General features: G+C 44.0%; 1 long non-coding RNA gene across 1 annotated transcript; it reads left to right on the top strand.

Moving 5' to 3' along the window:
* Nucleotides 1-22,079: 22,079 nt before the first annotated feature.
* LOC140460492 (uncharacterized) lies at nt 22,080-53,053 on the top strand. The gene is made up of 7 exons (XR_011954118.1): nt 22,080-22,196; nt 22,297-22,417; nt 41,138-41,227; nt 42,419-45,269; nt 46,289-46,396; nt 46,516-46,614; nt 51,271-53,053. It is a non-coding gene; the product is annotated as an uncharacterized lncRNA (long non-coding RNA).
* The last annotated feature ends 19,036 nt before the right edge of the window (nt 53,054-72,089 follow it).

The raw sequence follows: 72,089 nt of genomic DNA on the forward strand, positions 1-72,089 counted from the left end.
TGCACATAGTTGCATCTAATTCATGCTGGCTTGAGACGTGACAAAGCGCAGATGCACAAAATATGATAATGGCATTGATCGTTATGGTCATTGACACTAAGAAGAGAATTTCAACAAACGGCCACATTCTACTTCTGACTGAGGCCATGGCTGTGGTACAATCATAAGGGCAGTACAAGATTCAACTCTGCATCAATTTTGATTGCTCAGGAATTGTGTGAATATCCGACAAAGCTGGAAGAAGAAATGTGCAAATTCACGGGACATGGAGGACAGACAATGCAATCGTGAAGCCAGGATGATAGTCTTCGAAGACCAATGGACATGCATCATGTTTCCTGTCCTTGCTCGCTTAGTTAACAATCCTTTGGAGCATAGCTGGCGCCTAAATCACCCCTGACTTACTGATTCCAAATAAAAGGCAACTCGAGTGTGTTGAGAATTATCAGGCCAGAACCTACAAAGATGGAAGTTTACAGGCTGCTGTTTCACTTTTCAATGTGGCGTTGTTAATTAAATTAAAGAAGTTTTACTCACACGTTTGGCAAGTGTCCAAACGCAAATGAACTCTGGAATTGAGGTCGCGGGTGCCAGATCACGAAGAAGGCATGCGTGAGCTAAGTATAGTATCCAGGTTTCATTTCGTATTCTCAAAGAGTTGAACATTTTCGCATATTAGCAAATAACCTCAGAGGATATTTCACCCCATTCTTCAACTCTTTTCTGAATTTACTCTGCGTTCCAGCATAGATAAAGGGATTGATGCAGGAACTTAGAAACTGAAGCATATACCCGGTTTCCTCCAGGATAAACGATGAGTCACCGTAATCAGAACGTGAATAATAAGCACCTTTTGCAATTCGTGAATACAGTGCTGTTACAAAAAGCAGTGAGTATAACAAGATAAAACTACCTGAAATGGCAAAAAGTAAGATGATCGATTTTTTCCGTTTCTCCATTTCTGGGTCATTCTGAGTTTCGCCAGTGCTCTGGGTCCGGAGTCTCCTGCGAGCTCTATTCGCTGCCAGGATGTACCTGACAGTCAGAATATTGAGCAGTAAAACCAGGATGAATGGGAGACAGGGAGCTAAAATGGTCCGAATTAAATCGTACGCAGTCCATGCTGGTGTTGTATTAAATAGTTGTTTTATAACGCAGAACCAGGGTACATTATCAATCGTGTACAAAGGTTCAAATATAAAGTATAAGAATACATTTTTTAAACAGCTCAGTGTGCACACAGTTCCTATAGCCCACTTCGCGATCTCCTCTGTACAGTATGTAATTTTCAGCTTCTGGCAACAAATGGCCACAAATCGATCAAAAGTGAAGGCAACCGTTAGCCAGGCAGAACTGTCAATGACTGCAAAAATTAGGACTACACGGAGACTGCAAATTGGTGTGATCAGTAGGAAACTGAATGTGAAATAAATAACAGAAATTCGATTTATAATGACAGTAAAAATGATCACCAAGAGATCTGCCAGCGCCATCGACACAATGTAGTAAGTGATACATCCAGAGAGACCACATCTTCTTCGGTAAAGGATCACTACCACTGCCACATTAGCTGTAACAGAACGAATAAAGTGATGAAATGTCTCAGAGCGTGAGAGCAAGAAACTTATTAACTGACATTCACTAAAATATTTTACACAGAATTCTGCAGGAAGCCCATATACTTGTTGCCTGTTTATGAGTTGAAACGTACCTCACACTTGCTTCAGGACTTTCTGTCACTCTTAAAACGATTATTTTATGTTACACCAATGACAAAGGAGTAATTAATATATTAATGCTGTATAGTAAAGAAGATGGTGTTACAGACACGTCGAAAAAAGCTCAGAGGTAAACTGGACAAATATGATATTTACAGAAGATGTCACATGCTCAATAGATTGGCACCTGTGAGGTCTATTGAGATCATTCATTTTATCTTGAAAGTTTGAGGATGAGTTGTGCAAATTAATAAAATAAAACAAGAAACTGCAGGTGCTGCCGATCTGAATCACACAAAGTCAGACATCGCTGGAGAAACTCAGCAGGTGTGGCAGCGTCTGTGACGAAGAGACAGCGTAATTATTTTCTCTCCACATGCTCCCACAGCTGCATAGTTTCTCCTGCAATGTCTGCTTTTGTGAATTTAGAGATGGGCAGCAAAGAAACAGGCCCTTCATTCCAACTCATCCATGCCGACCAGATACCCTAAGCTAATCTAGTCCCACCTGCCAGCACCCCGCCCATATCCATCCAAACCATTCCTATTCATATAATCATTCAGATCCACTTTAAATGATGGAATTGTAACACCCTCCACCACTTCCTCTGTCAGCTCATTTTATGCACACACCACCCTCTGCGTGAAAATAACTGCCCCTTCAGTTCACTTTTGTCCCTTTCCCCTCTTGCTCGAAACCTAGATTCTCCAGTTCTGGACTCTCATACGCCAAGGAAAAGATCTTGGCTGTTTACCCTACTGAAGCCCCTCATCATTTTATAAACATCTACAAGATAACCTCTCAGTCTCTGGCACTCCTGGGAAAACAGCCCCAGCCTATTCAACTTCTCCCTTTCTGGCTCCAACGTCCAACCCTGGCAACATCCTTGTAGTCATTTTCTGAACCCTTTCAAGTTTCACAACATCATTCTAATAGGAAGGAGACCAGAATTGCACGCAATATTTCAACCGTGAGCTGACCAACTTCCTGCACAGCAACAACATAACCTCTCAAACCCTATACTCAATACTCTGAACAATAAAGGTAAGCATACCAAAGGCCTTCTTCACGATCCTACCTAACTGCGACTCTACTTTCAAGGAGCTGTGAACGCGCACTCATTGTTTGTTTAAATGGTTTGAACAAGTGTGTACACGGCAACAGAAATTACTGGAGGGGAAATTAATAAGTTAACTACGTGGCACAAGATTTTCTGCATACTATTCATTTACTCAATCACCTTCTGACAATTACAATAACGACCTGAGACACTGAAACTACGCAGATGATGACCTCATTCATCCAGACCGAGATTCATACAGCACGGATTGGCTGCTTCAGTCCAAACGGTCAAAGCCGAACTTGATCTCAAAGTAAGCTAGTCTCACCTGCCTGCTCCTGGTCCATATCTCTCCAAACATTCCCTGTTCATGTATCTGTCCAAGTGTCTTTTAAACTTCGTAACTATACCAGTATCTGTCGCTTCCTCGGGAAATTCATTCCTCACGCGAACCAATCTTTGAGTAAAGTATTCGGCACATGTCTACTTTAAATCTCTCTGCCTTCACCTTAAAAATGTGCCCCACTCCCCGAGTCCTCGGGAAAAGACAAGAAGCTCCAATTCTATATGAACCTGTCATTATTTTAGAAACTTTTATCATGCCGCCTCTCATACAGATAGCTTTTTCTTAAATAACAGCAAGCCTCCAAGCTGCAATTTATTGCGAGGTCAAGTAAACACTTCTGTTCAGCAGATACTCGTTTTCGAAACTTTGTCCCCATACGTGATGAAATCTTAGCTTCAGCGGTCATTAATATCGATAAATTAGCCGGTATTCATGTGGATGAATCACCAGAATTTATAGCAAAAAAATTGCAGTGTGATGTAACTGAAATCATACATTGAAAAATACCTTGATTGTCCATTGAGTCTTTCAAAGACCCACAGGCACAGATCCAGTTTGTAGGGTGATTTTGTACTTTCAGAGTTACATTATACTTACCTCAAAAACTGCATGAATTCATGTAAAACTCTGAGCTCAAAAAACTAGTTCAATTGGGTCGGATGTTGAACCAATGCCTCAAACCCTATAAACAGTCATTTATTTGGACGAATTGTTATGCAACTTTCAACTTTTGGTATTCAGACTTTCACTGTCATTCCAAAGTGATAATTCACCTCCAGAAACAATTGAACACCATAACTGGTCGAAATGTATATCAAAACAAAACAATGCAATGATCCACATAAAGTGAATACAGCCAAGATCATGCATAGTCTGCATTACACAGACTGGCTACATGTTAAGTCAGCCACAGTGAAAGCCGCCTAAAATGTGGCAGAAATCAATTTATATTGTGATACCAGGGTGAGAACTAAACTTTGGCGACTGCAGCAGTGTTGTAAAATACCAACATTTACAGCATCATAACTTTACGATGTTCACCCATAATTCCCATAATGGCAGAGCACAACATCTTGCATTGAAATGATATACTCAGGAAGCAAATAAAATCACTAAAATGCCTGAAGAGGGTAGATTCCATGACACTACCGTGTGGAAACAGACTCTTCGGCCCAACAAATCCACACCGACCCTCCAAAGAGCAACTCACCCAGAGACATTCCATTCCATCTACCCTTTCACCTTACACTACGGACAATTTAGCATGGCCAATTCACCTAGCCTGCACATCTTTGTGATGTGGGAGGAAACCCACGCAGACAATTTGCAAACTTCAAACGGAGAGTTACCCAAGGCGGAGATGTGAACCCGGACCTCTGGCACTGTGAGGCCACTGTGCTACCCAACTGTGGGACAACTGCCCCCACTAGTGACGTGACCAAGAGAGATGACAGAAAGTTGCAACAGTTGAACAAGCAAGGAAAATGATACAGAAAAGCGAAAATAGTGTTTGCACGCAGCGGCATGTTAAGGTTTGGAATACACTACCCGATGGTAAGATGGATGCAATATTCAAACTTGATTTAGACTTGTCTTTACTGGATATTATGCAGGTTTATGTAGAGATGCAAGAGAATGGGACCAACAGATTTGTTCACTTTTAGAGTGGACTCACACAGGATGACGGAATACACTCCTTCTGCACCGTGACAAGATTGCGATTCGTTAAAGAAAAGGAAGAGTGCGGATATAAAGTAAAATCATAGAGTCAAAACAGATAGGCTATACCTTGGAATTGGTATAAATGATATTATAGAAAGTGAGAATATCAACGATTAATAAGGAAAATAAAAGTCAGTAAGTGAAATATATTATTTCATTAACGTCGAGAACAATTATAAGGATAGTTATTTTTCACTTATAATATTGTTGCACAGAAAAAATCAATAGAAAATCTATCTTAAAAAAAAATTCGTGATGTCGGAGAAACCATGGCCGATGAAGTGAAAAGATGCACCGCTTAATGATAAACCGCTAAAGGACAGAATATCCTGCTGGGAAAATGGGTTATTGGTCGTAAAAGGAAATGTACTGCAACAAACCAACGAGTCAGCGAATTATCCAATACTTTACCTGGAATCCCAATAGCCGCAAGTAAAGGATAGTAAATGGAGAACAAGAGACCTTTTGGTGATATATGCATTTCTACCTGAAGTTTTAAGATGATTCCACGTTACGGTGTACTTTGCCACATTTATAATCATTGTCAAACTCCAGGGATTTAATTAGATGCTTTGAAACGTTAACAGAAAACACCATGCTTGTTCCAAAAACACATATTACAACAGCTGCAGCGCAGCATGTTTTGGTGGAGGGAGATTGTTAACGATGTTTTGAATGGAATATGCATAGGGACTACAAAACGCCTAAAAAAAGAGGGATGCAGATGCTTGAAATCGAAAAAAAACCCAGAAATTTCTGGAATGGCAGCAACCTTGGAGAGACATCAAATTTAACGTTTTGGGTCCAGTGGAACATTACTCACAATTGGACTGGAAATGTTAATCCTGATCTATCTTCACCATAGAATGTCTCAATTGTGCCTTTCGCTATTAAAATGCATGACTTTTTTTGACATCATAGCTGAAGCAATGGTGTTTTCCCCTGGTCAATTACAGATGTATGAATATGTGTGAAGTTTAATCTCAGTTTAATATCTTGGCAGCAAAAGAATCCTCCAGTGCAGCTCAACAGAGGCCAGATGTAGAGAAAGAACACATTCCATCATAACATTACTGATCGGATATAATCCTACTTCCATCTGTCTTAAGGGGAAAGCGAGGCACATAGTTTGCAATGACTTGTTTTTTGGTAAACACACCAAAAATCTTTCCTATGGACTTCTAGTTATTTTGCGATCAGACTGGACTACGTGTACTACTGGGAAGGAAACAGAATTCTGTAAATCTGAAATAAAACAGAAAAAATGTTGGAAAAACTCAGTCGTTCTGAGAATAAATTATGGAGGGAGAAGTCTAAAGCTTTACGTCGACATAACTATTTCTTAACCCATATAAATACTCTAGCTGCAGGGCAAGTCAGAGGCGAGGATCCCTGAAGCAAGTATCTCAACCTCTGACTCCAGTTACAAGAGACAAGTCGGCAGCTCATTCCATACACATACCACCCTCTGCGTGAAAAAGCTGCCCCTTAGGAGTCTTTTATATGTTTTCCCTCTCACCATAAACCTATGCCCTCTACTTCTGGATTCCCCCACCCCAGGGAAAAAGACCTTGGCTATTTATGCTATCCATGCCCATCATGATTTTATTAACCTCTACAATGTCACCCCTGAGCCTCTGACGCTACAGCGAAAACAGCCCTAGCCTATTCAGCCTCTCCCTATAGCTCCAACCCTCCAATCCTGGGAACATTCTCGTAAATCTTTTCTGAACCATTTCAGGTTTCACAACATCCTTCCAATAGGAAGGAGACCAGAACTCCAAATATTCTAAAAGTTGCCTAAACAATGTACTGTACATCTGCAACAGATCCTCCCAACCCCAGCACTCAATACACTGACCAATAAAGGAAAGCATACCAAACGCCTTCTTAACTATCATTTCTACCTGTGACTATACTTTGAAGGAACTATGAACCTGCATTCCAAGGTCTCTTCATTCAGCAACACTCTCTATGACCTTACCATTAAGTGTATCAGCACTGCTAATGTTTGCTTTCTATATTAAACTCCATCCGCCACTCCTCAGCCATTGGCCCGTTTGTTTAAGGTCCCATTGTAATCCGAGGAAACCTTCTTTGCTGTTCACTATGCTTCCAATTTCGTGTCATCTGCAAACTTACTAACTATGCCTTTTAAGCTCACATCCAAGTCATTTATATAAATGACGAAAAGTAGAGGGCCCAGCACCGATCCTTGTGGCACTCCACTGGTCACAGGCGTCCAATCTGAAAAACAAACAACCCTCCACCACCACCCTCTGTCTTCTACCTTTTGAGCCAGTTCTGTATCCAAATGGCTTGTTCTCCCTGCACTCCATGAGATTAGCGATTAATAGGGACTTTTGGTGCCTAACAATGGGTTGTGTGTAATAGCAGACTATGTGATAACAAGACCTGGTCTATGGATATTGGAATAAGGACATGGGAGAGCTCAAGAACAAAGGTTGCTGAACTCTATATTCAATCCAGAATGCAGCAGGCAGCTGTCCTTTCAGCTTGCTGAGCTTCACTGGAGCTCTGCAACAAGTCTGGTATACAGATGTTGGCAAGGGAACAGAGTGATATGTTGATATGGCAGGCAATTAGAAGTTCAAAGTCTTTATTTTGCGGACAGACTGTAGGTGTTCTGCGAAGTGGTCATCCAATCTATGCTTACTTACCCCATAGTCGATGAGAGTGCGCTGTGAGCAGCGAATGCAGAGGAGAGCGCGCGGCTGTCGTCCTGTTTACCCCTGCAGTGGAAGCAAAACGCTCAGAGACACAGTTTGGTTTTACCTCGTTCATCTTTATTCCACGCCCTGGAGGGAGAGAAAGATCGCTCATGTGCACAGGGAGACATGAGTTCACGATCATCTCTGATACAGCTGTTTGTCAAAGAACTTATACAGTCATTTTACAGGGAGGAGCATACAGATCAGGCAGTTACATATCAATTGGGTGACCGTTACAATCGGCGAGTGTCAATAGTTAAGATTAAGCCATCTGTTGTTACACAATGAATATTTTTCTGCTTGTTGAATTGACCTCACACACTGAATGCTTACAATATTGTGAAATGGTTCTACATAATGACTGCTTTTCCACCTTTTTAACCCATTACTATGCCTCCAGCACCCCATTGCTAACTGGAAGTTCTTATCTGATCTGAGTCATGCTCAGCTGAACTTCTTGCTTCTCAAAACTCAGAACGTAACTCTTTCCCTGCCTGCTCATACCCTATACACATTCTCACTGCGGGCAGGCAATGTGGAGGAGACTGCAGGTCACTCCCTTTTGCCTGTCTCCCTTCCTGAACAAGATCCTTTTATATTAACATTTCTTTCCAATCCTCTTGAAACTTTCCAACATTCAGGGAATTTTGGAAAATTATAACCCATGGATCCACCCGCTCTTTCGCCTCCTCTTTTAACAAGCCCTGGTTACTTGACTGCCTTGCTCAGCATGTTTTCACTCATAGTAATGATTTTTCTATTCTGTAGCTGCGTTTCCTTTTAGTAGTAGTGGTTGTAGTATCCTCCACTGTGGAAACTGAAGCAACATGATGATTTCGTGTCTCTGTCATTTTGTGTCTACAGTCACTCAGTGCTCAGCACAGCTGCCTCACAGCGCTCGGGACCCAGGTTCGACTCCAGACTTGGGCGTCTGTCCTTTTGCATGTTCTCCTCTTGTCTGCATGGGTTTCCTCCCACGATGCAAGGATGTGAATTGACCATGCTAAATGGCCCATAGATTTCAGGGATATGTAGGTTAGGTGTACTGGTCATGGTAAATATAAGATAGTAAGGTAAGTGAATGGGTTTCGGTGGGTTATTCTTTGGCAGGTCAGGTGGACTTGTGGACCAAAGGGCCTGTTTCCACACTGTCGGGATTCAGTGTTGTCTGTTTTTTCCACTATTAAGTCACAAACCTTATTCTCCAAGGGAACAGCATTCACTGTGTGATGTTATTGATTGCATTGGTGACGTCAACATTTCCCCAGGGATTTCCAAAACTGAGATTGCTCTCTGACTCCGGTGTTTCTGATTTCTGTCTACTGCAGAGGGAGGTTTTAAAATTGAAACCGGTTTCAGTGCTCACAGTATTTTTGGCCATCTGTTCTCAATTTGTAAATTTTAGTGCAGTGGTCTCTGTCCCACTGCATTACCCAGGTCATCTCGCCATCCTTGAATTTCCTCACTGATCTATCACAATTACCCCACCTGCATCCACCTAACGCCTTCCCAGCTACCTTCCCCCAGACCGTCCCCTCCCCACCCCCACCCCGTCTCTTGTCTATCAGCCTCCTTCCCCCTCAACATTCTTGATGAACGGCTTATGCTCGAAACCCCAACTCTCCTGCTCCTCGGATGCTGCCTGGCCTATCGTGCTTCTCATGTGTCACACTTTTCGACTCTGACTCTCCAACATCTACTCACTTTCTGCTTGACTGTGGGTCTGAATCCGTGTCCATTCTTTGTTTTGTTTCACCTCTACCCGTTCTGATCACCCCTCTTCCATTATCGAAAACCTTCCTGTCTCCTCTTCTCGTGTATTCTTGCTCCGTTTAGGTTGACACTGCTATCATGCACTGTTCATGAAATAAAATGTTATGCTTACTCTTGAAGATTGTTACAAAGTAACGCTTGACACTGAGGAACAGAAGCACATATTAAAACAGGTAGGGAAAAACAACATTGTGCGAACATTGGCCTTGACAGATGACAGAATCGTCAGAGCAATGAATTGGAGATGCTAGAAGGGGCTGGAATTAGTTGAATTGTACCTTTTTTTCAGGTTAGATTAGCGTGGAAACAGGCCATTTAGCCCAACAAGTCCACACGGAACCCTGAAGAGTTACCCACTCAGACCCATTCCCTACATTCCCTGGCTAACACACCTAACACTACAAGCAATTTAACACGGTCAATTCACCTGATCTGCATATCTTTGGATTGTGGGAGAAAACTCACGCAGACACAAGGAGAATGTGCAAACTCCACACAAACAGTCATCCCCAAGGCTAGACTAGTCCCTGGCGCTGTGATGCAGCAGTGCTAACCACTGAGCCACCGTGTCACCCTTGAATAGGTGTATAAGATTTCAGAGTAAGACCAGGTGGCTCATTAAACCTGCTTTGTCTTTCAGTAACATCATTCTTAATCTTTTTGTGCTCTCTATCCCACTTTCCTGTCTGCTGTCCTTCATCTGAGTTAATGTCTATGTCTACAAAAACACGATTGAATTCTGCCTTGATAGATTCAGTGGTACAGCCCCTACTGCTTTCTGTAGAAAGAATATGTAAGGTTTTGTGACTGGAGCTTTTCACAAAAACAGAGATGATCATGATCCGAAAGAAGTCAGAAACATCATTTTTTTTTCAAAAAAATGTTCTTCTTAAATAGCAGAGTTTGTAGGTCAGTAAGAGACAAAAAAAAAATAAAGATGCTGTTATCCAGGGTAGACAAGCAGGAGGTTGGAGGAACATAGCTAACCAGGTGGCATCAGGAGGTGGAGAAGTGGAAGAAGGGTTACACCTGAAATGTTGACTTCTCCACTCCTTGATGCTGCCTCACTTGCTGTGTTCTTCCAGCCTCTTTCTTGTGTACTCTGTAGGTCAGTAAGCATGGGTGATGGGTGAACAGACTTGGTGTGAGTCTGCGCACTGGAAGCATAAACTTCAATGACCATAACATGACAGGGAGGTTGAATGTGGGAGGCCCGCTAGAAGTGTGTTCGGATTAGGAAGTCGACAGGTAACAAATACATGGAATTTTCAGCAGCAGATCTGCTGAGACTGTTATAGTCATAGTCATAGAGTGACAGGGATGAATTTGAGTGATGTTGCTGAAATGAAAGTAGGTGGTCTTGACGATGATGAGGGTATGTTGTTGGAAACTCATCTTGGGGTGAAGTATTTCACCATGCTTGTGCCCAGTCTGGTTCAGCCTCACAGTTGCTTGAAAGAGGGATTCAGTCCATGGCAAATGAGAGGTCACTGAATTCGATGGCTTCAGTCTACTTCGTAATTAACAGAGAAAATTTCAACTTTACGTGTACTGGATGTCAGATGAGTCAGGGTGGTGTGTGATTTGGAATTTGTGATATAAACTTCAGAACTTCAATAACTGTTCAGGGTTTGAAAGAATCATTACATGTAAACGTTTACACATGGATGAAGCAACAATAATAATAGAGTAAAAACAATTAAAGAGCAAGCATACATTTGCACAAGAATTGAAAGCAATTAGCCATGCTTTGGAAAAGGAGTCGAAGCTACATGAATGAAACTGTGTTTTAAGTACTGCTTGATAAATGGCTATGCCACAAGGATTGACCTGCAGACGAATTCAAGGAGTTAGCTGCAAGAAAGCTATATCTTTAATAGGCAGTCAATTCAAATATAGTAAGGAACAGTGAAGCTACTTCTGATAAGAATGCAAGTTGCAGCCTTGACTGTTTCAGAGGAGTAGTCAATAATCTGGATGAAAGAAGCTAAAGAATCATTAATAGTATCACATTATAGACATGAAGGAAGTAAAAACTACAAGAATCCAACACCAGAACTCCTCTTTAGCAGACTTTCAAAAAACAACACTGCACAACGATCAAACCTGGACATCAGAGGCAAACTGTTGGTTGGAATGGTCGATAAGTTCCACCAGGATTTGGGTAATAGGCAAGTTGAGCTGCGAAGCTAAACTTGCTTTCTTGGGGGGGCATTCTTTTGGTTGCTCCATGCAGTAAAGTTTAAATAATTATTTGAGGTATTTGATTGTCTGTAACATTTCTTAATAAGTTGCTAAATTAAAGATAACTTGTGATTTACCCACAATAAGGTGATGGTGTTCATGGCAGAGGTTGGAAGGTTCTGCCAAAGTTCTGATCAAGTTATAGGTGCATAAAATCCTCCCTCCTCCCCCTTCATTCATCTCCACCGGCTTCCTTCATCCCTGCCTCATTCTTCATCTTCTCCGTAAATGCCAGATTCTTCCGTAGGGCCAGACCTGGCTGCACGTATCTTTCCCTGATGGACATTACTGAACCAGTTAGCTTGTTCAACCTTGTCAAGAGCTGGCCCCACAAATTACAGTCTCATTCAACTCAACTTCGCAACATGCCTATGTTGTTGTCATCTCTATCTCACACTCACTTTTTTTTTCTATTTAAGTTGGTTTCACAGGATTTTAAAAGGACTGAGTTTGCAGTCTGAAGACTGAAAACAAACATCATCGGATCTGGCAGAGTTGTTCAATTTGTCAAATATGAATATTATTTGATGTTGAACAAGGAAAGAAAAATCTCTGATCACAGATGAGAGGGTATTCTGGGTGCCAGTGAGGTTTTGGCCAATCACCTGGCCTGCTGAAACACATGCAGTCACACTGGGAGAAACCATGGGAATGTGGAGACTGTAGGAAAAGATTTACATCCACTTCAAAACTGGAAATGCATTGCTGCAATCATATTGGAAAATTGCACGATACCAGGTTATCGTGCACCAGATTTATTTGAACATACAGGCTTTTGCAGCGCTGCTCCTTCGTCAGGTAGTGAGTGGGACGGGATACATAGGACACGGATTTATAAAGAAAATATCAACAATCTCTGAGCTATAAATTTCGTGTCGTATGTATCCTGCCTCACTTACTACCCGATGTAGGAGCAAAGGTATGTAGTTTAAGTCCAAAAGTCTGTAGTTTAAAATAAAGCTGTTGGACTATATCCTGGTGCTGTGTGATTTTCAATTTTGTCCACTTCAGTCCCATATCGGCATTTGCCCATCACACTCGGAAGAAGCATTGGTCAGCTGCAAGTGTGGGAAAGGGTTCACTCCATCAACCCACCCGCTGGAACATGACAGTGTTCACACTGGGGAGAGCGAATGTCCCTGCTCTTGAGTGTGGAACGGGGGTTCACTCACTCTTCCAATCTGCTGAAACATCAGCGAGTTCACTGGAGAGAGACCTGTTTATTTGCTCCGAGTGTGGGAAGGGGTTCACTCAATCAACCCGCCTTGTGGGGTGGCACTAGTTTGCCCTACTGCCTCACAGTGCCAGGGACCAAGCTCCATTCCCGTGAGTGTCTGCGATGAGTTTCCACGTTCTCCCCACGACCCGTGTTGGTTTCCTCCAGGTGCTGCAGTTTCCTTCCACATCCAAAGATGCACACATTAGGTTGGTTAATCTTGATCAATGTGGGGTTATGTGGGTAGGATGGGATGCTCTTTGGTGAGTCAGTGCAGACTCAATGGGCTGAATAGCCTCTATCTGCACTCTAACATCACAGTGTCCACACTGGGAAGAAACACTTCACCGGCTGAGCGTGGAACAGGATTTATTTAGTTATGAAGTTGACTGTCACACCAGCAAGTCCATCCAAGAGGAGAGACCAGTTACCTGTTGAGTGTAGGAATTTCACTGACTCGCGGAGTCACCAGCATTTTTGCAGTGAAGAGAGACCTTTTAATTTTCCAGACTGTGGTAAGCACTTTAAAGATTTTGAGGACCTGATGTCCCCTCAATGTGTTTGCAATGATGAGAGACCATTTAGATGGTCCGACTGCAAGCGATCATCTCCCTTCACTGCATACCAGTAAGTTCACTCTCATGACAAGCCAGTCACCTCTTCCCATTGTGGAAAGGGGTACACTCTGTTATTCCACCTTTAGGCACATAAACAATTTAAAGCAACTGCAGAGTTTGTGCATTTTGCCAACTCAAGTGGTTTACCATTGGTAAGGAGGAGCTATGAGGTGTCTGTTTTTAAAGTTAATGAGACATTGGGTCTGGAGTAGATTAGATTCCCTACAGTGTGGAAACAGGCCCTTCGGCCCACACCGACCCTCCAAAGAGTTACCCGCACAGACCATTTCCCTCTGACTAATGCACCTACACTATGGGCCATTTAACATGGCCAATTCATCTGAACTGCGGGAGGAAACTGGAGGAAACTCACGCAGACCCAGGGAGAATATGCAAACTCTACACAGGCTGGAATTGAACCTGGGACCCTGGTGCTGTGAGGCAACAGTGCTAACCACTGAGCCACTGTGCCAATCTGAGGATACTGAAGGAAGTGAGTTTGGAAACTGTAGAGGCAGTTGTCAATATTTGTCAACCATAACACTTGGAAATGGTACCAGAGAATTGGAGATTTATAAACAATCAATTTGAGTTAATATCACGTAGATGGTTACTGGCAAATTAAGCAGAGCTGGCATAACATAAAACATAGAACAATACCGCGCAGAACAGACTCTTTTTGCCCTCAATGTTGCACTGGCCTGTGAACTAATCTAAGCCTATCACCCTACACTATCCCATCATCATAGAACATAGAACAATGCAGCACTAAACAGGCATCTTGGCCCTTGAGGTTGTGCCAACCTGTGAACTAATCTAAGCCCATCCCCCTACACTAACCCATCAACATCCAAGGATTGTTTCAATCTCTCTAATGTGGCTGAGTTAACTACATTGGAAGGCAGGGCATTCCATGCAGTTACCACTGTCTGAGTAAAAAACCTGCCTCTGACATCTGTCTTAAATCTATCACTCCTCAATTTGTAGCTATGCCGCTCACACAAGCTAATGCCATTATCTTTGGAAATGTATTTTCACTGTCTACCCTCTCTCATCCTCTGATCATCTTGTATGTCTCTATCAAATCCCCTCTTAGCCTTCTTATTTCCAATGAGAACATACTCAAGTCTCTCAGCCTTTCCTGATAAGACCTTCCCTCCAGACCAGGCAACATCCTGCTAAATCTCCTCTGCACCTTTTCCAATATTTCCACATCCTTCTTGTAATAGGGCGACCTGAACTGTACACAATATTCTGACTGAGGCCACACTAGTGTTTTGTACAGCTGCAACATGACATCTTGGCTCTGAAAGTCAATCACTCTACCAATAAAACCTTACACACGGTATGCCTTCTTAACAGTCCTATCAACCTGGGTGGCAACTTTCAGGGATCTATGTACATGGACACCCAGATCCCTCTGCACATCCACATTCCCAAGAATCTTTCCATTGACCCAGTATTCTGCTTTCCGGGTGTTCTTCCCAAAGTGAATCACCTCGTACTTATCTGTATTGAACTGAATTTGCCACCTTTTAGCCCAATTCTGTAGTTTCATCCAAGTTCCCCTGCAACTTGTAACATTCTTCCAAACTGTCCACTACTCTACCGACTTTAGTATCATCTGCAAACTTACTAATGCATCCACCTATGCCTGCGTCCAAGTCATTTATAAAAATGACAAACAACAATGTTCCTAAAACAGATCCTTGTGGCACACCACCAGTAACAGGACTCCAGGCTGAACAGTTTCCATCAACCACCACTCTTTGCCTTCTTACAGAAAGCCAGCTTCTAATCCAAACTGCTAAATTACCTTCAATCCCATGCCTCTGCATTTTCTCCAAAGGCCTAGCATGTGGAACCTTATAAAAGGCTTTACTGAAGTCCATATACACCACATCAACTTCCCTATCATCATCTACATGCTTGGTCACCTTCTCAAAAAACTCAGTACGGTTTGGGAGACATGGCCTGCCCTTGACCAATCCATGTTGACTATTTCCAAAGGTAGGACTGTTTCCTACCACAGACGTAAGGCTCACTGGTCTATAATTACCTTGGTCATCTCTACTGCCATTCTTGAACAACATTTGCAATCCTCCAGTACTAAACCTGTAGACAATGATGATGCAAAGATCAAGGCCAAAGGTTCAGCCATCTCCTCCTTAATTCCCAGAGAATTCTCAGAAAAATTACATCCAGCCCAGCGGACTTACCTACCTTCAAACCTTCTAGAACTGATAACACCTGCTCCTTACTAACCGCCATCCATTCAAGTCTAATAGCCTTTCAGTCTTCTTCTCTACAATATTCTCCTTTTCCTGAGTGAAAACAGATGAGAAATATTTATTTAGCGCCCCTCCAATCTCCACAGGTTCCACACACAACTTCCCACTTCTGTCTTTGACAGGCCCTATTCATACCCTAGTCATCCTTGTGTTCCTCACATACTTACAGAAAGCTTTAGGGTTCTCCTTTATTCTATTTGCCAAAGACTGCTTATGTCCTCTCCTTGTTCTTCCTAACTCTCTCTTTAAAACCTTCCCAGCTGACCTGTAACTCTCCATCACCTCATCTGAACCATCTCACCTCATTGTCACATAAGCCTTCCTCTTCCAATTAACAAGAGATATAATTTCTGTCGTAAACCATGGTGCCCTTACCTTATCACTTCCTCCCTGCCTGACAGGGACATACCTATCAAAGACAAGCAATATCAATTCCTTAAACCAGCTCCACATTTTGATTGTCCCCATGCCCTACGTTTTGCTGCCCCATTCTATGCCTCCTAAGTCTTGTCTATTCACATTATAATTGCCCATCCCTCATCTATAACCCTTGCCCAGTGTCATGCGCCTATCCCTTTCCATCACAAATCTAAACAAAATCGAATTATGGTCACTGTCTCCAATGTGCTCACTACAACTTAATCAAACACCTGGCCTAGTTCATTACGAAGTACCAGATCCAGTGTGGCCTCCCCTCTTCTCGGCCATTCAACATACTGTGTCTGGAAACCCTCCTGCACACATTGGACAAAAACCGATCCATCTGATATACTACAGTCATAGGGATTTGTTAAAGTCTCCCATAATGCCCACTCTGCTCCTTCCACTCCTGCCCAGAATCGATTTGCCAATCCTCTCCTCCACATACCTGGAACTCTGCAGAGGGTGTATAAAACTCACAGCAATGTGACCTCTCCTCTCCTGATTCTAACCTCAGCCCATACCACCTCAGTCGATGAGTTTTTGTCAAAAGTTCTTTCAGCCACCGTTATACCATCCAATAGTAACAAAGCCACACCTCCCCCTCTTTTACCACCTTCCTTGATCTTAATGCAAGTCTTAAGCCCTGGAACCTGCAACACCCATTCCTGACCTTGCTCTATCCATTTCTCAAAAATGGCCACAACATTGATGTCCCAAGGTACCTATCCATGCTGCAAGCTCACCTACCTTATTCCAGATATCCCTGACATTGAAGTTGAGACACTTCAAACCAGCTTGCTGTCTGCCAGCACACTCCTGTGACCATGAAATCCTGTTCATGTCCTCCCTACTCTCAGCTTCCTGTGTACTGGAACTAAAACAGGTTCCCATCACCCTGCTGATCTAGTTTAAACCCACCCAAATAGCACCGGCAATTTTCCACACAGGATACTAGTACCCCTCTGGTTCAAGTAAAGACTGTCCTTTTTTGTAGAGATCCCATTTCCCCAGAATGAGCCCCAATCATCCAAAAACTAGAAACCCACCCTCTTGCATTACCTGAAACCTGCAACTCCTCCACCTAACACGAAGGAAATTCTGTGTTTAACTAACTTAATGTAGTTTTTTGTGGAAGTCACAGATAGGGATCACCTGTGCTGTTGATGTGACGTATATTGACTTTCAAATGGCATCTGATGGCATAACAGCCTTGTGTTCAAAGTTCGAGTGTACTTAATAAAAGTGATAGTAGCAGCATCAAAGTTGTAGAATTGGCTGATTGACAGGAAACAGTAGAGATTAATTCATATTTTAAAGGCTGGAGGAAGTCTTGTGCTGGAGTTCCCCAGGGGACGGTTTTAGGACACTTGATTCTCTTATTCCCTTGGGAATGGCATCAACTGGGACCTTGGGTTCATGTCATGCTACAGGTGACCCCACTATTTTACATATTTTCTCTCACGGGCATGCTTATGCGCACGCACATACACACACACACACACACAGACTCACACACAGACACATACACACACACACATACACACACACACACACACAGACTCACACACACAGACACACACACACACAGAAACACAAACACACACACACACGTACACACACACAGACACACACACAGAAACACAGACACAAACACACACACAGACACAGACACACACACAGAAACACAGACACACACACACACATACACACACACACACAGACTCACACACACAGACACAGACACACACACAGAAACACAGACACACACACACACACACACACACACAGGCTCTAACACCATTACACTCACACACAGACACATGTTCTTTCACAGTCACACCCCCACTTGCACACACTCACTTGGTTTTCCCTGCACGCACACAAACAAGTTTGTGGGGGGTCTTTGTACTTGAAGAATTACATTTTATTTTGCTCAAAAACTACATAAATCCATGTAAGGTTCTGTAACTCCCACTTTAGAAATAGAATCTGGCTGACCTAATATTGGGAATCAGACAGACTTTAACTCCACACCTTAAATGCATTATCTCAGCTGAGATCGCACCTATTGTTAAAAACTGTCCTGAGAATGTAACTTTGAAAAAGTTATGGGATTTACATATAAAGGAACCGAAACTAACTAACATAATCATTTTACAAGAAGGAAGATGTAGGCTAAATTTGTTTATTATTACATTCCATTACACTGCAATCCTGTTGCTTTAAAGCCTGTGTCTTATGATTCTGCTTCACAAACACCTGATGAAGGAGCAGCGCTCTGAAAGCTAGTGATTCCGAACAAACCTGTTGTACTATAACCTGAAGTTGTGTGATTTTTAACTTTGTTCACCCCAGTCCAACACTGGCATCTCCAATTCTTTCCTATTATAGGTTGTCACCAATGGATTTAAAATGATCCTTCATACATTCTGACAATTGGGTTTAGTGACAATTGTGAACAGACTAGCAATGCTGCTTGCTGTAATCATCTTAGTAGATTTAGTAGCAGCCTAATAGCAGTTGCTTGTAAACTCAAAGTCAACTAGACAATGAACACTTCTTATACTGCCTGCTGGGACTGGAATGTTGAAGCATTGTGTAAAAAGCTAACAAAAAGACAGATTGCCTCCTTACAACCTCAAACTTGAAAGCATTGCAATTTCCTATTCTGTAAAGTCATATGTTAACTTCAGAGGTTGCTCATAGTTGTTGATCTGCGATGCAGTGCTTTCTCATGATGGTAACTGCCCTCCCCCACCAACCTAAGGAGGCACCTAAGGAGGCACTGCTATATGTTAAATTTTAACTGATTTGAAATGTTGGAATTTTTAAATAGCAGTTGGTTCAGGCCTTCATGTTCCTTTATGCAATGTTAAAAAAAAACACAGAATATCGGGGGGGTTATAGTCCATCAGGTTTATTTGTAAGTATAAGCTTTCGGAGAGCTACTGCTTCGACAGATCGGAGGAGGGGTAGGATAATAGGACACAGAATTAATAGTAAAAAATAAAGTGTCATACAACAGATGCAATGTATTGAACGAATTGAGTTTTTAGTCACTTAGAATGGGGATACAGGTTTTGATTTAATATGTAAAACCCAGAACTTCTTTTAAGTCACTGTGATAACTTAATTTTTTTATGAGAAAACAAATTGACATCTCAGCTCAGACAATGCTTTGTGAGGTTCGAGTCTATCTGTATCCCAATCTTTACTCAGACTAGTTCTATTTCCAAAGTAGGAATTGGTTAAAAATGTCACTTGAACTGACTGTCTACAGATTGTGTGCTTTTTGAACAAGATATAATGTATTGCAAATGCAAATTCACCCCGTGGACTTGTGTGTGCGAGGGAGAGAGAGTGTGTGTGTGTCGGAGAGAAGGGGGCAGTGTGTATGTGAGTGCTGTGTGCACTTGCTTGTTAGAGTGTGGGTGAGTATGATGCAGTATGTGCCTATGAGCGAGTGCGTGTGAGTATTGGATTGTGCATATCTGAGAGACAGTGTGTGTATTAGAAAGAATCTGTGTGAGTTTGATTGTGTGTAAGAGTGTGTGTATGTGTATGTGTGTGTGTGTGCGCGCGCGCGAGTGTATAGTGCAGTGTGGTCACCTGTAATGTAACATGAATCCAAGATCCTAATTGAGGCCATCTCCATGGGTACTAAACCAGGCTATAAGCCTCTGCTTGGTGACTCTACCTCGCTGTCCTGAAGTCCGCCTTGGAGGATGGTCACCCGAATGTCTAAGGCTGAATGTTCAAAGAGCACACAGTGTGTCCGCAGTCGGTCCATGTGATATTTTATTAATTCCTACTTTGGAAGTTGAACTAATCTGACTAAAGTTTGGGATGTAGACAGACACTAACCTCATATCTTTAATACGTTGTCTGAGCTGAGAACTCATATTCTTCATGAAATTTTCAGTTATCTTGGGTATGTGACTTCAAAGAATATATTAATGAATTGAAACCTGCATCCCCTTTGTAAATGATTAACAACTTAAGTTCAATCTAAGTTTGTTCAGTGATCTTTGACTACCTGCAAAGGAGTAGTGCTCCAAAAGCTTATACTTCCAAGTAAACCTGTTGGATTATAACCTGGTGTTGAGTGATTTTTAACTTTGTCCACCCCAGTCCAACATCAGCCCCTCCAAATCATGGCTTCATATAACATTTACTGATGATATCAAAACAATAACTCTAAGGGTAAAACTTTCGATCTGTTCGAAACAATAGTCACAGACATGCATGGGTGTGCTTGCAATTCATCAACTTTATTTTGACAAAGTCACAAAGTAGAGCTTACATTTCTGCAGTATTTGTCAGACAACATTTCAAGGAAATTTATCGAGAAGGAATGGTTCATGACTCTTGGATTGCTGGATAGCCAATCGACTACCCCTGCAAAGTAATTCTAGGCTGCTAACTGCAGCTCTGGACTTTGGGACTGCACCTGATCAACAAGAGCAGGCATAAACTGATATCCATCAATCACTTCAAATGGTAAATTGCCATGAAATGGATAATGTCTTTGCTTCTTTTTCTTTATGCATAGCTACCCTTGAAGGTCTGTGAATAGGTCTGTATTGTGAATAAGCAGAACATCATCACCCCCATAATGAGTGTGTCGATAAATTTACAACATGGATGTTGCAGTCCTTACAAAGCTAAAAGCCCACAAAGGGAGCGGTGAAAGATGCCACAGTAAAACTTGAATCAAAGGATATGAGAAACGGACAAAGTTAAAAAATCACGCAACACCAGGTTATGATCCAACAGGTTTATTTGGAAGCGCTAGCTTTCGAAGTGCTGCTTCTTCGTCAGGTGATTGTGGAGCAGGACTATAAGACACAGAATTTATGGCAAGATTACAGTGATATAGTGGTACATTGAACATAGATTGTTAATTCTTTGATCTTTTAGAATGGATTTGAATAGAAAAGATGGAAGACTTAACAATTTAGGTTTGTTCAATGTGTCATTGCATCGGTGTAATCTTTCGCTCTTACTTCTGTGTTTTATGCCCTGCTCCACAACTACCTGATGAAGGAGCAGTGCTCCGAAAGCCTAGTGCTTCCAAATAAACCTGTTTGTCTATAACCTGGTGTTTTGACTTTGTCCACCCCAATCTAACACCGGATCCTGCAAATTGAAAAACGGAAAAAAGATGGGGCCTTTATCTGTGCTTTACAACTGTGTGACCAACGCAGACATGATGAAGTGTTGGGCTTTTTAACCCCTCCACCTCAGTGCACATCACTCCAGCTCCAGCCACAATCTTGACAGGATTGGCCAAAGGGCTTTCTCCGCGCTGATTGACCTCTCTGACTCAACGATGAGTTGAAAGACCAATGAGAGGAGAGGGGGCGGGCAACAGCCAAGGCCCGGGCCAGGGTCAGCCAATGGAACTGAATCAGGGGCGGGGCAAACCCGCGCGCGGGGGCCAAGGGCTTTGTCCGCGCTGATGTAAATCTCTGACTCAAATTGGGAGGGGGCGGGGTTGGGCCAGGCTCGGCCAATGGAACCGAAGCAGGGGCGGGGCTGGGTTAGGGTCAGCCAATGGAACGGAAGGCGAGGCGGGGAATAATCCGCGCACGTGACAGATGGAGGGGGGGAGACAATGTCCCACGCATGCGCGCTGTGATCGAAGGCTGTGGGAGGAGAGATGAGTGGAGACGCTAAAGGGGGATCCATTGGAACCAGTCTGAGATAGGAGCTGGGAGAAACATCCGGTGTACGCCGCCCCGCGCGATTTCCTTGCTCCCGGTCCCGTATTTGCTGCAAATGATAAACGGCTGAGGGCCTCGGGGTGGGGTTGCAGAAACGGGCGCCCCGGCCATCTTTGTTCGGGGCAACCCGTGGCCGACCCGTGCGGATCGCCATCTTTGTTCGGGGCAACCCGTGGCCGACCCGTGCGGATCGCCATCTTTGTTCGGGGCAGTGCGCTCCCGGGGGACGTTCGGAAGGCGAGCAGTGATACGCGGTGCAAATTCACACTGTGGTTCGTTTTCTGAGAAGGGGCGATTTGGAAACTCCCTTTGTCAGGGGGGTTGGAAGGCGAGGACTTATGCACGAATTGCAATTGAAGAAATGTTTGTTTATTCTCAATTTCTGTGCCTGGCTGACCATGTACACTCTGTGCGCACTTTTTAAACAGGATAACAGAGAGCAGCATCCACAGACGGCAAGCTCTGAACAAACTGCACCGCGAGAACTGCCACAGTTACCCTATTCACAAGGACTTGGATATCACTGGCAAGGTCTGGGAAGGATTTCAGGTACGGGTTTCACTGCAAAAGCACAGGGATATTGAAAATCCTGCTTAGGCCCACTCCTGGAGTCTTCAACTCTGGATACTCTGGAGGTTGATCCCATATTGTACGTACTGGCTGTCTGAAAAATAATTCAGTTTATCTCGTTCGCTTCTCTGATCTTGGAAGCCCTGCAAGCTTATTTACTTTTGGTGCTGATCGAACTTCCTTTATCTTGCATTCATCTGCACTTCCACCACCCACATAGGCAGTGCATTCTGCATATTATCAGTCACTGCATGAAAAGAAAAGCTTGGTCCATTTATGTCTATCAGTTTCTTTCCTCTAATCCGATGCCATCACCCTCTGGAAACAACTTTGCCTGTTTACTTTGGAACATAGAATGTTACAGGCTCTTTGGCCCTTGATGTTGCGTTGACCTGTGAAAATAATCTGATGCCCATCTAATTGACACTGTTCCAGTATTATCCATATGTATATCCAATGCCCATTTAAATGCCCTTAATGTCAGCAAGTCTACTACTGTTGCAGGAAAGCGTTTCCACGCCCCAACTATTTTGAATGACAAAACTACCCCTAATATCTGTCCTAAATCTGTTACCCCTCAATTTAAAGCTCTGTCCCCTCATGTTAGCCTTCACCATCCGAGGGGTAAAAAGTACTTTATTTAAGCATTTTATAATCTTGTACAACTCTATCAACTATCCCAACTACTTTCCTTGAAGGGGAATAGTCCCAGTTTTTCCAAACCAAATCTTGTGACTAAAACTCTTTTCTTCCCAGGAATCGTCTGGTAATTTCTGCTCTGTTATCTTAAGGACATTCGTTCCTGAAGAGTGAGCAGATATGGACACAATACTTGAGTCATGACCAAACCAGACCTTTATAAGCTTTTCCCTGCGTTTGTTTCCATTACCTCTGTTCTGAAGCCAAGATCCCAAATAGTTTTCAACCTCTCTCGGTATATCCTGTCACCTTTGTAAAGCGTTTTGCACGCATGCGTCGGCCACAGTTTGCCCCCCAAAAAGATGGCAGGGGTGCCCGTTTCTGCATCAGCCCTCCGCCCTGCTCTTTCAATTTGTGCCCTTCAGGATATGTTCACTTCCCCCACTTCTTTTGACAAAATGCATTATCTTATTGTGTTTTCTAAAGGAGAATCAACTTTGCTACAAAATATTAACTTGCCTTCTCTCCCATTGAATCGTGAGCTTTAAAGCATGGATTGAGGCCTTTGACACATCATGTTGGCTCTAATCTTCAAGCACCTATCCACCCTCATCCTATTTCCCAACAGCTGGCCCATAGTCCTGTGTGCTTTGGTTCTTCAAGTGATCATCTGAATACATAAAACATTGTCATAGTTTCTACACCAAACTTTCAGGCAGTGAGTTCCAGATACCTCGCCACACTCTTGGGTGCAAATGTTCTTCCTTAACTGCCCTTTAAGTTTTCTGCTGTTTACACCGATTCTATTCACTCTGCTATTGATCCCTCTACAAAGGGACAACATTGCTTCCTAACTCTGCCCCTCATAATCTTTACACATCCATTCTGTTTCCCCATCCTCACCATCCCCAAAGGCTTTCTCTGGCCTATGAAAAATATGTAATTTATGTGGTCACCCTTCATAGCTGAAATACTTCATCCCAGGCAATATCCTGATGAATCTCCTCCATACCCCTCCCATTGCAATCTGTCCCCTCTCTATGCATTTGAATCCTTTCTATTGTGTGTCAACCAGAACTGCAACTCCCAGCTATGGCTTAACTGATGTATTAAACAGCTTCTTGCCTAATAAATGTAAATATGCCATTAGTCTTTTTAACCACCTTATCCACTTGTTCTGCTGCCTTCAAGGATCTGTACACTTTACCACCAAGTTCTTTCTGATCCTCTGTACTCTCCAAGGTCTGTCTGTTGATCATGTACTCTCTTGTCTTGTTAATTCTCTTAAAATGTATCATAGAATCATAGGAATTTACAACACAGAGAGATGCCATTCAGCCCATGTTTGTATCTGCCCTTGAATGAGCTACGCAGCTAGTTCCATCCTCCATTCCTGTCTCTGTAGCCTTAAAACTTCACCACTTTCAAATATGTAACTTGCTATCTTTTGAAATCTCCTTTGGAATCCACCTCCTCCACTCTCCCAGGCAGTTCATTCCAAATCATACCAACTGTCTGAGTAAAGAAAGTTTCTCCTTATCTCTCACATGGCTCCCTTGCTGACAGTCTTGAAATTGTGACCCCACCAGTTACTGAAAAACCAACTAATGGACCTCCTTTGTTCATAATTTTGAACACTTCAAAAAGTTACCTCTTAATTTTCTCAGCTCCAAGAAGAATAAGTCCGGTCTCTCTGATTTTTCCTTGCATCTAAAATCCTTCATTCTAGGAAATCCCCATTGTATTTTGTTCCAGGGCTTGAATATCCTTAAATAAGGTTACCAGAACATGTTTGCACATTCTCCCCTTGTCTGCGTGGGTTTCCTCCGGGTGTTCCGGTTTCCTCCCACAATCCAAAAATGTGCAGGTTAGGTGAATTAGCCATACTAAATTGCCCATAGTGTTAGGTGAAGTGGTAAATGTAGGGGAATGGGTCTGGGTGGGTTGTGCTTCGGCGGGTCAGTGTGGACTTGTTGGGCTGAAGGGCCTGCTTCCACGCTGTAAATAATCTAATCTAATCTAAAACGAGAAACAATATTCCAAAAATGGTCTAACCCATGATTTTTAGAGGTGTAGTACCATGTCCTTGCTTTTGTACTCTCTGCCTTTAAGTATAAGCCCAAAAGTCCTATAAACCTTCATAATAACCTTTTCAACTTGGCTGGAAACTTTCAGAGAATCCTGCACATGAGCCATTTCACCAACCTTCGTGTCATCGGCAAACCGACCAACCCCCCCACTCTTTCTCATCCACATCTCAGTCATTTATAAAAATCACAAAGAGTAGAGGTACTAGAACCAATCCCTGCAGAACACCACTGGTCACTGAGCTCCAGGCTGAATGCATTCCATTTACTACCACCTTGTATGGGCCAGCCAATTCTGAATCCAGGTAACCAAATTTCCCTGTATCCCATGCTTCCTGAATGAGCCGACTGTGGGGAACTCGAGGACATTGTGAAACTTGTTTTGAGAAGTTTTACAAGGATGTTGCCAAGGTTGGAGGATTTGAGGTATAGGGAGAAGCTGAAAAGGCTGGGGCTTTTTCCCTGGAGCATCGGCGCTATGGGGTAACCTTGTAGAGGTTTATAAAATCATGAGCTTGGATAGGGTAAATAGACCAGATCTTTTGCCTGGGATGGGGAGTCCGGAACTAGAGGGCATAGGTTTAGGGTGAGAGGGGAAAGATATAACAGGGGCCTCAGGGGTATTTTGTTCACACACAGGGTGGTACATGTATAGAATGAGCTGCCAGAGGAAGTGGTGGAGGCTGGTACAATTACAGCATTTAAAAGGCATCTGGATGGGTATACGAATAGGAAGGGTTTAAAGGGATATGGGCCGGGTGCTGGCAGGTGGGACTAGATTGGGTTGGGATATCTGGTCGGCATGGATGGTTTGGACCGAAGGGTCTGTTTCCGTGCTGTACATCTCTGTGACACTGTGAATCTATCCACCGCTCTGACTCCATCCATTTTTTTTTGTCACAGCCTCAAAGGATTCAGTCTAGAGCTGTCTCTAATTAACCCAAATGTCCCTTCGAGCAAGATAACATGACTTCGCATTTCTCAGCATTGAAGGTTGTTTGCCAGGTATCTGCCCCATTTGGCCGACTTGTCACTGTCTCTCTCAAGTCACTCAGCGTCATCATCAGTATTCGCTATTCTCCCTCGCTTAGTAGCATCTGCAAATTTAGAGATTTTGCCCTCAACATTAATCTCCAAATCATTTGTACAAATTAGAAAAAAAGTAAAGGTCCAAACACCAGGGAACCCCACTTCCAAATCTTCTCCAATCTGGGAAGTGCCAATCTATATCTCCCCTCTGTTTCCTTCCTTTTAGCCAACTTCTCACCCATGCTGCCGAGGACCCACCAATTGCAGACATTTTCTAATTTGGTAACCAATCTGCCATGTAGCACCACATTAAATGCTTTTGGAAAATCTCAAAGAAGCACCATCCACTGCACAACCCTCCTCAATGCCTGTGCAGCTTCAATTCACTCAGTTAAGTTTGTTAGATGTGACCTGCCCTTGACAAAGCCACATTGACTGTGAGGTATGACCTTATTTATTCTCTAAGTGTATATTATAACCTCCATCAGGCAGGAGAAAGTGAGGACTGCAGATGCTGGAAATCAGAGTCGCGAGTGTGGCGCTGGGAAAGCGCATCAGGCAACATCCGAGGAGCAGGAGAATCGGCGTTTCGGGCCATCGGCCCCTCATCAGGAATGAGGCGGAAATGACGATCCCTGATGAAGGGTTTATGCCCGAAACGTCGATTCTCCTACTCCTCGGATGCTGCCTGACCTGCTGTACTTTTTCAGCGCCACGTTCTCGACTAAACCTCCACCAGTTTTTCAGTTATTGATGTCAAGCTGACAGGTCTGTCGTTCCCAGGGTTATCCTTGGTCCCCTCACTTCAAAGAAGGTTTCAGAATTGCATTCAATTTGCCAGCGTCTGCCAAGCCTATGTATTCGGCCTACAGTCTAAGGCTTTCTGCCTCACTATTTGTTGCACCAGGTAATTTGTGTATCATCTGTTAACTTGCTGATCATAGAACATAGAACTGTACTGCGCAGGAATGGGCTCTTTGGCCCACGTTCCTGATGAACAGCTCTTGCCCCGAAATGTCGATTCTCCTGCTCCTCGGATGCTGTGCTTTTCCAGCATCTGCAGCCCTTACTTTCTCCTTTGGCCCATGATGTTGTGCCGAACATGATGCCAAATTTAACTAATCTCTTCTGCCTGTCCATATCCCACCATTCCTTGCAATTTTCATGTGCTGAGCGAAAAGTCCCTTAAATGCCCCATTGTATCTGCCTCCAGTACTACCTGTGGCAGTGTGCCCTACACTCCTGCCACACTCTGTGTTTTTAAAAAAAAATCTTGCCCGTCTCCTCTCCATTCAATTTTCTCCTGCTCATCTTTAAAGGCATGCCCCCTAATTTTAGACATCAGGGGGAAAGATTCTGTCTGTCACCCCTATCTATGCATCTCATAATTTTACAGACTTCTATCAAGTCTCTCTTCCACCTCCATCACTCCAGAGAAAACTCTCTGCGTTTTTCTAGCCTCTCCTTAAAGTTCATAGCCTCTAATCCTGGCAGCATCTTGGTAAATCTCGTCTGCACCTTCAAAGCCTCCACATCCTTCCTGTGATGTGGCGACCAGAAGTGAACGCGATGCTCTTAATTGCGGCCTAACCAAGGTCTTACAAAACTGCAATATGACTTCCTGACTCTTGTACTCAATTCCCCGACCAATAAAGGTGAGCATGCCGTCCACCTCCTTTCCCACCCTATCTACCTGCGTGGCCATTTTCAGGGAGCTATGGATTTGAATCCCCAGATCCCTCTGTACATCAGTGATGTTCAGGCTCCTGCAATTAACTGTAAACCTTTCCTTAACATTCAATCTTACGAAGTGCAGCATCCCATGCTTACAAGGGTTAATCTCAAAGTACAGTTTCTCCACCCATATCTGCAAGTGGCCTATATCCCACTGTATCCTTTGAACATCTTCGACATAATCCACAACTCCACCAATCTTTGTATCATCTTCAAACTTATTAATCCATCCATCCATCTACGTTTTTATTCAAGTCATTTATGGATTTGTATATATACACACACACAGCATGAATCCCTAGTCGTGGGCCTCCAGCTGGACAAACACTCTTTCTCCCACTACCCTGTGTTGTCTATGTGCAGGCCAGTTCTGAATCCGTGTGGCCAAGTGACCGTGGATCAAACTTATTTTAATCTTCCTGATGAGCCTATCATGTGGGACCTTGTCGAAAGCCTTAATAAAATCCGTGTAGGCAGCATGCACTGCTCTACATCATCGATCACTTTCATCACATCCTTGAAAAATTCAATCAAGTTAGTAAGACATGACCTCCCCTGCACAAAGCCATGCAAACTGTCCTTAATCAGGGCTGTACATTCCCAAATCTGCATAAATCCTATCCCGAAGAATTCTCTCCAATAGCTTCCCAACCACCACTGTGAATCTCAACAGTCTGTAGTTTCCTCAAATATCTGTTCTTGAACAGAACATTCAACCATAAGACCTTAAGACATAGGAGTGGAAGCAAGCTCATTTGGCCCATCCTATCCACTCCGGCATTTAATCATGGCTGATGGACATTTCAATTCCACCTACCCACACTCTCCCCGTAGCCCTTAATTCCTTGCGAGATCAAGAATTTATCAATCTCTGCCTTGAAGGTACCCAACATCCCGGCCTCCACTGCGCTCCGTGGCAATGAATTCCACAGGCCCACCACTCTCTGGCTGAAGAAATGTTTCCTCATTTTTCTCACTGTTGAAAAGATTGTCCACGCCTTTTTTTTCCAAAGTGCAAGACCTCGCATTTGCTCACATTGAATTTCATCAGCCATTTCCTGGACCCTCTTCTAAACTGTCTAAATCTTTCTGCAGCCTCCCCACCTCCTCAGTACTACCTGACAGTCCACCTAATGCCGCACCATCGGCGAACTTCACCAGAATGCCCCAGTCCCTTTATAATCTATAAAGTGAACAGCTGCAGCCCCAACACTGAACCCTGCGGGACACCGCTTGTCACCAGCTGCCATTCCGAAAAGAACCTTTTATCCCAACTCTCTGCCTTCTGTCAGACGGCCAATCCTCAATCCATCCCAGTAGCTCACCTCGAACACCATGGGCCCTCACCTTACTCAGTAGCCTCCCATGAGGCACAGTAATAAAGACCTTTTGGAAGTCTAGATAGATAACCACATCCACTGGGTTTCCCTGGTCTAACCTACTTGTTACGTCTTCAAAGAATTCTAACAGGTTTGTCAGGCATCACCTCCCCTTACTAAATCCATGCTGACTTGTTCTAATCTGACCCTGCACTTCCAAGAATTTAGAAATCTCATCCTTAATTCTATAATTTTACCTACAACCGAGGTTAGACTAATCAGCCTATAATTTTCCATCTTTTGTCTTGATCCTTTCTTGAACAAGGGGGTTATTACAACAGCCATTTTCCAATCATCTGGGACTTTCCCTGACTCCAGAGATTTTTGAAAGATTACAACCAACGCCTCCGCTATTCCGTCAGACACCTCCCTCAGAACTCTCGGATGTAGCCCGTCGGGGCCAAGAGGTTTATCAGTTTTTAGACCTATTAGCTTTTCTAGCAATTTCTCTTTTGTAATGGCTACCATATTCAACTCTGCCCCTTCACTCTCCTTAATTGTTGGGGTATTACTCATGTCTTCCACTGTGAAGACTGACACAAACATTCTTCAGCTATTTCCTTATCTCCCATCACTAGCCTTCCTGAATCAGTTTGGAGTGGCCCAATTCTTACTTTTACCTCTCGTTTGTTTTTTATGTATTGAACGAAACATTTACTATAATCCCTAATATTACTGGCTTGCTTACCTTCATATTTGATCCTCTCCTTCCTTATTTCTCACTTTGTTAACCTCTGTTTGTTTTTGTGGTCTTTCCAATCTTCTAATTTCCCAGTGCTCTTGGCCACGTTATTAGCTCTCTCTTTTTCTGTGATACATTTCCTGACTTCCTTTGTCAGCCATGGCTGTCTAATCCCACCCCCCCGGGTAATCTTTCTTTTCTTTGGGAAGAACCTCTGTACTGTGTCTTCAATTACACCAGAAACTCCTGCCATTGTTGCTCTACTGTCTTCCCCACTAAGCTTTGCTTCCAGTCAATTTTCGTCACTTCCTCTCTCATACCCCTATAATTACCTTTATTTAACTGTAACACCGTTCCATCTGATGTTGCCTTCTCACTTTCAAACTGTGGACTGAACTCTACCATATTATGGCCTCTGACTCCTAAGTGTTCCCTTACTTTTAAGCTCTTTTATAAAGTCTGGCTCATTACATAGCACTAAGCCCAGAATAGCCTGCTCCCTTGTGGGCTCTTATCACAAGCTGCTCCAAAAAAGCCATCCTGTAAGTAATCCATGAATTCCCTTTCTTTGGATGCACCGGCCACATTACTCACCCAGTCCACCTGCATATTGAAGTCCCCCATGATCGCCATGACCTTGCCTTTCTGACATGCCTTGTCTATTTTCTGGTACATTTTGCGTCCCTGGTCCTGACCACTGCTGGGAGGTCTGTTCGTAAATCCCATTGTGGTTTTTATTTTTGCCTTTGTGGTTCCTTGACCCCACATCATCTGACACTATGTCATTCAGTGCCATAGATTTAATTTTAATCTTATTCTTAAGTAACAAGGCAATCCCGCCCCCTCTGCCCCGTCTTTTCGATAAGTTGTAAATGCTTGGATGTTTAACTGCTAGTTCTGAACCCCCTGCAACCACATCTGTGATGCCTACCACATCATAATCATTCACGATGATTTCTGCCGTTAATTCATCTACTTTGCTATGAATACTACGGGCATTCAGATGAAGCATCTTAACGCTAATTTTCTTATCCTTTCCATCACCTCTAGTAGTATGTCCTAAGTTATCCTTCCTTTGTGTTTCATTCCTAGCCTGCCTTGAACTGAAACCCTGCACACACATGCTAACCTGCTGCTTATCTTTCTACCTGATTCCATACTCTGTTGCTCTCCCTTTCCCTTCCCACCGACTCACAAGTTTAAAGTCCTAGTGACCACCCTATTGATCCTTTTCTCCTGAACGCTGGTTCCAGATCGGTTCAGGTGGAGACCGTCCCATCGGTACAGATCGCCCCGGTTCCAAAACCGATGCCAATGTCCCAAGACATGGAATCCTTCTTTCCCACACCAATCTCTTAGCCACGTTGTTACTTCCCTAATTTTCTTATCCCTATGCCAATTAGCACGTGGCTCGGGCAGTAATCTGCTGTTGAGGGCCAAGAGTGTAACTGTATAACCGTGACTGCACCAATCTTATTTTTTGAACTCTGCCCAGATTGCTTCACAGGATGAGCCCTCCAGTACGTCCCCTCGGAGTGCAGATGTGACATTCTCCCTGACTCGTAATACAACTCCTCCACCTCTTTTACCTCCCTCTCCATCTCGGCTAAAACAACGAAACGTTCAGCAGCCAGTCCTGTCCCTCTCTCGACCAAGTCTCTGTAATGGCCACAACGTTACCATCCAATGTAGTATTCCAGGCTCTAAGCTCATCTGCCCTACCTGTGATGAGGGTGGCACGGTGGTTAGTACTGCCGTTTCACACCTGAAGGACCTGGGATCGATTCCAGCCTCGGGTCACTGTCTGTGTGGAGTTTGCACATCCTCCCCGTGTCCGCGTGGGTTTCCTCTGGGTGCTCCGGTTTCCTCCTGCAGTCCAAAGACGCGCAGGTGGGGTGAACTGGCGATGCTAAATTGTCCGTCGTGTCAGTTAGGTGCATTCCTCAGAGGAAGAGGGTCGGGGGAATGGGTCTGGGTGGGTTACTCTTGGGAGCGTCGGTGTGAGCTTGTTGGATCAAATAGCTTGTTTCGACATTTCAGCCTGTTGGTACCATTGTTTTCATTTACCTTAGTCTGCATGTCCTTTCCTTCTGAATTACTGGTCTTAGCATCTCCCTTCCCCTCAATCCCTCCACTCTCTGACCTGTTACTCCCAACTCTTTCTCCTCCCGCCCCCCCCCCCCCCCCCCAACCCCCACCCCGGCCACTCAAGTTAAAACCACCCCGTGTAGCATTCGTGAACTTCCCTGTGAGGATTTGGCTGCCTTCCGGTTTCGGTGCAACCTGACAGTCTTGTCCAGGTCACCTCTGCCCCAGAAGCGGTCTCAATGATCCAAACAACCTGAACCCTTGCACCAGCTCCTTCCCCGTGCATTCATCTGATCTATCTTTCTATTCCTCGTCTCCCTATCATATGGTACTGCTAGTAACCTAGAGATTACTACCCTGGAGGTCCTGCTCTTCAGCCTCTTTCCTAACTCCCTGTACACTCCCTACAGGACCTCATCCCTCTTTTTACCAATGTAGTTGGTACAAATGTGCACCACAACCTCTGGCCGCTCACCCTCCCCCTTAAGAATTTCATGCAACTGCTCAGAGATGTCCTTGACCCTGGCACCAGGGAGGCGACAGGAGTCTCAAACATGACAACAGAAGTGCCTGAGTGCCCTTAACTAGGAAATCTCCAACCACGGGTCACTCGCTCAGACCTTACACAACCCTGCTCTCCAGCAGAGCCAGTTTAGGTTAGATTAAATTCCCTACAATATGGAAACAGGCCCTTCAGCCCAACAAGTCCCCACCGACCCTCCGAATAGAAACCCACCCCTCCATGTTTACCCTTGACTAATCCACCTAACACTACGGGCAACTTAGCATGGCCAATCCCCCCTAACCGGCACATCTTTGGAGTGTGGGAGGGGAGGAAACCGGAGCACCCGGAGGAAACCCATGTGGACATTGGGAGAATGTGCAAACTCCACACATACTGTTGCTGGAGGCAGGAATTGAACCCGGGTCCCTGGCGCTGTGAGGCAGCGGTGCTGGCCACTGAGCAACCGTACTGCCCTGGCCTGGCTGCTGTTGTTACCCTCCCCTGAGAGTGTATTCCACCCCCCCCCCCACCCAACCCTATCCGAAACGGCATTCCTGTTACAGCAGTGGAATAACCACAAGAGACTCCTGCGCTAACTTCCTGCCTCTCCTGGTGGTCATCCGTCTCCCTGACTGAATCTGCAGTGTGGCCACCTCCGTGTAACTCATGTCCATCACTCACTCCGTCCCCTGCATTCTCCTCGGTGTATCTGCCTGAGCAACGCCGTGTGTGAGGACCTGCAGTTGGTCACCCTTGCTGCATGCATCGTCGTCAGGGACAGGAGACCATTCCCTGATCTCTCCCGCATCAAGCAGGAGGAACACGCTCCTGCCCCTGACTGCCATCTCTGCTCCTGTCCACTAATACAGACAAAAAGAATCTTACCTTGCCTGAACCTTCCTTACTCACTGAAGCCCAGTATTCAATAAGCCCGCATATATCCCAACTCGCTCCGCTGACCGGTTCCTCAAATTACAGTGCAATCGTTACAGGCAGACCAAACCCCCTCCAGGCTACAACAAAACTGCCCAACTTCTCTCAATGTCTCTTTTTTTCTCTCTCTTGGTTAGAGGGGGAAGGATGGAAACACTAATGTTTGGGGCTCGCCATTGTGTCCTTGCTCTGCTGATCAGTCACGACAACTGTTGCCAACTTCTCCTCATGATGCTCGGTGACGTCTCTCTGCTGTCCCCTATTGGATGGGAGCATACAGTGTTTTATTTTGGTGTATTGCAACTGTGTCTTCACCATAGTATTGAAGAGCGTTGTTTCCTTAGGCAATGCCGACATTCTTTATCTGATAATGAGGGTATGGTCCTGTCCCTGGGTTTATTACAAACATCGTCAGAACCACCCTGACACTTTTGATATTACCAGCCTTACAATTCGGGACTATTGAGTAAACCCTCATTTGCCCTTTTTGTCTTGAGACTCTTCAACAACTTGAGACTTGTTGAAGATTTGTGGTGTCCCCTCAATGAAAATAGTCTCGGTATCTTCATCAACTCTGTCTGTACTGTCTTCTTCCTCAGCCCTACTTGTTCCATTTGAGTTTCTTCAGCTCGCACTATTAATTCTCTCATAATCTCTTTCAGCTTTTGTACATTTTCATTTACCGCAACTCCCGTCACAATGTCCATTCAATGTCGCCCTTTTGTGTCTGATGAAAGTGTGGTGTTCTCTGAATTTAGTGGTTCCCATGGCATCAGCAGCTTTGCACAATACTACATTGGTTAACATTGTGTATGTTTTCATTCGCTAATCCGAACAATATTCCAGCACCTGGATCCCTGAAACACTAATCCAAATGGATATGATCACATGTTTTACATTAGAGTATGATATCTCTCCTTCATTTAACAACACTGATCCATTGACTGTTCCCTCTGTTAGGATTGGGCACTTTAATTCCCTCAGAGACTGGAGTTGGCAGGGACGGGAGGGAAACACCATGATAGCGCTAGGCCCCCACATCATGTGTCATATCCATGAACTGCTGCCTTCTCCCAGTCACACTTAATTAATGGTTGCCCATTTAGGGGGAGCCCAAAGGTGCTTCCACCCATGACTTCAACTTCCTTCCTCAACATGCACAGAGTGGCTCTGTCCATCGCACATTACACAAAGGCACATGCACGTGTGCACACACACACACTCATGCGTGCGCACACACAGATGCACAGGTGCGTACACAGTCTCAGACAATGTCTTTCCCTGGAAATACCATTTACCATGCATTAAAATACATCCTTTCCATATTTGGGAGCGTGTTTGCAGGTTCGCAGGTCATGTTATACAAAGCCCTGCTGTTTGTAAATTCATTAATGTCATTCCTGCTGGTCAGGTGTTCTCCTCCAGTCATTCCTTTCAGTGCCTTTCTCATCCTTCGGGATATTATAGCCCCAATCCACAGCTACTGAGGTCTCTTCATCCTTGATTCCTTACCTGCTCTGGAAATTGAACCTAAGCAACGAAGGGGTCACTTGATATTTGTTTTGACTTGCCTATATTCCTTGCCTCGTGGAGGACACTCTTCTGTGTAGACCAATTTGGCCTGGATAGCCAGGAGTTATAGTTATATTCTTGCCATCTCAATCTTTCATACAATTACAGTGTGGAAGCGGACCATTTGGCCCATCAAGTCCACACCAACCCTCCAAGTAGCATCCCACTAGACCCAGCACCCTACCCTATAATCTGTTCTCTTTTGTTTGTGTTTCATTTGGTAATCTTGCCAATACATTCTGTATCTCTTGGGTATCATTGGCGTTTTCCCTTCTGCATTCGGTTTTCATTTCCACAATGCTGTGTCCAGTCATGAAACAGTCTTAAAAATATATACCATGTTCCTGAAAATAATTATATAATTGCTGAAGCTCCAAACAATAGTTGAGTCTGACTTTTGTATGTTTCGATTTTTCATACCAACCATTCCTGTATCCGAATTTTATGCTTCGTGTGTGGTCGGTCTTACGCTGACACTCCTGCCTCGATTAATGCTTTGCACCACCTACTTCTCGCACCCCCATCCCAGCTGCTGCCTTTACCCACAGGGGACCATCAGCCTCCTTTTACCGAGGGCTGCTGTTACCTGCGGTGGGGGGAGGAAGGGAAAGGTGGTCTCTGGTTCTTGGGAACTTCTCAGTGATGTTCAGTTACCGTTGGTTGCTCATAACTCTTAGGTCTGCAGTAACTTGATTTGAGGTAAAAACAATGACTGCAGATGCTGGAAACCAGATTCTGGATTCGTGGTGCTGGAAGAGCACAGCCGTTCAGGCAGCATCCAAGATTCCTGATGAAGGGCTTTTGCCCAAAACGTCGATTTCGAAGCTACTTGGATGCTGCCTGAACTGTGCTCTACCAGCACCACTAATCCAGTAACTTGATTTGTCCCACCATTGGGCCCCTTCCTTCTTCTCTGTTCTAAATCCTCTCACCTGACAGTCCTCTTGTACATGTCCCTAAGGGCAGCACAATGGCTCAGTGGTTAGCACCGCTGCCTCATGGTACCAGGGACCCAGGTTCGATTCCACCTCAGGATAGAAAGTCTGTGGGGAGTTTGCACATTCTCCCTGTGTCTGCCTGGGTTTACTCTGGATGCTCTGGTTTCCTCCCACAATCCAAAGATATGTAGGTTAGGGTGGATTGGCCATGCAAATTGCCCGTAGTGCTCAGGAATGTGTAGGTTCGGTGTATTAGTCGGGGTAAATGTAGAGTAATAGGATAGGGGAATGGGCTTGGGTGGGATACTCTTCGGAGGGTCAGCTTGGACTTGTTGAGCCGAAGGGTCTGTTCCCACATTGTAGGGATTCCATGATTTGCCACAGTTGATACTTTTCAGGTTATCAATTATTGCTAAATTCACTACAGCGATGGCGTAGGCCTCCATTACAGTAACACTTCTTGTCTCTGTCACCTTCGACTACGGTTCCTCCTCTCTTCCTGCTCTCCACAGCAGCTGCTTCAGTTTTCCACGTATTATCTATCCCATCGCCTAGCTTTCCAGATCGTCACAGGTGTTGCATGTAGATAGTCAGGATTGACTGATTGGAAGGGCTAATCTTTATACATAGAGTCATAGAAACGTACAGCATGGAAACAGATCCTTCAGTCAAACGCGTCCATGCTGACCAGATATCCCAACCCAATCTTGTCCCATTTGCCAGCACTTGGCCCATATTCCTATTCATATACCCATTCAGATGCCTTTTTAAATGTTGTGATTGTAGCAGCCTCCACCACTTCCTCTGGCAGTTCATTCCATACACGTACCACCCTCTGTGTGAAAAGGTTCCCTCTTAGGTCTCTTTTATATCTTTCCTGTCTCGCCCTAAACCTATGCCCTCTTGTTCTGGACTCCCTGACCCCAGGGAAAAGACTTTGTCTATTTATCCTATCCATGCCCCTCATGATTATATAAACCTCTATAAGATCACCCCTCAGCCTCCAATGCTCCAGGGAAAACAGCCTTAGCTTAGTCAACATCTCCCTATATCTCAAATCCTCCAACCTGGCAACATCCTTGTAAATCTTTTCTGAACCCTTTCAAGTTTCCCAACATCTTTCTGATAGGAAGGAGACCAGAATGTGTACAATATTCCAACAGTGGCCTAACCAATGTCCGGTACAGCCGCAACATGATCTCCCAGCTCCTATACTTAATACTCTGACCAATAAAGGAAAGCATACCAAACGCCGCCTTCACTATCCTATCTACCTGTGACTCCACTTTCAAGGAGCTATGAACCTGCACTCCAAGGTCTCTTTGATCAGCAACACTCCCTGGCACCGTACCATTAAGTGTACAAGTCCTGCTAAGGCTTGCTTTCCCAAAATCCAGCATCTCCCATTTATCTGAATTAAACTCCATCTGCCACTCCTCAGCCCATTGGCCCATCTGATCAAGATCCCTTTGTAATCTGAGGTAACCCTTTTCGCCCTCCACTCCACCTCCAATTTTGGTGTCACCTGCAAACTTTCAGAGGAATGTATTTGAACTTAACTGGAGCAGCGGGCGCATGCAGGCAATGGAGTCCATTTCCTTGGCCATGGTGACACTCTGTGTGATTTCCTCCCAATGGTACACTCCAGTCAGTGACATCGCTGCTTCCCCTTCAGGTGGCGGGGCTCCTAAACTTATTCTGAGGGTTGGTGACACTGGCCCTGCCAGCCTTATTTTAATCATTCTCTGCTTCTCTAATGATTGATTTTCATGGAGTCTGCGTGGAACTAATAAACTGAGAAGTAACATGAAGGCCTCATCTTCCTTCCCTTTTTATCCCGTGACTCTCTTTGAATGTTGGGTGGCTTTGTGGGATTCCAGTTTCCTTTAATCCTTCGATCAACTTCTCACTTCTATCTGCCAGAAATCAGGTGAAGGATGTTTCGGGCACTGTCCTCTCTCTCCCTCCCCCCCCCCCAAAATCTAATTCTTCCTCTGCTGTCATAGCCATTATTATAAGGGAGCGAGTGGAAATATCTCAAGGATTCGTGACCACTCTCGCGCACTCTCGCGCACTCTCGCGCGCACACTCGTGCACATCAATTCCACCCACATCGCAGGGTGAATAACCGCGCCTACGTACACTCATCAGATGTCTTCTGCGTCCTCCTGCAGGAGTATCTGAACCAAATGTCGTCCCAGCTCCCTCTGTAGGACATGGTGCTCCTCAGTTACCTCAGCCCTGGAGGTCTTAACCCGCTGGCCCGACTGGGTATTGTGACCGACCCAACTTGCTATCCTGATGTCCCCACTCTTTCAGGCTGAATGAACTCAGTTTCAGGTACAGTACGGGCGCGATGGCTCAGTGGTTAGCACTGCGGCCTCACAGCACCAGGGTCCCAGGTTCGATTCCAGCCTCGGCGGTCGGTCTGTGTGGAGTTTGCACATTCTCCCCATGTCTGCGTGGGTTTCCTCTAGGTGCTCTGGTTTCCTCCCACAGTCCAAAGATGCGCAGGTCAGGGTGAATTGGCCGTGCTAAATTGTCCGTAGTGTTAAGTGCATTAGTCAGGGGGAATTGGGTCTGGGTGGGTTCTCTTCGGAGGGTCGGTGTGGACTGGTTGGGCCAAAGGGCCTGTTTCCACACCTTAGGGAATCTAATCTCATCTAATACCGACGTAACCTGACTGCCCACTTGTCTGTGGTACTGCTCCCCACATCCTGCTCGCAGTGCCAAATTGTTGGGGTGGAATGACCGAATGTTTCGCTTGAACCCCAGGACTCCATTTCCAGAGGCTAGTGGGAAGCAACCCTCTGAAAATCCAGACAGCTCTTCAGACAACAAAGGAAAGCATACATTTTTAATATACTTGTTTCATCCCGCCTTTAGCATTTACAAACCGGTCATGCTGTTGGTTAGATAGATTTACAATTAAACTTCGTCATATTACTGAACAGCTGGAGAAAGTCCTCCATGGGATCATGATGTTTCCCAGACACTCTGATCTCCCTTTTTGGGGCTTCTTACAACTAGATTAGATTCCCTACAGTATGGAAGCAGGCCCTTTGGCCTGACAAGTCCACACCAACCCTGCAAAGGGAAACCCACCCAGACTCGTTCCCCCACCCCATAAGTACATTAGTCAGGAGTAGTTAACATTAGGGGCAATTCACCTCTCCTACACCTCTTTGGATTGTGGGAGGAAACCCACGCAGCCACAGGGAGAATGTGCAAACTCCACACAGCCAGTTGCCCGAGGCCTGAATTGAACCCTGGTCCCTGGCGCTGTGAGGGAGCGGTGCTAACCACTGTGCCATCTGAATATAATAGATATGGTAGGACACCCCAGGATAAAGATAGGGATATCTAGTTAAAACAAAAGCATGGCGCAGCTGGAGATTGTATTCATGTATATTCATTCCCAGACATTTGCCAGCTGTATCATGTTTTTGTTTTAACTAGATATCCCTATCTTTGTCCTGGGGTGTCCTACAATGTTCTCATTCAAACCACATTCCAGAGTCTGCAAGTTTCTGTACATTGGGGCTGCTTTTACTGTTTGAGACTGGTCTTCCCTCAATTTATTTGAATAGTTTCCTCTAATGCTTTCAGTATTTTTTCTTCAGTGTTGGTGAATCTATAACTACTTCAGAATCTGTGTCGATGGTTATTCGACAGATCTTAACTAAAGCCTACTATTAATATTGGAGACAGATTCACTAGTTAAACCCAGTGTGAAATGTCTTATGTATAAATAACTGCAGCTGCATATTCTGTCTCAGTGCTGTTATTGAACTGAGTTGAATTTATTGTCACGTGTCCCGAGGCACAGTGAAAAGCTATATCTTGCGAGCAATACAGGCAGATCAGAGTTAAGTAGCACAGATAGTAAGTAATAGGTAAACAGCAGCAAAAACACAAACACAGGGACAGACGAATGTTAAGAGTTTGTGAGTCCATTCAGTATTCTAACAACAGTAAGGTAGAAACTGTTCTGAAACCGGTTGGTGCGTTTGGTCAGGCTTCTGTACCTTCTCCCCGATGGTAGAGGTTGTAGAAAAACATTGCCAGGGTGGGATGGATCTTTGAGAATGCTGGCGGCCTTTCCTTGACAGTGGGCCTGGTAGATGGATTCTATAGATGGGAGGTTGGCCTTTGTGATTGTCCAGGCCGAGTTCACCACTCTTTGTAACGGTCTCTGATCTTGAATGGTACAGTTGCCATACCAGGTAGTGATACATCCAGCCAGAACACTCTTTATGGTGTACCTATAAAAGTTGGCAAGGGTATTCACCGTCATGGCAAATTTCCTCAGCTGCCTGAGGAAGAAGAGGCGTTGTTGGGCCACACGAAGAGTCCAAGAAAGCTTGTTGTAAATGAGCACTCCCAGAAGCTTGACACTGTCCGCTCATTCCAGCTCTGTGCAGTTAATGTGTAGGGGGGCATGAATAACATCCCACTAAAGTCAATAATGAGTTTCTTGGTTTTGCCGGCATTGAGAGGTAGGTTGTTCTCAGTGCACCATTTTTCCAGGTCTTCCACCTTCTGTCTGTAGTCTGTTTTGTCATCATCTGAGATTCGACCGACTATGGTAGTGTCATTAGTGAACTTATAAATGGCATTAGTCTGGTATTTGACGACGCAGTCATGTGTATACAGTGAGTACAGTAGGGGGTTGAGTACACATGCCTGGGGTGGGGTGGTGGGGGCGGGGGAGCTTACAATGTTGAGTGTTAGTGAGGATGAAATATTGACCCCAATCTTCACTGATTGTGGCCTGTGGGTCAGGAAACTGAGGATCCAGTTGCAGAGAGTGGGGCTTTGTCTGAGATCACTAAGTTTAGTAATCAGTCTCGAGGAGATAATAGTGTTGAAGGCTGAACTGTTACCTTGGGTCCTCAAAGCTACAATCGCTCGTGTGAAGGTTACACAAAGCAAATATTTTCCAAGCTTTTTATCTACGGTCAGCCATGTTCTGCTGTTAATGCCATGGGTAAGCACTGGCCAGGTTATCCTTTTGCTCCTAATATACTGTCCCAAACCTGGTCCTTTTTTTTTTCTAAAAGTTATAACTTTTTTTCTCATGGATACCGTGGCCTTGGCTTTTGTTTTCCAGAGTGGTTATAAACAGGCCGGGCTCCAAACCGACTGGCTTGGTACGGAGTTTGCAGGGTATTGAGAGGCCGTTTTGTTCATACGTAAAGAGGTGAGACTTTAGGCCAAAGCTTTTTATGATTTTTGTAAAAGAAATAACCTGTATATGTTGAGGGCTTGGTCAGCTCTCTAGCTGAGCAGTTCGTTTCAGAACTTGAGTTAGGAGTTCAGCAGTGGGCTGTGTGGAAACTGGCTGCTAGATTCTCTCTCCTTCTGCCCTTCTAACTTCCACCTGTAAGCCTTAGTTTCATTTTTAAGGGGTTTGTTTATTGGGACGGTTATGTATATTCTGAAAAACGTAATTAACATAGAACATTCCAGTGCAGTACAGGCCCTTCGGCCCTCGATGTTCCGCCGACCTGTCATACCAATCTAAAGCCCATCTAACCTACACTATTCCATGTACGTCCATATGCTTGTCCAATGATGACTCAAATGTACTTAAAGTTGGCGAATCTACTACCATTGCAGGCAAAACATTCCATACCCTTACTACTCTCCGAGTAAAGAAACTACCTCTGACATCTGTCCTATATCTATCACCCTCAATTTAAAGCTATTTCCCCTTGTGCTCGCTGTCACCATATTTGGAAAAAGGCTCTCCCTGTCCACCCGATCTAACCCTCTGATTATCTTCTATGTCTCTATTAAGTCACCTCTCAACTTTCTTCTCTCGAACAAAAACAGCCTCAAGTCCCTCAGCCTTTCCTTATAAGACCTTCAAAGTCTTGTTTGGGATAGTCTGAGTTCTGTGGGTATTCTCTATTCTGTTCTTTTGTGTTTCATTGTGTAAATTTGTGAATATATTTATTTGTCTGTTTTCGAACCTGGTAGTCAACCCCACTAACTGATTCCAGATAATACTCACTGTACAGTTACCAAAACAAATTGCAAACTTGCGGTCTGGGCTGCCTGCTTAAGAATGCTTTGAGTGGTCTGGCCAAGTCTTTAACAATAATTTGAAAGATGCATTTAGATTTTCCTTTATTATATTTGCCAGTGTTTTTTCTCATGTCCTGTCTTGTTGTTTGGGTCTAGATTGGGTGACAAGGTTCCTTACCCTGAAGGGAGTTAGTGAATTTGTTGAGTTTTGAATCACAAGTTCAACTTTGAGGGTCTGTTTGTCCCAGCATCGGCCTCACGAGTGACCAGATTGGTCCAGCTCCATTTCACAACTTGCTGTTTTATTTTTGTGGTTTTGTTTTCATTGCCTTTCTCTCTGTTTTTATATTTGTTTTTCAAGGGATGGAAAAGGAAGACTTCCGTGTGGGAACATCTAACGCAACATCACGCCAACAACCTGAAAGAGACGTTCAGTGTATCAGAACCTGAACATAATTAAATTTTCAGCATGACAAAAAAAATTTGCATTGCCGGTGATGGGAAAGAAGGCATGTCCTCTGTGTGTAGACACGACTTCAGTTGATCATCTGATTTATAAGAACAGGTGGATTTGCAGTCGGGCAACTTAAACCAATCATCACGTCAATACCTCACAGATAAAATTATTGTGACCTGCAATCATTGGATATTTAACAATGGAAAATAAAAGAGCGGAGGAAGCGTACACGTGTTGTATGTGTGGACAGTGTTTCACCAGATCATCCAACCTTTCAAGGCACAAGTGCAGTCACGCTGAGGAGAACATATTGAAATGTGGGGGACACGGCAAAGCCGTCCAATCCCCATCTGAGCTGGAGACTCTCCAACATAGTCAGACCGAAGACAAACTGTTCAGCTGCTCGGAGTGTGGCAAGGGGTTTACTCAGTCATCTGACCTGCTGAAACACCAGCGGGTTCACACCGGGGAGAGACCATTCATCTGCTCCAAGTGTGGGAAGGCGTTCACCGATTCGTCCAATTTGCTGAAACACCGGCGCGTGCATAGCGACGAGAGGCCTTTTAAATGCCCAGAGTGTACGAAGTGCTACAAAAGTTCCCGAGAACTGATGTCCCATCAGCGTGTTCACACGGACGAGAAACCGTTCAAGTGCTCTCACTGTGGGACTGGCTTCAGGTGGTCCTCTCACCTCATTGTGCACCAGCGCGTGCACACTCGGGAGAGGCCATTTACCTGTCCTGAATGCGGGAAGGGATTCACTCAGTCATCAAACCTACTGACCCATCAGCAAGTTCATACTGGAGAGAGACCATTCACCTGTTCGGAGTGTGGGAAGGGATTCACTCACTCAACTGCTTTGCTGAGACACCGCCAAGTTCACGATTGATTGGGTTTTCTGTCGTCATATACAAAACTGAAGCATGTTTACTGGGGCCTGTTTGTTCATCAGCTCCAGCCCGGTGTTGATTTTTCGGGGTAAAAGTCAAATAAATCAGTGCTCCATTCCTCCAAATTAAGATTTACCCAGTTACCAAAGTACTTTCATCACATTCAGTACTGGATGAACAGAAATACCCTCCAATTGAAATGGGGATGACCAAAGTCACCGACTTGAGTCGCCATGACAAATTCTGTCCTGTAAATACTGAGCCTGTGCCTGTCCCCAGGAACCTGTTTTGAATACGTCTGTTCACAACCTCAGTGTCATCGAGTCCTAAAGCAGAGACTGGCCCTTTTGGCTCAAACTGGTCCACGCTGACTAAAATGTCCATCCACGCTAACCCCATTTCCCTGCACCTGGCCTATATCCTTCTAATCCTTCCTATCCATGTCCAAATGCCGCTTAAATGTTGTTAATGTACCTGCCTCAACCACTTACGCTGGCAGCCCATTCCGTATGTGTCCCACCCTCTGTGTAAAAGCAAGTTGCCCCTCAGGTTCCCTTTTTATTCTTTCCCCTCTAATCTTAAACTGATGCCCTCTACTCCTCGATTTCCCCAACCCTGAGCACATTCACCCTATCCGTGCCTCTCATGATCTTTTACACTTCTGTAAGATCCCTCCTCATTCTCCTACACTCTAAAGAAAGAAGTCCTCGCTTGTCCAACCTCTCCCTATAAACTCAGACCGTTGAGTCCGGGCAACATCCTTGTGAATTTCTTCTGCACTCTTCCCAGTTTAATAACATCCTTCTGACAGCAAGGTGACCAAACCTGAACACAGTATTCCAAGTGCGGCCTCACCAACATCCTGTACAACTGCAACATAACTTCCCAACTTCTATACTCAACGTCCTGACTGATGAAGGCCAGTGTACCAAAGGCCTCCTTCACTTCCCTGTCTGTGAGTCCACTTTTAGAGAACTATGCACCTGAACTCCAACCTCCCTCTGTTCCCTACATTCATTAAGGCCCCACCATTCACCATCAATCTCCTAGCTCGATTTGACTTTGCAAAATGCAAGACCTCACATTTATCCATATTCCACTCCATTTGCCATTTCTCAGCCCACTTCCCCAGCTGATCAAGGTCCTGCTGTAATTTCTGAGAACCTTCCTCACTGTCCACAGTGTTGCCCTGAAGCGGGAATCTCGCCCAGTTCCCTGAGCGCTGTGAGGCAGCAGTGCCAACCACTGAACCACCATGCTGCTCCAGTAGTTAAAGTCGTTGACCTGACTCTCTCTTTATAAATCACTGAATCATCTTCTGCTGAAATGATGCATTCAGTTCTGAGCACCACACTTGGAGAAAACATGATCAGGCCTTTGGAGGTGGTGCAGAAAATGTTTGCTGAAATAATATCAGGCACCTGCAGAGTGTAACGTAAAATGTTCACAGTTCCAACGTTACTCAAGAAACTGGCACCATCCAGGATTTCCAGCAGCTGCAATATGCACTTGTTTCATCACCAGCAGGCAGAGTGCACCATCTAAGATGCAGTGCACCGTCTCACCAAGGCTCCTTCGACAGCACATTCCAAACCCACTACAACTGAGAAGTTAGTGGGGTTACCACCATGTTACAAATTAGTTTTACCACCATTAATTGCAATCCCCCTCAACCGTCCTGAATTGAAACTTTATCACGATTAACCCTCTGTCACTGGATCAGAATCCCAGTGCTACCTTCCAGACAGCACTGTGGACGTACTTGCGGCAACTGGACCGTAGCAGTACAAGTAAGCAGTTCCCCAGCTCCTTCAATGCTGGTCTGGGCAACAGAGACCACATCCCATGAATATATTGGAAATAAGGTAGGTTTCTGGTTTGTGGGCACCTAGCAGAAGCTAGGATACTCTACTTGGAGCTGGGAAAATGAACGTGTGGATTTAGTCAGATAAAGATTTGTTTCCAGGATATTTCCTCTTCAGCGAGAGATAGAAACTATTAACATCGAAGCAACATTCGTAAAGCACAGCTTTCAGAGAGTGGAGAAATGTTGCAGGGTAAAAATGTGGAGATTATTTTACTCAGCAAGTTCTGAGGAACCAGAATGGACTGGGTCGCATCTGGAATAAGATTCAGCGGTTGTTCTTAGAGATTTGGAATCTAACTTTTTTAAGAAAAGTTTTTGAGGAGTGGGGTCTGAGCAACGGGCAGAGGAATGGGAATAGATTTGCTGTGTTTTTCAATGAGAGATAACTGCTCCTGTGCACTGAATTGCCACTTGCCCCTGAGTCGTCTGCTGTAGCATGCGGTTAGTTAACGTAAGTTTGCTGGACCGTGATTGACGAGTTGGGGACGCCGTTTCTAAAGGGTGAAATTTTAAAGCGTGTGTTGGCTGTAGTTCGGTTGCATCGGTAACAGTTTAACCGCTGTTTCTAAAGTGCGATTTTTCTATAACACAGGGTTGCACGAGGACGCAACTGTCGTGTTTTAAAATGACTATCTGTACTATGCCGTCAGTCAGGAATCTCATCCAGGGCAGCTGATAGGGATGCTTGTGCTCCCCTCCACACCCCTGGCTGATTGGTGGTACGTGACCGATATTGCTAAGGGGGGGTTGGTGGTGGGGTTGGTTCTCCAACTAATAGGGATGACCAGAGGGCAGGGTTAATCTATATGCGCATGACTATGCTCCTGGGTAGCAGCAGTGCTGCTGCCAATAAGGTCTGGGCGAGTGAGTGATGCGAAGGAGATTGTAAAAGGGGGCAAAACAGGGGGAGACAGACATAGGGGTGTGGACTGCAGCTGGCCTCTACGTAACAGCTGCCAAAGGAGAGAATTTCTATCCTGGACTGAGGGCAATAACTTCAGTGAACTCATTTTTCAGCATGTTGCAAGTGGAGGATTTGCATTCAGGAACCAAAACCAATCACCAAGTTGAGATCTGACGGTGTTGCTCGATTAATCAGAATCTGGACGTTCGGGGCGTTTGAGGGTAAGCAGTGAGTTCCAGTATCTTTGTTGCTGTAAAAGAAATATCTTTCCTCTCTTCTCCCCTGTAGATGTTCATGAAAATCTGACACCCTTGTCCCTTAATCATTTCATCTGTGGCAGGTCTCCCTCCAATCGAAAAGAAAAGCAGAATTGGCTGGAGAAACTCAACAGGCCTGGCAGCATCTGTGGAGAGAAGCGGGCCTTCATCCAGAGACTCAGGTAATGTTAGACTTTATGACATAGGAGCAGAAACTAGGCCATTCGGCCCATCGCGTCCTTTCGCCGTTCACTCGTGGCTGATAAGTTTCTCAACCCTTATTCTCCCACCTTATCTCCATAACCTTTGATCCCTTTGACAGTCAAGAACCTATCTATATTTATCTTAAATATATTCAGTGCCCTGGCCTCCCCAGCCTTCCGCGGCAATGCATTCCAAAGATTCTCCACTCACTGCCTGAAAGACGTCTCTCCTCCTATCCATTCTGAAGGGTCTTCTCTTTGCTCTGTGGCTGTACCCTCTGGTTCTCAACTGCTAATAGAAACACCTTCCCAACGTCCATTCTATCCAGGCCGTTCCGTATTCTGTAAGTTTCAATTGGATTCCGCCCCCCCACCCCCCACCCCATCCTTCGAAACCCCATTGAATGCAGATCCCAGAATCCTCAAATATTGCTTACATTTTAAGCCTTTCATTCCTTGGATCATTCTCGTGAACCTCCTCTGGGACCGCTCTAGGGCTGGTAAATCCTTTGAGGTAAGGAGCCCAGAATTGCTCTCCGTATTCTAAATGTGTCTGACCAGAGCCTGGTAAAGCCTCCGAAGTAGATCCTGCTTTTGTATTGTAGTCCGCTTCAAATAAATGCTCCCGTTTATTTGTCTTCCCAGCTACCTGCAAGTTTACCGACCGAGAATCCTGGGCTGGGTCTCCCAAGTTCCTTTGCACTTCAGATTTCTGAATTTTATTCCTGTTTGGAAAGTAGCCCGTGCCTCTGTTTATCCTACCGATGCGCATGACCTCTCATTTTCCCCTGTTGTGTTCCATCGGCCCATCATCTTTGCCCATTCTCCGAACCTGTCGAAATCCGTCTGCAGCCTCTCTGCCTCCTCAGTAGAGTCATAGAGATGTACTGCACGGAAACAGACCCTTCGGTCCAACCCGTCCATGCCGACCAGATATCCCAACCCAAGCTAGTCCCACCTGCCAGCACCCGGCCCATATCCCTCCAAACCCTTCCCATTAATATACCCATCCAAATGCCTCTTAAATGTTGCAATTGTACCAGCCTCCACCACTTCCTCTGGCAGCTCATTCCATACAAGTACCACTCTCTGTGTGAAAAAGTTGCCCCTTTGGTCTCTTTTGTATCTTTCCCCTCTCACCCTAAACCGATGCCCTCTAGTTCTGGACTCCCTGACCCCAGGGAAAAGACTTTGCCTATTTATCCTATCCATGCCCCTCATGATTTTGTAAACCTCTATAAGGTCACCCCTCAGCCTCCGACGCTCCAGGGAAAATAGTCCCAGCCTGTTCAGCCTCTCCCCACAGCTCAAATCCTGCAACCCTGGCAACATCCTTGTCAATCTTTTCTGAACCCTTTCAAGTTTCACAACATCTTTCCTATAGGAAGGAGACCAGAATTGCACACAATAATCTAGCAGAGATAGTATGGCTTCATGAATGGAAATTACACCTGAATGATTTATTACAATTTGAAGAGGTAACAATCGGAATAGATAAATGTGCACCAGTAATCATAATATGATTGGATTTCTAGAAGTTATTCGATAAAGCATTACACATTAGGCTACTCAATAAGACAAGAGCCCATGTAACATATCAGCATGGATAAAGGATCAACTAACTGACAGAACACAGTTGGGACACGTGGCCATATTCAGGATGGCAGCTTGTAACTAGTAGATTGCCACAGGAATCAGTACTGACCACAGTAATTTATAATCGCTATGAATAACTTGGATGAGGGAAATAATTGGACCAAAGTCAAGTTTATGGATGGGACAGAATAGATGGGATGCACATACAGTCGGTTCTGCTGTAACGTGTATTTCTTCAGCGCGAATTGGCTTTAATGTGATTGAAGAATTTGGATTATTCTTTGTCGAATGTGAACTTTCCTATACTGGCCATAAGGCGACTCTGGCCCCGTTAGTTTAAATAGTGCAGCTATTGCACCATCTTCTTACAACGTAAGTTGGCATCAGAACAGAACTGTCACGCTGTATCAGAACCGATGGTACTGAGGTTGACAAGAGCTTGCAGAGATGTGGGCAGCTAAGGTTATTGGCAAGAAAATGGCAGATACAATATGCTGTGGGGAAGTGTGAGGTGATGCACCTTGGCAGGGAAGCAGAGGAACTGAATGCCAATTAGAGAAAGGCTGCAAAGTGGAAAGATTTCAGAGTCCTACATAAACCACAGAAAGTGAGCATCCATGTGCTGGTGTTAGGGAGAGCAAACTGATTTTCTATCCTTATATCAAATGCAATGAAGCACAAACGTAAGGAAGCCTTGTTGTTTTAATATGAGGAGAGATTGAATAGTTCGGGCCTGTACCCTTTGGCGTTTAGGACAAGAGATAACTTTACTGAAACATGAAATTTTCTTGGGTGCATGACAAGATGGTTGTAAAAAGGTTTGTTTCCCTTGCTGGAGAATCTAGGATGAGAGGGCATGTCTGAGCGTTTTACAGTTAAGACAGAGATGAAGACAAATTTCTTTTCTCGGGGCATTGTGAATCTGTAGAATCATTTACCCACAAAGGGCTGTTGAAGCTTCCTCATTGTGTATATTCAAGGCTATGATGGATTTTTAATCGGTAAATGCAATCCGAGATTATGGCTGGAAGGCAGCAGAGTGGTGTAGAGGATTCTCAAATCAGCCATGACTTCATTGAATAATGAAGCAGAGTTCAAAAGCAAATTCACTACCCAGCTAGTAAACGTATTGAAGTGATTTTAACAACAAAATATCTTAAACAAGAGAAGTAGACTGTCCACTGCACTCCAGCTGTAGTCTCATTAATACCTCCATTAGCTTCAGCAGATAGCCCAGGTTCGGTTCCAGCCTCCGGGTGCTCCGGTTTCCTCCCACAGGCCAAAGATGTGCAGGTCAGAGTGAATTGGCCATGCTAAATTGCCCCAGAGTGTTAGGTACATTAATGAGAGGGTCGGTGTGGACTGGTTAGGCCGAAGGGCCTGTTTCCACACTGTAGGGAATCTAATCTAATCTGGAAAAAAAACTCTTTCTATGCCCCATTCCCTTTGAAATAAAAGCAAACTTTTGCATTTGTCTTCCGTTATCTGCTAAATGTTTGCTTTTTGTGATTTATCCCTGACAATCCAAAATCCCTTGGTGATGCAGCTTTCTGGTATCTTTCCCCATTTAAAGGGTATCCAGCTCCTTTTATTCATCCTGCAGAAGTGTATTCTATTCCTTCTGCCTGGTTGTTACCCACTCACTTTTTAACCTGTCGATAGCCTTGTGTAGACTGTTTGGAGACAAAAACAAAACTGCTGATGCTGGAATCCAAGGTAGACCAGCAGGAGGCTGGAAAAACACAGCAAGCCAGGCAGCGTCAGGAGGGGGAGAAGTCGACGGTTCGGGTGTAACCTTCCTTGTCCTGTGTTCTTCCAGCCTACTTTGTGTGGACTGTTTGTCAACTTTATCACTTGCTTGCCCATTGGTGTCTGTGTCATCCATAAAAGAGGTTGCAAGGCATTCATTTTCTTCATTTAAGTCATGAATATAAGTAGCGATGGCCTCAGCAGTGTGGCGGTCAACGTTGCAAGTTGCCATCCTGCAAATGTCATCCGTCTCCCATAGCTCCATCAATTATTTCTTAGCCAATTGTGTTCACGATAATATACTACCACCAACACCATGCATCCTTTCCAACTGAATAGCTATGTGCAGCTTGTTATGGAACATTTTTAAAAAAAATCCAAACATACTTCCACTTTGTCTATTTTGCTCATTACCACCTCGGAGAATTCTCGTCCATTTGGTCAACATGATTTTCCCCTCAAGAAGCCACGCTGACTTTACCTGATTGTTATGTGTGATTAAATAACAAAAACATGATCTGGAGGAGCAGCTGCGTTGGACTGGGCTGGACAAAGTTTAGAAAAAAAATCACGCAACACCAGGTTATCGTCCAACAGGTCTATGTGGTGCCTCCACATAAACCTGCTGAGCTAATGACCTGGTGTGTGGTTTTTTTTTTAAACTTTGAATGAGAGAAGTTGATCCCTGTGTGAAACAGCAACTGGCTAAACGCGAAGTAAAATCCTTCCACGCACCCAAGGAGCGACACGTTCCATTTCCCGAGAGTGTGGAGTGAATCCTGCTGGGATTTGATGGTGACTGGAGATTTGCTGTCTGCAAATTGCCTTCAAGATGTTTTGTCTGAGAGCATGACCCCTCCCAGCAATGATACAGCTAACAATGAGGGCCTGGCTGATTGACAGCAGCTCTGGGCCAATCGGTGAAGGGGTGTGGGTTTGGTTGTCCAATCAGTCGGACCAATTGCAGGGGTGGGGCTGATGGAAAGTCACATGGTCAGACTCCTGTGCAGGTGCAGTGGGGCTGAGAGGAGTGGCCAAGTGCGGGAGCCTGGGGGAGACTGTGAACTGAAATGTTTCCTGGATATTGGATGGAGGCTGCGGTTCACGTTAAACTCTCATTTGCAGCAAATGGGGAAAAGACCTGCGGGCATCAGGGGCAGCTGTTTGCAAGTCAGAAGGGATGCATTTGCACAGAGTAAGCTCAAACCATGATAAGTGTTAGACTCCCTTCCAATTGCTGTCATGCATCGACAGATCTGGATTAAATTTTGTAAACTATTTTTTTCGCAGGATATTAAACGAGGCGAACCTGACTGTCACCGTTCATCTCATGAAGGGCTTATTTTCGACCCACTGTGCTTTTTCAGCACCACACTCTCGACTGTCAAACAATCTTCGACCAGGGAAGAAAGAGACTTTTCCGTGGGAACACATTTCGAGTATGGTTGTGAGTGGAAAAGCAGCAAGTCTACCAAATCCAAGTTTGACCACACTTGGATTAAGTGTTCAGTTCTGGGACCACACCTGAGGGAGAAACAATCTGTGTTGGAGGAAGTAGAGGGCAGAGTGATCCCTTCACTTGAGGGGTTGTTATGAGACAAGGCTGTCACAATGAGTTATAGTCATTACAACATAGAAACATGCTAATTGGCCCATGTGACCTCCAGCGCTCAATATTCCATTAGTTTTGAAATAGTTATGGAGAAGCTTTGTATAAAATTTAAAGTTCATAATTGGAGCAAGGCACATTTTGATGGTAGAACGCAGGGACTTTCAAAACTTGACTGGGGTAGTCTGTTCGTGGGATAACTGTCAGAAGTGAGATGCTAAGTTCAGAGGCATTATGTATCTGTTAGAGTGGAGGGTAAGGTTGGGCAGAGTAGGGAACAATAGATGAATAAAGGTGTTGAGGATCTGATCGAACAGAAAAAAAGAGGCTATGCTAGGTAAAGTCATCTGGGATCAAGTGAATCTCTTGAAGCATGTAGGAGCTTTCTTAAGAGGGTAATCAGGAGGGCTAAGTTGGGATTATAAGACAGTCGTTGCAGATAACATTAAAGATAATCCAAAGAGGTTCTACAGGGGTACGTTAGGACCAAAAGAGCAACTGTGTGAGGTCATGCACTTTGACAGTAAGAATGCAGGCGTGAACTATATTCGAAATTAAGAGAAAAATCAGAAATCTGAAGTGCAAATGGACTTGGGAGTTTTCATCCACGGTTCCCTTTAGGTAAACTTGCAGGTTAAGTTGTTAGTTAGGAAGGGCAATACATCATTGTCATTCATGTTGAAAAGACTGCTTTATTTTTAATTCCAATGTCTTTCGGAGGCATTTTAAGGCTCTCGACAGACAATATTTAAAGCTTTGTGAGCAAGTTTTGGTCCCCTAACTCAGGCAACATGTATTGGTCATGGAACGAGTCCAGAGGAGATTCACGACAATGATCTCAGGAATGAAAGGCTGAACACATGAGGAATGCTTGAGGGTTCCATGACTATACTCAATGGAGTTTAGAAGAATGAACATGGATCTGATTAAACCTTGCAGAGTATTGAATGGCGTAGACAGAATGGACATTGGAAAGATGTTTCCATCGGTAGAAGAGACTAGAGGACGAGGCCACAGCCTTAGAGTAAAAGGAAGTCCTTTCAGAGCAAAGAGTAGGAGAAACTTCAGTCAGACAGTGGGGAATCTGAAATCAGTTACTAAAGAGGACTGTGGAGGCCAGTTCAGTGAGTATGATAAAGACAGAGATAGATAAGTTCTTGATTGCCAAGGAGATCGAAGGTTACTGGAAGAAAGTGGGAAAATGGAGTTGCAAACCCTATCAGCCATGATTGAATGATAGAGTGGCATCGATGGGCCTAATGGCCTAATTTCTGCTGCTGTGTCTTATGGTCTTATGTTTTTAATAAAATTTTAAAAGATGGCCAATGAGCTCCTCGTATAGTGGAGAGTGAGCCCTTCAAAATGAACTAACTTGGGTTGGAGATATTAAGCAAAAAATTCAGCATCCAGTTTGCTCAGCAACAAGCTGACAATTATATTAACGTACATAGAAGCATCAGAAAGGAGCAGGACATTTAGATCCTCAAGTCTGTTCTGCCATTTGCTAAAACTGTACCAGATTTGATCGCAGCCTCAACTCCACATTCCCACACATCTCAGATATACTTTGACTCCCGTATGGTCAAGAATCTATCTATCCATCTCTGCGCTGAGCATATTTTAATCACCCTGACTCCATTGGTTTCTGGGGCTGCCTTCCTAAGACCCATGACTCTGTGAGGGAAAACACTTTTGACACCTCCATCTGAAATGGGTGACTCCATATTTTCAAGTGCACCCCTGTTTTCTAGTCCCTCTTATAAGAAGAAACAATCTTTTTTAGATTCTAACTGGTCAAGACTTCTCAGAATCTTAAATGTTTTAATAAGATTCCCTCAAAATAAGCCCGATCAGCAACTATAATATTATCCTGTCCTTCGAATTAATTCAGAGGTTTTTTTTTCTGTGAATGTATAGCTTTCCTATAGTGTGGAAGCAGACCATTCAGCCCATTGAACCCACATCGCCGCCCCCCCACACCACCCCCGAAGGGTATCCAAGCCAGACGTACCCTGCTACCTTATCCCTATGATACTGTATTTCCCATAGCTTTCACATGCCTGGATTCTGGGAGGAAACTAGAGCACCCATAGTAAACGTGGGGCGAATGTGCAAAACCTCACTGGCTGGAATCGAATGCACGTCCCTGGTGATGTGAGTAGCCATGCTAACCACTGAACCATCACATTACTCCCCTCGCTGCAATGCACCTGCAGATTTATATCTTTTCTGAATAAAGGACACCAAAACAGTATACAGATGTACTCTCACCAACGCCTTGGAAACTGGAGCAACACATCATAATTTGAATACTCGATTTCCTTTGCAATAAGGGACAATTAATTTCTCTTTGTAAGCACTTGCTATACTTGCATAAGTTTTTGTGATGCATGTACTAAGGCACTCAGATCCCCGTGAGCCTCATACCTTTCCAGTTTCTGTTCATTTAAATAAACTACTTTTCCATTCTTATTGCAGAAGTGAACAATTTCTTGTGTTCCTGCATTATATCACATTTCGCACAGTATCATAGTAATAGAAGCATAAGTAGGCAATTTGGCCCATTGATCCAGCGTCAATTCATTGAGGTCATGAGTACATAGAACATAGAAAAAAAAAGCGCAGTACAGGCCCTTCAGCCCTCGATGTTGCGCCAACCGAAGCCTACCTAACCTACACTAGCCCCATAACCTCAATATGCTTATCCAATGCCCGCTTAAATGACCATAAAGAGGGCGAGTCCACCACTGCTACTGGCAGGGCATTCCATGAACTCACAACCCGCTGAGTAAAACATCTACCCCTAACATCTGTCCTATACCTACCACCCCTTAATTTAAAGCTGTGTCCGCTGACTCCATAGGTGGAAAAAAGTTCTCACTGTCAACCCTATCTAAACCCCTAATCATCTTGTACACCTCTATCAAATCTCCCCTAAACCTTCTTTTCTCCAATGAGGACAGCCCCAAGTGCCTCAGCCTTTCCTCATACGATCTTCCTACCATGCCAGGCAACATCCTGGTAAACCTCCTCTGCACTCGTTCCAATGCCTCCACATCCTTCCTGTAGTATGGCGAGCAAAACTGCACACAATACTCGAGATGAGGCCGCACCAGAGTCTTATACAACTGCAAAATGACCTCAGGACTCTGGAACTCAATTCCTCTACCAATAAAGCCCAGTACACCATATGCCTTCTTCACCGCACTATTTACCTGGGTGGCAACTTTCAAAGATCTGTGTATATGGACACCAAGATCCCTCTGCTCATCCACACTACCAAGTAGTCTACCATTAGTCCAGTAATCCATCTTCTTGTTACTCCTACCAAAGTGAATGACTTCACACTTAGCTACATTGAATTCCATTTGCCACCTTACTGCCCAGCTCTGCAACTTATCTATATTGCGCTGTAACCTGCCACATCCTTCTTTGCTGTCCACAATTCCACCGACTTTCGTGTCATCCGCAAACTTGCTCACCCAGCCTTCAAGCCCCTCCTCCAGGTCATTTATAAAAATGACAAACAGCAATGGTCCCAAAACAAATCCTTGTGGAACACCGCTAGTAACTGCGCTCCAAGATGAACCTATACCATCAACTACTACCCTCTGTCTCCTTCCAGCCAGCCAATTCCTAATACAAACCTCTAATGCACCCTCAATGCCATACCTCCGTAGTTTTTGCATTCGCCTGCCATGGGGTACCTTATCGAACGCCTTGCTAAAATCCATATACACCACATCTACTGCTTTACTCTCGTCCACTTCCTTGGTCACCTTCTCAAAGAATTCAATAAGGTTTGTGAGGGACGACCTGCCCTTCACAAAACCATGCTGACTATCCTTGATCACATTATTCCTATCCAGATGTTCATAAATCCTATCCCTTACAATTCTCTCTAAGACTTTGCCCACAACAGAAGTGAGACTCACTGGCCTATAGTTACTCGGGCTATCCCTGCTCCCCTTCTTGAACAAGGGGACCACATTCGCTATCCTCCAGTCTTCTGGCACTGTCCCCAAAGAAAATGACGACCTAAAAATCAAGGCCAATGGCTCCGCTATCTCCTCCCTAGCTTCCCAGAGGATCCTAGGATAAATGCCATCAGGCTCAGGGGACTTATCTATTTTCATCCTTTCCAGTATTCCCCAGACCTCTTCCCTACGTACCTCAAGGCCATCCATTCTAATCACTTGTGACTCAATATTCACATCAGCAACAGTGTCCTGTTCCTGAGTGAATACTGACGAAAAGTATTGATTTAGTGTCTCACCAATCTCCTCCGCCTCCACACACAACTTCCCACTACTATCCTTGACTGGACCGATACCTACCCTAGTCATCCTTTTATTCCTGGCATACCTATACAAGGCCTTGGGGTTTCCCTAATCCTACCAACTAAGGACTTTTCATGTCCCCTTCTCGCTGCTCTTAGCTCTCTCTTTAGATCCTTCCTGGCTACCTTATAACTCTCAATCGCCCCAACTGAACCTTCACGCCTCATCTTTACATAGGCCGCCCTCTTCCCTTTCACAAGGGATTCCAATTCCTTGTTAAACCATGGCTCCCTCACAAGACCCTTTACTCGCTGCCTGACTGGTACATACTTATCAAGGACACCCATTAGCTGTTCCTTGAACAATCTCCACATATCATTTGTGCCCTTCCCTTGAAGCCTATTTTTCCAATTCACGCATCCTAAGTCATGCCTCACTGCATCATAATTTCCCTGCCCCCAGCTATAACTGTTGCCCGGCAGTGCACACTTATCCCGCTCCATCACTGGAGTAAAAGTCACCGAGTTGTGGCCACTGCCCCCGAAGTGCTCACCTACCTCCAAGTCTAACACCTGGCCTGGTTCATTACCTAGAACCAAATCCAGTATGGCCTCACCTCTTGTTGGCCTGTCTACATATTGTGTCAGGAAACCCTCCTGCACACATTGGACAAACACCGACCCATCTAACGAACTCGAGCTATAGCTTTCCCAGTCAATATCTGGGAAGTTAAAGTCCCCCATAACAACCACCCTGCTACTTTCATTCTTCTCCTGAATCATCCTCGCAATACTTTCCTCTACTTCTCTCGGACTATTAGGAGGTCTGTAGAAAACTCCTAACATGGTGACCTCACCTTTCCTATTTCTAACCTCTGCCCACACTACCTCAGATGGCAAGTCTTCCTCCATCACCCTTTCTACTGCTGTAATACTATCCTTGACAAGCAATGCCACACCTCCCCCTCTTTTACCCCCATCTCTGACCCTACTAAAACATTTAAACCCTGGAACCTGCAACAGCTATTCCTGTCCCTGTTCTACCCACGTCTCTGTAATGGCCACAACATCGAAGTCCCAGGTACCAACCCATGCTGCAAGCTCACCTACCTTATTTCTTATACTTCTGGCATTGAAGTATACACACTTCAAGCCACCTCCCTGTTTACAGGCACCCTCCTTCGATATCGATGCCATGTTCCTAACCTCCCTACAGTCAAGGTCCTGTACCCTAAAGCTACACTCCAGGTTCCCATGCCCCTGCAGAGTTAGTTTAAACCCTCCCAAAGAGCACTAGCAAACCTCCCCCCAAGGATACTGGTGCCCCTCAGGTTCAGGTGTAGACCATCGTGTTTATAGAGGTCCCACCTTCCCCAGAAAGAACCCCAGTTGTCCAGAAACCGGAATCCCTCCCTCCCGCACCATCCCTGTAGCCACGCATTTAACTCTTCTCTCTCCCTATTCCTCGACTCTCTATCACGTGGCACGGGTAACAAACCAGAGACAACAACTCTTTTCATTCTAGCTCTGAGCTTCCAACCTAGCTCCCTGAAAGCCTGTCTAACATCCTCACCCCTCTTCCTACCTATGTCGTTGGTCCCAACGTGGACCACGATCTGGGGCTGCTCCCCCTCCCCCTTGAGGACCCCGAAAACACGATCAGAGACATCACGTACCCTTGCACCTGGGAGGCAACATACCAATCGTGAGTCTCTGTCGCCCCCGCAAAACCGCCTATCTGTGCCCCTCACTATTGAGTCCCCAATAACTATCGCTCTACCTTTCTCCACCCTTCCCTTCTGAGCAACGGGGACAGGCTCCGTGCCAGAGGCCTGAACCTCGTTGCTTACTCCTGGTAAGTCATCCCCCCCACAAGTATCCAAAACGGTATACTTGTTCTTGAGGGGAATGACCGCAGGGGGTCCTGCACTGGCTGCTTCCTCCCACTCCCCCTCACTGTCACCCATCTCTCTATAACTTTCAGAGTGACTACTTCCCTAAAGCTCTGATCTATGACCCCCTCTGCCTCCCGAATGATCCGCAGTTCATCCAACTCCAGCTCCAGTTCCTTAAAACGGTCTTGGAGGAGCTGGAGATGGGTGCACTTCTTGCAAGTGTAATCAGGAGGGACGCTAATGGCTTCCCTCACCTCATACATGTTGCAAGAGGAACATTGCATTGCCTTCGCTGCCATCCCTCTAAAAGAGAAACTGTAAAAACTAGATCGAAAGAAACAAACAAGCAAAATGCAGCACTTACCTGCTTATCACAACGGGTCTTATTATTAGGTTAGAGGAGGAGGGCGGGTGGGAGGCTCTACCCCTGTAGTGCCTCGGGTTCCTCGCCTGCGCGCTTTTATCAGAAAAAAAACCTTCCCAGGTACCTTCCCAGGTAAGCTGGCGCGACACCAGCTTCCGGGTCCGCTAGGCGCTTAAAAAAACACTTTAAATTTTCGCCGTTAGAAAAAGAATAACTTGACTATACCGCGACTTACAAAAACACCACCCAGACAACCGTTACCTGCTCCACTGAGAGAGTGATCTATGCATTGTCTCAGCTCCTCGAACCTATAATATCAGAATCATTAATTCCTCTACCATACAAAACCCATCCAACTTATCGTCGATGTACTTAATGAAGCTGCCTCTACTGCTTCCTTGGGAGGAGAATTCCATAGATTCAGTCCTTTCTGGGAAAAGCAGTTCCTCCTCATCTCTGTCCTAAATCTACTCTCCCTAAGCCTGAGGCCATGTCCCCTAGTCCTCATCTCACCCACCGACAGAAGCAATTTGCCCATCTCTATGTTATCATCCCTTTAATAGTTTTATTTGTTTCCATCAGATCCCCTCTCCATCTTCTAAACTCTAGTGAGTAAAATCCCAGGCAGGTCAACCTCTCCTCATGGAAATCAACCTGATGAATCTCCTCTGCAGCACCTCACGTATGCAATACTCCAAGTGCGGCCACACCAGAGATTTGTACAACTGTAGCAGGACCTCATGATTCAGAAACTAAATCTATCTACCAATAAAAACTAATGCACCATATGTTTTCTTAACAACCCTCCCAACTTGGGTGGCACCTTCCAGGGATCTATGTACATGAACACTGGGGTCTCTCTGCTCATCGACATTGCCAAGAATCTTACCCTTATCCCAATACACTTTATTCCTGTTGCTCCTTCCAAAGTGAATCTCCGCACCCTTTTCCACATTAAACTCCATTTACTAGTTCTCATCCCAGTTCTGCAGGTTATCTACATCCCTCTATAACGTGCAACATCCCGTGGCACTAACCACTACTCCACCAACTTTGGTGTAATCTGCAAATTGACTAACCCATCTTTTTACGCACTTATCCAGGTCATTTATAATACTGACAAACAGCAGTGGACCCAAAACATCCTTGCAGTACACCACTAGTAATTGAACTCCAGGATGAACATTTCTCATCAACCAGCACCCTCTGTCTTCTTTCAGCTAGCCAATGTCTGTACCAAACCGCAAAATCAACCTCAAACTTGTGCCTCTGTATTTTGTGCAACAACCTACTGAGGGGAACCTTAACAAATGCCTTACTGAAATCCAAATACATCACATTAACTGCTCTACCCTCATCCACCTGTTTGTTCACCATCTCTAAGAACTTAATTAGGCTTGTGAGGCACGACCTACGTTTCACAAAACCATGTTGACTATCCCCAATCAATTTTTTTCCTTTCTAGATGATTATAAGTCTTATTTCTTATTACCTTTTCCAACACTTTACCCACAACTGAAGTAAGGCTCACTGGTATGTAATTGCCAGGGTTGCCTCGACTCTCCTTGAACAAGGGGATATTTGCTATCCTCCAGTCTTCTGTCACTACAACTGTAGACAGTGACGACATAAAGATCAAAGCCCTAGGCTCTGCAATGTCCTCCCTGGCTTCCCAAACATCCATGGATAAATCCCATCCAGCCCATGGGTCTCATCTATTTTCACACGTTAGTGTTTAGTTCGTTTGGATGGGAGTCATGAGACGATTTCCATAGAGATTGCATATGAGTGGTTTCCTAGTGTGTACACATTGATGGGATATCATTTTCCAGGAACATTTGTAGTATTCAATACACTCTGGGCATTAAGAAGATATTTAATCAGTGTCGTCACGTTGGTGTTCCAACCAACTGGAGGAATTGTTGGATCCCTTCTCACAATCCATTCAGATGAAGGGCCTTTCCCAATGTGACTGTGAGGATTCACTTCCAACTCAGAATGGTATCTGAATCCCTTCCCACAATGTCATCATTTCCACTGGCTAGGACTGTATATATCTTCCGACAGACCAGCTGACTGGTTAAAGTCTCGACCGCACCTGCAACATGTAAAGGTTCTTTCTCGACTGGGACCTGTACTTTTTCCGTCCATGATCTCAACCTGACGATGTTCAGGGTACAATGCATCACCATCTCCAACACATTCTAGCATATTTACTTTTAGTTTTCCAATTGCAAATGGCTCACCTCTAAATCCTAGAGAAATTGATTTGAAATAGGGAAATGGTGTCAGGGAAACCCACAAAAAACAAAATGGCAGGTTGTGAAATTGAACTTATAAAGCACAGAGTCCCTTCAGTGTGGAAAGAGGTCATTGAGTCCATTGAATTGACAATGACCTCCAAAGAGCATCCCACCCAGACCCTCATCTTAGACCCATGAGCCCACATTTACCAAATTAATCCATCTGAACTGCAATCCTGGACACCACAGGACAATTCAATATTGCCAATCCACCTAAGCTGCAAGTCTTTTGACTGTTTCATGAAACCGGAGAAGCATACACAGACATGGGGAGAACATGCTCTATGAAGCTGATAAAATGTGGGGTTGCCAGTTAGAAAATGCAACCATGAAAGCTGTTAGTGAAACAACTGTTTCACTGATGTTCGTCAGGGTAGTGAGCTCTTACCTCAATGGGAGAAGAGAGAGACCAAGAAGGAATTGTTAGAGTATAAAGGGGAGGGATTTTATTTATCTTTCGCGTGAACAGAACGTTGACGGAATCACCTGTGATCCTGTTCCCCTTTTAGAGTTCTACCCTTTAATGCATTGACTTGGGAAGTACAAATTGCACTATTGCTTTAAAAATTCACATCTGGTCAAAGCTTTCTATTTTGATCTTGTCGGGACAATTTCCAAGAAACAGCAATGTAAAATGGAAAAACAAAACAACATTAATTCTATGTTAGGAGTGAGTGTAGACTTTCTATGTGAAACGAATGATATCACATTTCTACACATTAACATCATTATCTGCTTATATCCTCACTTCATTCACATTGTTGTGTCCTTTTGATGTTTTACACGCTACTCTTCCGTTTAAAATGCTTCCAAGTTTCATATCACCTGCAGGTTTTACGATTGTAGTCTACACAGCAAGGTCTATCAATAGATATTTGGAAGTGCAAGAGCCCTAAAAAGGAACCTTTGAGGAATGCCCCTGCAAATGTACATTCAGCCCACCAAGCATGCATTGAACATGGCTATTTTCTGAGACCCAGCTCCTTTTGTCACAGTTGATGTTGAACCTTGGTCACAGGTTTGCTGTGAGGTATTGTATCAAATGCCATCTGGAAGTCTGTATATACCACACCAACAGTACTTCCCTGATCAAGCCATTCCTAGTTGTGCTCAATCTCTATCTCTGATATCCTCCAGCCTTTGGTACCTTTTGCCTAAAACGTAGTGCAGGCTGTGCCACAGAGTTTATTTAATGTAGAGTTACATCCGTTTTCAGTTGACAGGGCTATCAACGGTTATGGCAGCAAGCAGAAAATTGGACTGAGACCATTCGATGAGAGAGGAGGTTCAATGGCCAAATTGGCAACCCTGTTGTAAATTATTACATCCTCTCTCTGCAACGCTCCAAATTTCTCCATCTTGAGCCTTCCCGATTTTAATAGATACACTATACATGACTGTTCTTTTGTCACTGAAGCAAGAGGTTTTGGAATTTCCTTCATTTCCCTGTTCTCCACATGACTTTACTTCTTGAGGAAACCCATTGAAACTGACTTCTCTCACCAGGCTGTTCATGACTTGCCATGACCTCTACTTTGTCAATGTCACTTTGTAACACTTCCGTCAAACGATTTGGAATGTTTCATTACTTCAACAGATAACTACCATTCAGCTGGATAAAGCTGAAGTATACCCAGCACTGGAAGCAAATTATGTCAGATAATAGCGGCGGAGTGATGAAGGAAGGCAGAAGTGACACAGGGCCGAGGGTGGACATGGATTCAGATTAATAGCACAGGAGTCACCCCAACCTCGCAGCCTGAGCACCTCTCATATATAGCACGACAGAGAGCTCCAAATTGAAGACAAATAGTCAAAAATACTTACCTCTGAAACAACTTGAACTTTTAACGTGAAGAAGGTGTCTTTTCCTTTCTGACGCATACGGAAACGTTTGCATGTTTTCACCAAAAAGGAAGATTTTGCTTTAAATTCTCTCAACAAAATATTTTTTTTAAAAGACTGGTTCAGGAGTTTGGATAACTATGTTTATTATCCATGTTAATTAATGTCAAGGAACTTTTGAAATCTATTTCAGAAAAAGAAAGAAGGGCAAGTCTAACATTGGACATATTTTTGCACGGAAATCACTGCGAAATATGAAAACAAAAGTAATCAAATTGTGCATTTGGAGAATTAGCTGAATGAAGAATCAATTATTTAATTCTTTCAGGTAACATACTTGGAGCATCGATGTGAGAGTGTAGTTAATGGTCTAATGACAGAACTATTAAGAAACTTTTCTTGCATTGGCACAATTTGCAGCATGAAATAACAAATCTGAAAGTCTGTGAAGAACAATGAGTGGTAGGATATAGGAACGTAAATGTAATGGCATTGCAACAATCAACAAAGTTTTACTAAGGAATTCCATTTGTCTGCTGTAATCTGCATACACATTGTGTGTCTTGGATTGACTTTGAAATAAATGTGTGTTATTCCTTAACAAATAACTTCTGTTTCACATGCAAATAAAAAAGAAAGGACATTGTTTGGTTCTGTTAGTATTTCATGCAACAAACGTTCATCGGTGGATTAGAGAAACAACAATCGACTGAAATAAATAATTATGTAGATTAATCGAATATAAAGACAACTGAATTCAAAAAGTATAAAGCATTGATTGTTTGAAATATGAAAGCAAAAACAGCGCAAATGACAAAAAACCTGGAAAGCTTAGGATCAGTTATGGCTATAGATAGTTGCGGACACATTAAAGTACTCCCATTATTTGCATTTTAATTTCACTGTAATTATAATCTCACTGAAGTCGCACTGTTCACGCTGACAGCGGATGTTTCAACCTGAGTACATACACGTTATAGGTAATCATGCTGAATAGAATCTTGTCAACAAAACGCATATTGCAGTAGACAGAATGTAACTGTACTGAACTTATACTGTGAAAGTGGAATGTAATTATTTAGAGCTGAGCTTGACTACACCTAATCCAACTGAGCTGAATAAAACCACATGCACTGAGTATACTGAACTGGTCTTGTCAACATTCAATGTCAATGTGTAGAACAAGTGTGACAAATTATGTTAACCAAAAATATAACCTGACTGCCCTCAATATTTTTTTTCTGCCCATAAAGATACTGAAATGGATTAGTACTTACTGGATGTTAACCTATCACCAAAAATCTACATAGAACCACTTAATTTGTTCTCCATATTACGTATGAATTATTTAATTCAAATAGCTTTCTCAGCTTCAATTTTGCTGGTAATTATACGATTCACCACAATTAGATGCAGATTTTATTTTTCCCCACATTAAACAGCACTGAATGTTTCACATCACAAGTACAATGTCATCCATGTACGCACTTCATTCAATTTTCTACGTGCACCTCACACCACAAAAACACATTATTTATACACTTTAACCGTGGGTCAGCTATTTCGTTGTACTCTCCATATTAAAGTGATTCCTTCATATTATCTTGCATGGGTTAACACACTGTTGCTGCAACGCAGCGTTATAATCGCTGTGTCATTGATGTTGTGCCATGTCTTTCTCTGCAGTATAATGCAAGAGAGTATAGTCTCATACTACTGCGTGATGAGAGAGGATTAATTAGTAATCTGGTAGTACAAGCTTTTTGGGGGAAGAGTGACCTTAACATGGTAGAATTCTTCATTAAAATGGAGAGTGACACAGTCAAATCTGAGATTAGGATCCTGAACATAAAGATAACTACATTTGACAGAAGCATGCACTGGCTAGAATAAGGTGGTCAAGGATGCTTAAGACGTTGGCGGTGGATATGCTACAGCAGAGCAATTGCATGAACTTCAACAACTGTCTGGCTTAACGGTAGAACAGAGAAGATGTTTCAACCATGCGTAAGATAAGGAAGTGAGAAATAGTGTTAACGTCAAAGAGGAGTCATTTAAGTTGGTCAGAAAGAAAAGAAAAAAACAGCAAAATGGAGGACTGGCAGAAAATTAAAATTTAGCAGAAGGGGATAAAGATTTTAACTTGGTAGAAGAAAATAGAATACAAAAGTAAGCTTTTAGAAAAATGTTTTAAAAAGCTTCTGGAGATATGTAAAGAGAATAATCCTAAAGAAGATAAATGTTGGCCCCTTACAGTCAGAATCAAGTAAATTGATAACCAAAAATGAAGAGACAGCAGACCCGTTGAACAAATATTTTCAATCTGTCATCTCCATGGAGGACAGTAACAAGCCTGAGAGTCAAGCATGAAAGAGGAACTGAAGGAAACCCTTATTAGTCAGGAAATGGCTTTGGGGAAATTGATGCGATTAAAAGCCAATAAGTCCCCAGGGTCTGATGCTCTGCGTCCAGAGTACTAAAGGAATTGGCCCGAGAAATGTTGGACACATTGTTGATCATTTTCCAGCATTATATAGACTCTGGAAGACTTCCAGTGGACTGGAGGGTAGCTATTGTAATTCCACTTTGTACCAAAGGAAGGAAAGAGAAAACAGAAATGATCACCTTTTTAGCCCAGCATCAGTGGTGAGGTAAAGGCTGGAATCAATTATTAAGGATGTGATAACTGAACATTTGGAAAGATATACCAGGATCAGTTAGCATACAGGAAGCGGAGAGTTAGAATAAGCATATCCTTTTCAGAGTGGTAGACAGTGAAAAGTGGGGTACTGCAGGGAGTGCTGGGACCCCAGCTATTCATAACAGACATTTAAGATTTGGACAAAGAATTGAATGCAATATCTCCAAACCTACAGAACGTGAAGCTGTGGAATTCTCCACAACAGAAAGTTCCTGGGCCCAGTCCATTGATAGATTCAAGAGCTGGATGTGGAGCTTGTAGCCAAAGAGATAAAGGCGTATGGAGAGGAAGTTGGAGTGGGATGTTGAAATTGCATGATGGCTTAGTGGTTAGTACTGCTGTTTCACAGCGCTAGGGACCCAGGTTCAATTCCAGCCTCAGATCACTGTCTCCTCATTCCCTCCCCATGTCTGTGTGGGGTTCCTCCCACAGTTCAAAGATATGCGAGTGAGGTGAACTGGCCATGCTAAATTGCCTGTAGTGTTCAAGGTTGTGTCGGTTAAGTTAGTTCGGGGAATGAGTCTGGGTGAGTTATCCCTCGGAGGGTCAGTGTGGAGTTGGTGGGCCAAATAGCCTGTTTCCATACTGTCCGGATTGTATAGGGGTGGCACGGTGTCTCAGTCGTTAGCACTGCTGCCCGTGTCTGCGTGGGCTTCTCCCAGGTGCTCTGGTTTCCTCCCACAATCCAAAGATGTGCAGGCCAGGTGAATTGGCCATACTAAATTACGCATAGTGTTGGATGTATTAGTCAGGGGTCAGTGTGGACGTGTTTCGCTTAATGGCCTGTTACACACTTTCGGGAATTTCATCAATGTAATCTGGTTCTGGAGACTAAATTAAAATAGTATACATCACCAGCATGGACTGAAAATAACTAGATTTTGGTAAAAGAAATACATTTTTGTCCCCATTAATTCTGATTTTACAGCATAATACTCCAATAGTCAGTCCTAGCTTTGTGCCAATAGAGCCGACAGAGGATTGGGAGCCCTAAGCAGTGGAGAGAATGGAGGTAATCTAATGATGGTGAAAAGGGAAAAAAAAGTCAGTTTGATCACTCTTTGCAATTTCAGGCAGTATAGTCTTGTTATATTATTAATCTTTGCAATGATCCTGAATATCCAAATTATAAATGTAACCTCTTTTAAAGGTTCAGATTTTAGTGACTTAACATTTAGCCTGAAGAAAAACGGTCATATATATCAGTTTTTGAGCTCCTGCAGCAACCTGTTTCTTTATGCCAGGACACAGCATAAATTGACAGAGGACAGCTAAAATAGGGTAAAATCACCTCTGGTTGTAATTGCTTGATTATTTAAATGATGAAAGACGTACAATAAAAAATGAATTCAATATTATGTTGTATAATATACTATTTCCAGTGTTACTCAGGGACTCCACGATTATGGATTTATTAGCAATTGGCAACATTGTTTTGTGCACGGAAAGTCAAGTCTCCTAAACTTGATGGAGTTTTTTTGAGGAAGTGACAAAGGTGAACGAAGAGGGCAGTGCAGTGGATATTGACTTCGCGATCTCTAGCAAGGCCTTTGACAAGTTCGCTCATTGCAAGCTAACATGAATGCAGATATCACATCAGATCCACAGTGAGGTCTAGGATGGATACAGCAGACAGACAGTAGCTGTGGGAGGTTTTTTATTTCAATTGTGATGAGTGTCGTTTTACAGGGCTCGGTACTGAGACCCCAGGTGTTTGTGTGACGTGGAGGAGAAGGTAGGTGACCTGTTTAGTAAGTCTGTAGATGGCACAATGATTGGGAAAGCTGTAGATAGTGTGAGGACAATTTATAAAGGAGACACACTAGATAGACTTCGCTATAGAAATGGCAAGTGGACTTTAATCTCAACAAATGTGAGGTGGTGCAATTTGGAAGGTCTAACGCTGGAGGGAAGTAAATTACAGTCTCCTTTGTAGCAACAAAGCACAGAGGGACTGAGGAGAACATGTCCACGGTTCCAACTCAAGTGAAAAAGGTCAGCTTTCTTTCATCTATCGGAGAATCGAGTATAAGAAGAGACAAGTCATGTTGCAGCTGTAACAAACTTTAATTAGGCCACGTTTTGAAATATTGTTTGCAGTTCTGGTCGCCACACTACCAGCAGGGTGTAAGGGCTGTCGAGAGGGTACAGCAATAGTTTCACTGTGATGTTGTCTGCTTTGGAGTGCGTTAGCTGTGAGGAGAGGTTGAGCAAATTTGGTTTGTTTTCACATCAACTTTGAAGAATGTGGTGTGACCTAATAGAAATGTACAAAAGTATGAAAAACGTGGATAGAATGGACAGTCAAAGTCTTTTCTCCACCGCCCCCCCATCCCCCCCCCGCCCACCCCCTCAAAGGAGGAAATGTCAATTAATGCAGGACATGGCTTTAAGGTTAAAAAAAAGGAGAACATTTAATGGAGATATGAGAGATGAAGTTTTCACACAGAGGGTGATACGTGACGGGAATGCACTGCCAAAGGAGGTGATAGAGACGGATACAATAGTTACGTTAAAGAGGCATCTTGAGAGATGTATGAAGAGGCATGGAATATAAGGAAAAGGACTGCACAGAGGCAAAAAGGTTTCTAGTTTACAGAGTCATCATGTGTCAGTGCAGTCTTGGTGGGCTGAAAGGCCTGTTCCTAATCTGTACTGTCCTTTAGTTCCTTTCTATTCAACTTCTCCATCCATGGATGGGTTTATGCATAGTTGCACCAGATTGTTTTTCAACGTGGACATTTATCTGCATTGGGATATTTGATTTGTTGAACAGCTTGGTTAGAAGTCTTCCCTTACTTTTAATAAACAAAGTAAAATTGTACAGCTTGAGGTATGGTTCAGATCATACTTTGCAACATTGTATTTAAAGCAGTTTGAAAAAAATCTAATCCAATTGTAAATCGCGCCACCTTGCTTGTACGCTCACTCGTAAGTGGATGAAACTTTAAAAAGAAATGGTTTATGAAGAAAACAAGGAACTGACAACGTGATTTGACAGACATTCCAAGTCACAGTGAAGTTATAAAAGAACTACAATAGTTGCTTCTAAAATCAGATTTTTTTCCCACTTAACACGGGGCTTGTCCAAAGTGATGATTTTTAAAATGTGCAGGCATGTGACTACACAATTGGGATGCGGCGATGAGAAGAATCTCCTCATGTTGCAGATTGTCTGTCCTTGCACTTCTCGAAGTAGAAATTGTTTACTCAGACTTTAGTAAAGCCTTTAGCAAGGTTTTACATGATGGACTATTCAGCAAAGTTAGATCACAGGGCAATCAAGCTGATCTTGCCAACTGTGTACAACATTGGCTTAACGGCAGGTGAGAGAATGCAATGGTGGAGGGTAGTTTTCAGACTTGAGGTGTGTGACCAGTCGTGTTTCAGATCGGTGCCGGGTACATTTGCATTTGCTGTTTATATAAATGCTTTAGATGAGAATATAGAAGGCATGTTTAATAAGTTGCGGATGACACCAAAATTGGCAGACAATGAGGAAGGTCACCTACAATTACAAAGAGGTTCTTACTGATTGGGTCGATGGGCTGAGGAGTGATAAATGGACTTTAATTTGCATACATGAGAGGTATTCCATATTGACAAAACAAACAAGCACATGATGTATTCAATTAAAATTTGAACATAGTAGAGTGTTGTAGAACAGAGAGAACTCAGAATTCACGTACACAACTCCTTGAAGTTTGCATCACATTCATAGACAGGGTGATTAAGAAAGTGTTTAGATCACGTGCATTTATTGCTCAGACCTTTGAGGATATAAGTTGGGACATTATGTTCAAGTTGTACAAGAATTTGAAAATGCCTCTTCTGCAGAACTGTGTCCAATTCTGTTTGCCTTGTTTAGATTAGATTCCCCTACAATATGAAAAAAGGCCCTTCAGCCCAACCAGTCCACACCGACCCTCTGAAGAGTAACCCACCCAGACGCATTTCCCTCTGATTTATGCATCTAACACCATGGGCAATTTTGCACGGCCAATTCACCTGACCTGCACATCTTTGGACAGTGGGAGGAAACCCACGCAGACACTGGGAAAATGTGCAAACTCCACATAGTCAGTCGCCAGAGGCTGGAATCGAACCTGGAACCCTGGCGCTGTGAGGCGGCGAAGCTAGCTGTTATTGGATATTAATAAGCCAGACAGAGTTCAGAAGAATGTCAGGAATGGAGGGTTTGAGTTATAAGGAAAGGCTAGATAGGCCGATATAATTATCACTGGCGTGTAGGAGGTTGAGGGATGACCTTGCAGAAGTTCAACAAAGTCCCGAGGGAATAGATATGATTAAAGGCAGATGACTTTTTCCCAAGAATTGGAAATTTCAAAGCTAGGGTGCATATTATTCAGATGGGAGGAGAAAGATAATAAAAAAAAACATAATGGGCAATTTTTCTAGAGTGTGAGGAATGAATTTCCTCGGGAAGTGGTAGATGCAGGTGCAGTTACAACGTTTAAAAGACATTTAAGTAATTGTTTGGAGAGTTGTAGGCCAAGTGCAGGCAGGTGGGATAAGTCCAGATTGTGGTTGTGGTCAGCATTAACTGACTGATTGGACTGAAGAGTCTGTTTCTGTGCTGTACAAGTGTATGACTCATAGTCAAAACGGACCCGTTGATCAGTAATGTGATTCCTGACATCCAAATCATTGCAGATCTCCGTGTGGACACCAGCTGTTCATCGGACACAGGTACTGGGAACATTATGCGTGGGCAGGGGTGTGTGGCAACTTAACTAGTAATAAATACCAGTGTCGCAGGTCACAAGCAGAATATTTTTCGGCTCACAGAGACGACAGGGATGGATAAAGAATCGACATCAGTACAAATTAAAACTTACATTGGTGACGAAGGTGCTCCCTTTAGCAAGGTTAATTTGTGCTTGATTTTTCCCTGGTTTGGTTTGGTTTGATTTTAGGACAGTAGTGTTGCTGAATCTCAAAGATGCAGGCTGATCCTCTTCTCTCTCTGACATCTCTCCTGGAAGACCCTGGGTGTGATTTTCCCTTTAGTGCTAATTGGGGTTTATCAGGATTGTTCCAAGTATTTGGAAGAGCATCATTAAGCTGGTAAATTCTGGTGGCTTTTCGGATAGGTTAAGTTATTCGGTAATCTATTCTCTTCTGTTTGTATTTCATTCGGTAATCTTCTACATTAATGCTGTTTTGTTTAATACTAAGTGGTTTGACCAGCTGTGTTTCTGTTGGACTATCTGTGTTACACCTGCTTCAAACGACTGGCAAAGGTAGGGTCTGGGCTGCTTTCTTGAAAAGTTTTGAGATGGTCTGGCTTACTTCATAACAGACTGGGGGCTCTTAGTGGGACTTATTCTGTAGTTCCAAATTAGGGTTAAAGTTGTTGGACTCGAAGGCAGCGACTCGTATGTATTTAGAGTCTTTTGTTCTGGGTGTTGAATTCGATTTGTTTAAACAGTGCTTGGGACAGCAACAGCTCTTTCAATCACCAAGATTTTTCTGCTGGTGAAGGAAGTGAGTTTGGGGTTTTGCACAGGGTAAAAAGGAAACGCTTGAAGGGGAAAGAGAAGTTAAAAAGATCTGATATTTTCACTGCAATAATGTAGGCCACATGAAATCAGTGTTGGCTGTTAGGAGAAGCACTGCAAAGCCAGATGTACGAAAACAGGATAAGCCAGTGAATTTAGTTGGAGTATTAACAGAAAACACAATGGAGAATAAAACTCTGCATCAGGATGTACACGCTGGCCGGAGGGTGGCTAAGGAGGAAGTGAAAGATCTTCTTAAACCATTGACTGCGAAGAAAAGGTTTATTCCTATAGGGCAGCAGCAGCAAGTTAGGAGGTTACAATATTAAGAGATTAAGGATCTTCTCAATCTGTGATGTTGGAAGATGAGGAGCATGAGGAATGACAATCTTGTACTGGGAAAAAAAATTGGATCACCTCTCACAGTCCAGTATAGTCGTCCAGAGGAGATTGTTTGCAATTGCTGCCCAGTCTCTATCAGTCAACTTCACAAGTAAACACAATGACCAAGCTATATTTCTTGGAACCTGATCAAAACAGTTTCAGATGAAGTGCCTTTGTAAGTGGGCGGCACGGTCGCATAGCAGTTAGCAGTGGTGCCTCACAGCACTAGAGACCCGGGTTCAATTCCCACCTCAGGCGACTGTGTGGAGTTTGCACGTTCTCCCCGTATCTGCGTGGGTTTCCTCCCACTGTCCAAGAACGGGCAGGTTAGGTGAGTTGGCCATGCTAAATTGCTGGTAGTGTTAGATGAAGGGATAAATGTAGGGGAATGGGTCTGGGTGGGTTGCTCTTCGGCCTGTCCGTGTGGACTTGTTGGGCCTGTTTCCATGCTGTAAGTAATCTAATCTAATCATAATGCAACTCTTCTCTATGTTCAAGTCGCCGAGTTTTAATTTTCTTAGGAGCTGCCGTTATGGGTTCTTTATTTCAGCTTTGATGTTTGTTATGATGTCTGATAATTGATGTCTGCCCAAAGGTGTCCTGACAATTGTGATAAGCGTGTAACTGAACATTTCAATCTATGCAATCACCTCCTTTAAATTGATCTGTTCACCATTTATCCAGCTATGCATCTGCCCAATTATCTTTCTATCTACCTACCGAGCTTTTTGTAGAACGTATGTGCTTATTTGAAAATAAAAAGGTATTGAATGATTTCTGTCCCTGAAAGACTTCCCACAGAGGGTGGTGGGCGTTTGGAACGCGTTGCCAGCAGAGGTGGTAGAGGCAGGCACGGTAGATTCATTTAAGATGCTTCTGGACAGATGCATGAGTAGGTGGGGAGCAGAGGGATACAGATGTTTAGGAATTGAACGACAGGTTTAGACAATACATTTGGATCGGCTCAGGCTTGGAGGGCCGAAGGGCCTGGGCATGAGCTGCAAACTTTTTTTGTTCTCTTCTTTGTTCTTTGACTTTCAACTTGAAGACAGTACTTCTCCTTCTTTCACGGTTGTGGCTGGACCTGTTGAATGTTCCCAGCAAGTGCAATTCTACCACAACACTTCGCTCAGGTATAGTCTCAGTGACAGTGCCAGAACATCGACTGACGTCATTGAAAATGCTACATTTGTCTTTTCCCTAGCAA

Source organism: Chiloscyllium punctatum, chromosome 36 (genome assembly GCF_047496795.1).
Source record: "Chiloscyllium punctatum isolate Juve2018m chromosome 36, sChiPun1.3, whole genome shotgun sequence".
Lineage (NCBI taxonomy): Eukaryota > Metazoa > Chordata > Chondrichthyes > Orectolobiformes > Hemiscylliidae > Chiloscyllium > Chiloscyllium punctatum.